This window comes from Cibotium barometz, chromosome 10 (genome assembly GCF_041138505.1).
Source record: "Cibotium barometz isolate CiBa-2024 chromosome 10, ASM4113850v1, whole genome shotgun sequence".
In the NCBI taxonomy this organism is placed as follows: Eukaryota; Viridiplantae; Streptophyta; class Polypodiopsida; order Cyatheales; family Cibotiaceae; genus Cibotium; species Cibotium barometz.
This window is the reverse complement of record NC_141055.1, coordinates 34,319,982-34,392,070: the sequence shown is the minus strand read 5'-3', so window position 1 is coordinate 34,392,070 and position 72,089 is coordinate 34,319,982. Positions and strand designations below refer to the sequence as shown.

Sequence of the window (72,089 nt, the reverse complement as noted above, 5' to 3'; positions counted from 1 at the left end):
CTAATGATCCACTCCATAAAGGAATGAATGCCTAAAACCATGAGCACATTTTGCTATTTTTACTGGCCAACTGCTGGTCGGCCAGTCATAAATCCATTAATGCTCTTTAACGCAGCCCCGACTGGATCTCCTCCTTGATCATGATGCGCCTGCTGCTGCCCCTGTCCTCTGGTTCAGCCGGCCTGTTCTGTGAGCAGCCGACAGCCTGTGTTTGCTTCTAACGCACTGTCAGGACACCTCCTTCATGCCCTCTAGGCCTTGCTCTGAGTCCATACATGTCCACTTATGTATCTTGTGCTCCAAACCCTGTCTCTATCTGGTTCATACTATTTATCTGGCTGCCTCTTCTGGATTTACCCCTAAAAATGTCCATGGCATTTATCATGCACATGACATCCAAGTTCAGCAACTATACACGTCTTGCTCTCTGTGGTGAAGACGTCATCAAGTAGAAGATGATAGTGATGCCTGCATATGATGAACATATAAAAGACCTACTACAGCTCTACTAAGATTCATAGGCCCATATCCCTCTTGCAACAACCCGCTAGGCTCTACAATAGCATAAGCTGAAAGCACCAAGATCCTACAGAGCCCTTGGCAGCCACATGGATGCCACTCACAAGAAAGACTCTTCCCTGTAATCAAAGTGAGCCTTTGCAGCTATTTTTGTGATGACACTTGAAGGATGGTTTCAAGCATGAATTGGTAACATATAAAACATTGACAAGGTGAATGAAATTCCCTTTATAAGATAGCATAAAGAGTGTGCCTTTCCTTGTCACTGTGAATTGGTGTTATGCCCGCTCCTCACCTGTGAATCCTCTCCACCCTAGTCGAAGAAGAGTTACCACTCTCTCTGACTAGACATGTTCCTCTTTGCCACCTAGCAGCATAGGATTGACCGACTTGTTAACCCTTGTAGATGGTCCTAGCTTTATGCACACTGTGGCAATGTGTATCAGCGCAGCACAGTGGCTGATCATTGCCACAAAGCATGGCTGCATCTTTTTCTTCCCAGTTTTTAAACAATGTGGGATTTGGCTAAATGAGCACTTGGCCCACTTTGTTAAGGCTGGTTCTAGAAGACCTTCAAACCTCCACAAACAGATGGCTTGCACAGCCAAAGCTCCAAGTCGTGAATCTACCACTTAGGCAATTCTGCTGAAATTGCAAAAGAAATGACAGAGAAGTCTCCCTGCTGAAATTGCCAGGAGAGGACTGGGAGGTAAGAGATTGGCTTTGTGCCCTGAATCAAGCAACCACCATCAATCCCATAGGCACGCTGCTGTCTGCTTAATATGCAGCCCCTCCTAGCTGCTCATACAGTCCACCAGCCTGCTGTGTGAATTGCACCACCTATGCTGCCTGACCAAGACCTATCTTTGACCATGCTCTGCCCAAATCTGATGCAACTCTCAATGTCAGAATTGTGCTGCTGTTGCTGCCCCACTATCATGTGGTAGTTAACTGACATCTGTAATCCCATGTCAATACCCAGTCCAGCTTGGGCACATACCCTTCTATGTGCATTGTCTCGTTCTTCAGAGAGTTTTAGTCTGGCACAATATTCTTGTTTGACTCAACAGTGGCAATACCAGGATTTTTTTTAATGTACAGATACATCATCTTTTTTCTTGTGCATTGTGCACATCAGAATAGATATTGGACATAAGCACGTAACTAGAAGCCATGTTGGGATCTTGCAAGACTACTTGATCAAAGCACTGCCTTCCTAGCCCCTTGCTACCATACTTATTGCAAGCACCAAGCAAGGTTGTCCACCCAACAGTGTTCCAGGAGATAGGCATGGTGTGAAGCAGCTGTTCTGCCTCGTTTAAGTGACCAGCATGGCCAAGAAGGTTGATCATGCAGTTTAGATGCTCCACGCTTGGACTTATAGCATGCTCTTCTGTCATAGCTGAATAGTATTGATGACCTGCCTCCGCATTGCCCGCATGTGTGCATGCAGCGAGAATGCTAGTGTGAGTGAAACTATGTGGTTGCATACCATCATGCTGCATTTCCTCAAGACATTGCTTGGCCAGTTTATAATTGCCATGCTCCATATACCCAGCAATGATTGCACTCCATGACATCACATCCCGAATCGGCAAACTATCTATTACTTTGCGAGCCTCATCCAACCTCCCACCTTTGGCATACATCCCCACTAGGGTGCTTCCAATAACCACATCAAACTCAAGTCCAGTCCTGATGATATAATCGTGTATCTGCATGCCTTGCCCTGTGGCTCCCGTCATGCCACATGCTTTTACAATGCATGGCATTATTACTTTGTTTCCCTCAATGCCCTGCTCTCTCATCCTCCCATATAAATGAAGAGCAGGAAGAGCAAACCCATGTTGAACGTACCCCACAATCAATGTACCCCAGGATACTGCACCTGGCATCCTCATATTATTGAACAATTTGTATGCTTGCTCCAAACTTCCACATTTTACATACATATCAATGAGGGCATTAGACACAGCCTCATCTGAGTCAAACCCACTTCTAATAATATGTTCGTGAATTTGCCTGCCTGGTTGAATGGCTCCCGTACTGCCACATGCTTTTAATATGGATTGAAATATGGCATTGTTTGGCTGTATGCCCTCCAGCTGCATTTTTTCAAAGAGTTCAAGGGCATGTAGACAATGCCCATGCTGTGCATATGCTCCTATCATAGCACCCCATGACGCTTCATCACGAGTAGAGAACCCAATAAACAACTTTTCTGCATCTTGAACACTACCACATTTGGCATACATGTCAACAAGAGAGTTTCTAACAACAGAGTCTAAATCGAACCCATCCTGAATGGTCTGATGATGTATCACCATGCCTTGCACCAAAGCTCCTAGGCCTGTGCATGCTTTCAAAACTGATGAGGCCATCATTTTGTCAAGCTTTAATCCTTCCAATTGCATTTTCTGAAACAGCTCTATTGCAGAATGACCATCATGATGCTGGGCATATCCTGCAATCATGGCACCCCATGCCACTACATCTGGCTTTGGCAACCCATCAAAAACTTTTCGCGACTCGGCCAACCTCCCATACCTCGCATACATGTCAACTAGAGCACTGCCAATGACCATATCTAATTCAAGTCCAGTTTTTAATATTTGTTCATGTATTAACCTGCCATGATGCACAACTTCCAAGCATTCACATGCTTTCAAAGCACACAAAAAGGTGACCTTGTTGGGCTTTAAGCCTTCCTCCTGCATTTTTTCAAAGTGTTCGAGGGCAATAAGCCCTTGCCCATGCTCTGCATAACCCCAAATCATTGCACACCATGACACAATGTTTCGCTCTGGCAGTATACCAAACAATTTTAATGCATCCTCAATGCTTCCACATTTCGCATACATGTCAACAAGTGCACTTCCAATAGCTACATCTAACTCAAGCCCACTTGTGATCATCTGGGTATGTATCAATCTGCCATGCAATAAGGATCCAAGGGTCACACACGCTTTCACAGTGCACAAAAAAGTAACATTACTTGGCACTATGCCATCCTTTTGCATTCTTTCAAAAAACTGAAGAGCAAGGAGACCATAATCATGCTGGGCATACTCGGCAATCATCACACCCCATGACACAGAGTTCCGTCTTGGCATGTGTTCAAACATTTCACGCGCCTCATCCAGGCACTCACATTTGGCATACATATCAACAAGGGCACTCCCAACAGCCACATCTGATTCTACTCCTTGTTTGGTGACTTTATCATGTACAACTCTCCCTTGCTCCAAGGCTTTTATGCAGCCACATGCTTTCAAAATGCATGTGAATATCGTTTTGTTTGGATGTATGCCCTCGTGTTGCATCCTTGCAAAGAATTTTAAAGCACAAAGACTCTGTCCATGCTGGATATACCCTGATATCATTGCGCCACATGACACGACATCCTGATTTGGCAATTTTTCGAATAAATTATCGGCCTCATGCAGACTTCCACATTTAGCATACATGTCAATCAAAGTACTCCTCACAGCCATCTCGAGTTCTAGTCTGCTTCTAAGGATCTGATCATGTGTGAGTTTGCCCATCCCTAAGTCTCCTATGTTGCCACAAGCTTTCAATATGCTCAGAAAGATGACCTTGTTTGGCTCTATGCCTTCCTCTAACATCTTAGCGTAAAGTTCAAGGGCAACAAGACCATTCCCATGTTGCACATATCCATCAATGATAGCACCCCATGTCACCACATTTCGGTTTCGCAAATTGTCGAACACCTCGTGTGCTTTCTCCATGCAATCGCACTTAGCATACATGTTAACAAGGGTGGTCCCAACAGCCACATCAGAATCAAGCCCTACTTTTGCAGTCTGTTCATGTACAAGCGTGCCCTGCCCTATGTTCTGTATGCTGCCACAAGCTTTCAAAACACATGTGAATATGAATCTGTCTGGCTTAGTGCCCTCCTGTTGCATTCTCCGATACAATTCAAGGGCCCTGCCGCATTCTCCATAGATTTCATGTGCTGAGATGATGGCATGCCATGCGATAACAGTAGGATTTGGGAGTTTGGAGAAGGCTAAGTTAGCTTCAAGCAAACTCCCACACAGGTCAAAGAGGCGGATGAGGAGGCCTCCTAGAAGAGCCACTGTTTCGAGGTTCTCACTGATTATGAGAGAATGTACTCGCCGCCCAGCTGCCAAGTCTTCGGCATTGATGCATTCCTGCAGGAGGCGGTGATGGAGGGCAAAGTGTTGGGAGCTACGCATGCCTTCCTTCTTCTGCATGTGGCTTCTTCTTCCCTTGGCCGCCGCCTGCAACCCCCATGTTTTCACACTCTTTCTTCTATGTGAAAATTCTGAATTCGACGGATGCGAAAACATGCGAATGTAGACGTTCACGCCAACTTCACATGTCACTTCTGGTGCAGTACCGTATAAAATTGAAGATTCAAGGTTCACTCATAGGCATTCATTAATTAGTGCCCGAAGCATGCGGGTATGCTAAGGATGAAAACCTTAGTGATTGAAATCTTTTTAGATTTTTTCGAGTTTTGTCGTGCATAGACTCTCTCTCTCTCTCTCTCTCTCTCTCTCTCTCTCTCTCGATTGTGTCTCTCTCTTTGGCGCAAGTAAATGACAGACACATATACAGAAGAGAAAAAAAAAATCGGCCAAATCGTCTCTCTCTCTCTCTCTCTCTCTCTCTCTCTCTCTCTCTCTCTCTCTCTCTCTCTCTTTTTTCGTAATAGAAGATATATTACCAAAAATTACTTTACAAATGGCCACATAGCCGCCATGCGATGTACTAGATTTCCCTCACTAATTACTCCGAATCATGGTTGTTCATCCAATATATAGCCGTGTCATTCTCCAAATGAGCTGACCACGCAAGGAAGAGACTCGCCACAATAGTAGCCCTTTTATATGACCTATGTGAGCTGTAAAACCCACTTTTGCATCAAATATGAAGGCATTCCTTGTTAACCAAATATGCCACAAACCTGTCCACCTGAAAAAATAAAAGAAATTTGAATGTCCAAGGTTATCCGGCCCATTCGGAATCTTGCCAAAAATCTTTAACCTTTACGGGCAAACAGAATCCATACGCGAGAAAGGAAATCCCACACCTTCTTTGCCACAGGACATGAAATGAAAAGATGTGGGCATGTTTCCAAGCATGTAGTACAAAACACACAATTACCAGAAGGAATCTGTACTTTCGCAAACTGATCCCCCAATGGTAGGCCTCTAACTAACATGTGCCATAGGAACACCTTCCCTTAATATGGAATCTTAGACCACCAGCCCTATAAGATTACTTCCTTCCACCAGGCCCTGCCTTTCCTGATGTTCCATACCCTATTAGCCTTCTCAGTGATCCAGCGTTTATCTTCCACCATCATATGGTACACTTGATTTATTGTACGCTGGACAATGTCTTGAGGCGTCTTAGTGATGTTCCATACCCTATTAGCCTTCTCAGTGAAAAAAACACTTATCTTCCACCATCATATGGTACACTTGATTTTTTGTACCCTGGACAATGTCTTAAGGCTTTCTCAGTGATGTTCCATACCCTATTAGCCTTCTCAGTGATCCAGCACTTATCTTCCACCATCATAAGGTACACTTGATATGTTGTACGTTGGACAATGTCTTGAGGCTTTCTAAATGCCCAAAAAATGGCGATAAAAGTCCATACACACATTTAGAACATTGCCTATCTTGCATCCTAACAATATTCTCACGTGCATGCTTTTACTGCAAACGAGCAAAGAATGTATGTGACTGACAATTAGAATCCATTTGAGCCATAAGCCTATATCTCACATATTGATTCTCGTGCAATGCTACAACCTAATGAGACAACCAATAAATAGCTATCTAGATGTCAAGGTAAGAACCATCCTCTTGAACCACCTGGTTCAAATCCACCAACAACAATTCTAGGTTCCATAACTTCTCCCAAAAAACATGATGCATTATGAATCCCATACTGGCGAGCAAGCTTTTAAATATTGAGCATACAACACTCCTAAGCTGATACTCCAATAGAGATTACATGGCCTCAAAATTTTGAAACACCTGAAACATAAACTGATGGAAAATAGTATGCTTCAAGAAAATCTGGTGAACCTTAAGAGGAGCCTTTCCCAATAATGGCCTATAAGTATCCACAACAAAACACCACCTGCATGGACAATATCTCTCTCTGGCAGAAACAAATCATGCTGGCAAATATATATTCGATCCAAATGAGCTCTTGTACCCACGTATTGTTGAGAGGCATGTGTAAATCCTCTCTCATGCGGGTGTAGCCATGACCACATATCTTGTTTCAAAACTTGATTGGCAAACATATTCCAGCTAAGCCTCTTTGGCCCATCCATAATAGAGTGAGGTGTAGAAGCATGCTCTAGCAATTCACATACACTAAAATCGCCCAGCACAAAGCTAGGCTTAGCGTTACACAAACATAATAAATCATCCCATAACTGATGACACTGTGCAACACCATTAGGCGCATATAGCCCCCACCACAAGCCATAATGTTTCATCCATAAACTCCACTTCCACAACAATGAACCCCCCCGGACATCCTGCATAACCAATGATGGCTTAAACTGAGATTTCAATGTTGCAATCATCATGACCCCTGATTGTGTAGTGGGGTGCCCCTATAAAACACACGAAATTCCTTGTAATCATACACTTGTCCAACCATGGAATGTTTTTTATGTTCCACAACACAAAACATATCCCATTGACCTTGAAATAACGTACACCACATGCAATAATTCTTGGATGGTGAACACACACCTTTTACATTATTCCAAAGAGCAATCTTCATAATCCATCAAAACAGAATGCTAATCAATGAGAGGTACCACCATCGGCCTCTCTTTTCTTAAAATATTGCATAAGATCCTCAATGCCTTCTCTCTCCATCTGCTCCCATACTCTTCGCATCAAAACATCCACCCGTTCCTTCTCACCTAAAGTACGAGCACTATTAGGTGATGTATCTTGTCTCCACTTGACATCCGGATACTTCTTGTCCCAGGCTGATACCATAGCCCCTTTTTATTACATATAGAAGAGGAAAATTTACCTAGTTTGCCTTCGTAACTCGAGGTCTCGATTATACCGAGAACTGGCAATGTGCCCTTTGCTCATCAGCATAGTATACTCTCTTTTAAACTTTAGTTACCTCCCCCTTCTATCCCATGAACCAGCCGCTTTTGTCCCTCTTCTCTTATTAAAAAGGTTATTACAATAATGTCATACGGAGAGGAATCCAATGTGCAATAACTTGTATGAGATATTGGCTTTTATAGCTCAAGCCAATTTTGAGATAAGCAAGCTATGACATGAAAGATTTGGGCATCTAAGTTTTGTAGTCTTAAAAGAGATGTAAAAGATTGGGATTGTGACACATCTACCAGCATTTTTTGAGATGTCAGATGTATGTGAAGCTTATATGATGGGCAAGAAACACCAACATGCATTTCCACACAAAAGCAAGGACGTGCAAAGGCTCCTCTAAGCTTGTCCATGTAGATCTTGGTGGTAGAATGTCAACCATTGCATTGGGTGGTTCTTCTTATTCTTTGTTATTGATCATATGACTTCAATCAGAAGATGTAGGTGTATTTTCTTCGAGATAAGAATGAAGCTTTTGAAAAATTCTTAGTATGGCATAGCTTGGTAGAGAATGGAGGCTGGAGTTTTGAATAGATCGAGGAGGAAAATTCACATCAGGTGAGTTCAATGCCTACGATAAGGAGCATGAGATCAAGAAAGATTGGACAATTTCTCATACTCCACAACAAAATGGTGTTGTAGAATGAAAGAATTGCACATTGTGGATATCACATGGAGTATGCTCAAAGGGAAAGCAATGCTGAATTCTTTTTAGGCCGAGGTAATTATTACAGTAGTGCATATTGTTATCCAAACTTATCTAGAACCAGGTGAGATTCGAAGCAAAAGTGTATCTTCTTGGAGTATAGTACGAAGTCAAGGATAACCGACTATAATACCCCAAGGTAAAGAACATAATTATCAATCGTGATGTGGTGTTCAAGGAACTTCCTCATCAAGTGGCTCCATCCACATTCTCCTTCAATGAAGAAGTAACCTAGTAGACACACAACCACCAATGATAGTACCAACTCCACAAGAGTTGGATTCATCAAATGAAGAAGAAGAGGAGACTACAACACCACAAAAGGGGGCCATATCCTAAATGGGTGAAGTAGCTCTTAGATGGGAAACGTGCCCATCAATCACAAAAGATCCAACAGGTGTTTGTAGATCTAAGAGAATAAAGGAGCATAAGAACCTCCACTAACATTGTCAATATGGCCTCAATGATTGAGATAATGAAATTATTAGGGCCAATTAGCTTGGAGGAAGCATCAATGGATCCAAATTGGAGGGGGTCAATCATACAATCACAGTATGAGTTAATTATTAGAAACATTAGCAAATCCAAATTGGTTGGAGGGGGGCCATCATGCAATTAGAGATTAAATTAGATTAGGACACAATTATGAGAAACATATGGATCGTCATCATCATACAAAATAAAAAGTCATTGGCACCGAGTGGGTTTGGAAGGCGAAGTACAAGTTTGACAGTACATTGGATAAGTACAAAGTAAGGCTCGTGTTGGGGGCGACTAGCATTAGATGGAATCTTCATTCCTCAGAAAAAGTATGCAAAAATTATGAAGACATTTGTTGTGTAGGATATTGTGATAGCATAAAATCTATTTTAGGTTACTGATTTCTTATTAGTAGGTACCATCTCACATCGAGTAATACCTTGGCTAGATTTGGTTACTCAGATTTGACAAGAGATTGTGATAGAGTGACTTCATAAAGATATTTGCAACATTGTCTCGTGTAGAGACATAAGCTAGGCTAATCTCTCGTGTATGAGCCTCTCCCTGACATAATAATAATGTACCTCAATGTGCTTTGTGCGAGCATAAAACACTGGGTTTCTCTCAAATGACTAATATCAATGAAGATGGAGGTGGGGGAACTACTGTCCACAACACCAAGAGCCACTACCGGCTGTGTTGAGCCATGATATACATGCATCACTAAGGTGAAAGCAAAAGCTACTAGTGGACACTCGCGTGTCACTAAAAGCATACAATTGAACATCACTCCCTTAACATAGAATAAGCCAAGGGACTAAGTGCTCTATAAGTATCTATGGTAGAATGTACAGCAGTTGGATATCAAGACTACTTTCTTGTGAATGATGGTGACTTACATGAGGAGAACCATTTGATGCATCACTTTATCAATAAGTCAAGCTATTGGATGCCTCATCTATCTATATAATACGAGGCCACACATTCAGCTTGGAGTCCCTTAGTTGAGCAGGTTTATACATATTCTCAAAAGTAAGCATTGGTAGGCTGCTGCCAAAAGCGACAAGTATTTAGATACTTATAGAGCACTTAGTCCCTTGGCTTATTCTATGTTAAGGGACTGATGTTCAATTGTATGCTTTTAGTGACACGCGAGTGTCCACTAGTGGCTTTTGCTTTCACCTTAGTGATGCATGCATATCCTGGCTCAACACAGCCGGTAGTGGCCACTTTGAGCTATGAAGCTGAGTACATGATAGCTTTATAGTGACTGTGGAATGTGTATGGCGGCTCATACCTTTTGGCAGATCTTGGTGTTGTGGACAGTAGTCCCCCCACCTCCACCTTCATTGATATTAGTCATTTGAGAGAAACCCAGTGTTCTATGCTCGCACAAAGCACATTGAGGTACACTATTATTATGTCAGGGAGAGGCTCATACATGAGAGATTAGCCTAGCTTATGTCTCTACATGAGACAATGTGGCAAATATCTTTATGAAGTCACTCTTAGTTTAAAGCTTTTTACAAAGATTTAGGATTATTGCAATTTAGGATTGATCGGCCACCACCATAGGATCCTTGCACATCATCACTATAGGGGGGATTTATAGCCATTTTTATGGTAGTGATGTTGCTAATAATGGACTAGGGCACTTTTTCCCCTTTAAGACTACCCCTCCCCCCCCCTTTAAGATATGCCAAGCGACAAGTATTTTGATAATGGACTAGGGCACTTTTTCCCCTTTAAGACTACCCCTCCCCCACCCTTCTCCCCCCCCCCCTTAGAGTAGTCATCAATAAAAGTCACAAAATAGAGATATCTCCCAATTTATGGTGTTCTCATGGGACCACATACATCACTACGTATAACTTTTAATTTTTGGGCAACCCTAATTAATCCATCTTTTAAGAATGATACTTGTTGAATCTTGCCCTAACTCATACATCACTATGTATAAGCTGTAATTTATGGATAACCCTAATTGATCCATATTTCAGGAATGTTGCCTGTTCACATCTTGCCCAAAATGCACCCCTCATATACATGTTTGAAAGGTGCTTCAAGATTTGACAACTCTAACACCATCTCTTGCCTTTTAAGGCACAACAAACTACCAAAATTCAAGTGACCAGGGTAGGCATGCCATAGCTCCATGTCATTCATAGCACATGAGGTAGTAAGTAAACAAGCATTATGTGCCAAATTCTCATATATGTCCAACTTGTAAAGCCCATGGCTTAGAGTACCGAATTACATTTAGTGATGTCTCCATCACTCTGGTCATAAATTATACACTTGTCAATAACAAATCTGATCATTATGTGCCCTAGCAATTAACAATGGTAGAGACTAACATTAAGTTCTTTTTAATGCCTCACATAAATAAGACTTCTGAGAGAGAGTGATTGTCCTACCATTTGTTGCAGCATTGAGAACAACCTTACTAGCTCCTTTTATTAGATACAAGGAGATTTTTGCACATGTAATTGTGCCTCCTTGAGGATCATACTCAAGTAAAGAAAATAAATCACAATGAGAAACAATGTGCTTTGCTGATATGGTGCTTACTAACACCACTATCAAAGTACTAGACATGCTGATATGTCACTGACATACATACATCATGAACAAAAGGATCATAAACTATAGATCACAATGAGCCAATCATCCTATGCATAGTTTGCTGACTCCTTCTTTGTAGCACTTGGTGCTGATGCATCAGCCACCACAACCATGCCTGACTCTTTCTTCTTCTTCTTCTCTAGCCTTTTTCTACATTCATTGATATAATGGCCTAGCTTTCAATAGTGGTTGCAATTACCTTTCTTCTTATGCTTATTACCCCCCTTCTCACCGTCCTTTCTAGAAAAAATTGGGTTGATTCTGCCTTTGGCTTATAGCCACCCTGAGAAAAGACTCTCCCTTTACCTTCTCAACTAACAGTAAATGCTTAATCTCTCCCACATGCATATTAGTCCAATTTTGCTGAGATTTCTCTTCTTGCAAGAGCACTACAACCAACTCTATGAATCCAGTAGAGCTATAAGAACAATAGACACCAAAGAACTGTCCAGCTGCTCCTGAGATCTTTAATCCTTGTGCTTGGACTCTGACTACTTACATAAGTAGGTCACTCTTGCCTCATTTACTACGCACTTGGTAAAGGGTAGCAAGCACATTGCAAGCATGCTTTGTAGTTTTACATGAGAGAATATGAGGAATAATGCTTCTTTTCTCACTGAAAGTGCTACTAATTCATGTGCATGTACATCCCTACCACCTCACCTAGCTTGTTTTGTTGTGGGAGGTGTGGAGATGGATGCCACAATTACATTAAAACTCATATCACCATCCAAAGTACTTGTACTATCCGAGTGTGCTAGTGAGATAGGGTATGCCTTAACGCTAATAATGATATACCAAATTCCTTTGGCACATTATATAAGACCACAATGGGTAGTTGGTCCTACTATCTGTGCAGGTACTGTCAATGCCCACTAAATTCAATTGATATAGCTGCTATTAGATCACTACTAATGAGACGATGGAAGTATGAAAAGTTGCAGAGAGTGTAGAGTTTGAAAATCATACTTAGCACATGAATGCAAAAATCAATGATAATGTTGATGATGCTAATGAAGCTAAGCTCAAAGATGTGATGTCAAAGATGACGATTGGCCCTTTTCTACACACCAAATGTTGCTTCTGTCGTGAACAATACTCAAAATTGATCAAAAATATTTTAAACTACACTCCCTTGGGATCCTTACATGTAACCAAGGTCCAAAATGCACCCGAAATGCTTCAAAACGCACAAAAATGTTGTTAACGTAGTAAACAATGCACTAGAAGGTATACCTTCTCCACCAAAGAGGATAGCTCAATCTGAGATAATTAAAAGAGTAATTTGAGGGGAATATGACAAGGGGGTGAGAGCCAAGAGAACCTACTCTAATACCAATTATTTGAGTGGAGTATCAACACATACATAGATACAATAAGTAAGAAGAGATAAGCGGAAGCACAACACTCAAAGTAGATTGATGAGAATGAGTGAAGTTCAAGTAAAGTGACATAATAAATTTCATAAAAGTGCATACAAACACTAGGGGAGGAAAAACCTCCTAAAGAGGGAAAAAGTGTGCCGACCCATTATTAACCTTACATTCACACATCATTATTGTATAAATGGTCATGCCAATAGCTTGAAATAGATAGATGAACGGAGCTAAGCCCTATCGTCTCAGCAAAGAAGCACCAAATATGTTAAAGTTAAGAGCTTATCTTAAGATATAAGATAATATCAGTCACGCCGTTGGATCATCTTTTACGCTGTATCCCCGAATGATATTTTGATGCTTCATGATTCAACAAAAACGGATGTTAAGATTGAAAACTCTGGTGTTGTCTCGATAGGTATCTTTACAAAGCATTCTTCATGATCCCGTCCAAATTTTTTATCATTCATTGTCTTGTTTATATTATTGAAGATTTGCAGGCACTAGCTATATTAGAATAGATTGGCATGTTCTGATAAACTAGTTAGTCGAGTGCACTCTAACATAAGTCATAGAAGTTCTGAGGTGGATAAGGGTCATCAAGAGACATCCAAGTCATTTGGTCTGAAACGGGAGCTTAATAGGAAACTCTTTTATTTTTTGTCTCGTAAAAGAAAAGAAAATAAAGTTGAGAGTTAAATACAAACTTCTAATAATACATTTACCCAAAAAAAATAGATCCTGTAATGTAGTTAGAATCAATTTCTAATTGAGTTTTTCAATTGATGCCAATGACTATAGTTAAACCAATCATAGCCACTATGGGATGTAACTTTATTGCTATTTGGTCATGAAAGGTTAACAAAGTGTACTGGTAGATTATAGACTTGTCCCAAGGGTCTATGCCCAATTTTCTATTTTGTTTTTTATTGTTTTATCATCTAGTGATCTTACCAGTGCATGAACATGATAGCCACGTTCCAGCAACAATTTTAATAGCCATGATGCAAGAAAGTCACTTGCCCCAGTTATACACAGTAAGTTCTTAATTCGCACAGCAATGAGCAGCTCATAATGGAATAAATTCTGAGAGTGGAAGGTTACTCTCCTCAGTGTACTATTCACATCCCTTGTCTCAGATCTGGATTTGGTGGTGATTTTGGAAAAACTTATTTTCAACCAAGAATGGTTTTGTAGGGGTCATGGTAGATTTAATTCTATTTAAGGCTTTAAACAAGTGAAAAGCTTTATAAGCTTTATATATTCTAATATCATCATAAGCTTGATATTCTAATATAATCATAAGTTTTGAAGCTTATAATATGCGCTAACAGAGGCTACGCTCTTGCTATGATCCCATCTTTGATTTTCCTTTATCTTGTCTCCATTCGTCGTTTTTGCAAGAGTTTTGTTTTAATTTTGCTTTGATTTAAACTCAAAGCTTTGGTTAAAAGTTTATCCCAAGGGTAAAAGTGTTTCACTACTTCGTCCAAAGATCTTAAGAAATTGTTCTCTCTTTTTCACTAAACACACAAATCGGGTTGTACTTTTGTCTTGAATTTTGATTTTTTTAAATAGGCTTTAAGTCAAAGCTTTCTATATGCTTCTTTTCTCACAACCCAAAATTACAAAGAAGAGTTCTCTTTTCTTTTTTTTCAAAATCCTTGGGAGTTGTCATGGTACTCATCACTAGATTTTGGTATGAGATATTACAAATTTTATTTTTATATTCATGATTTTATGAATTCAAATCAATCAAAACACTTATGAGTTTAGGCTTACCTTGCTCTTTTATTTTAAACTCCAAAAGTAAGTTTGAATTCCAAGCTTTCAAGAATGGCTCCTATTGTACTAAGCCTTTGCTCTAATACCACTAAAATAGAAATTTTTTCTCTAAATATTTACGTGAGCTTGCAATCCAAATAAACAAGGGTGTACACATTAAATTAATACACCATAGCATAGCCTAATATAAGAAAATCCTCAACAACGCATGAACAAGAGCATTGGATGCAATCTCCTCCCCGACATGTGTGGCTCCTTCTCCCACACATGGTATTTATGTCATATTCAAATTTTTGACCCTTGAAGCCAATAATAGTACCTTATCAACTTTTGGGCTTTTGCTTTGCATATAAATAATCTTGTCCCAAAATTTTAAATATTTACACATACTAAAACTTTTGTCGAATAATAAATCAAAGAGACTACTTATAGATACACAACTACTTGTGCACATAAACACGTTAAATAATCTTGTGCACTTACACACATAAAATAACCTTGTGCACATACGCAAATACACTCTAGCCACATGATAGGCTACATTAAATGCTAATACAAAAATATCATGATTAGTACATGGTCTTCATCTTCACACCATCGCTTAGTCCACCATCCGTACAACACCTCAATCGGTACCCTTGCACATGTCACTACCTATAATCATAGATATAATCCAAGTTAGTTAAACAATCAATTGAACACATCAATCAATCCTAATGCTGTCAACACGAGAAATAGTAACCATAATATCAAATCACACGTAGCCACTGGCATGGCACACACACGGGTGTCCCTAATATAAAATAAATAATATAATTCCCAATAAATCAAGAGTGATTTTAGTTAACAAGAAAAGCCTACAATCAAGCCTATTCAAGTATGCATCCATCAAGCAAGCATGAATTCAAAAGCATACAAGCAAGCAAAAAGAGGGAAGAAGGAGAAGAGCTTACCTTAGCCTTGCCAAAGCATGTGTCATTAGGTCTTAGCTTAGAGCCATAATCTGCAGCTTTTCATGTACGTGCACTAGTGCGTCCATCATGTCCTTACTCTATTGTCACACCGGAATGCTCCTTTGCCAAAGGGGGTGAAGGGAGCAATGCCTAGATGGAGGCAAGAAGAGATGGTCCTTTGCGATGGTTCTCTCTCGTGGGCGGGAGAAGAAGAAGCTAATCAAAGAGGAAAGCCTCCTTTGCCAAAGGGAGTGAAGGAGGACATGGTGTGAAGAGAGAGCTCTCAATGCCTAGATGGAGGCAAGAAGAGATGGTCAGTTGCCATGGTTCTCCCTCACAATAGGCGGGGGAAGAAGAAGCTAATCAAAGAGGAAATCCTACAATCAAACCTACTCAAGCATGCATCCATCACACAAGCATGCAATTAAAAGCATACAAGTAAACAAAAAGAGGGAAGAAGAAGAGCTCACAAGTGACCTATTGCAAGAGAATGATTGTGTATTGCTTATTTTATCAAATTTGACTTATATACAAGTGACTAGTTTTCACACTAGGCCGACCAAAGTTAAAATTGGTCCGACCACTATTACTAGTCTTAAGCAACTTATGTACACTAAGTCGATAGACTTTCCCTATTTCACACTAAGCACAGGGTAGGACCACTTTATATATTCCAACACTGTCTTACAAAAGTTAAAGTGCCTATTCAAGTGGATAAGATGGCGAAGTGCCTTATGGTACGTCAAGCACGTGAAACCATGTTAACCAATAGAATAGTTAACATGTTAACCAATGGAGTGATTAACACTATTTTATTATTGTGGAGTGTTAACCAATAGAATAGTTAACATGTTAACCAATGGAGTGGTTAACACTATTTTATTATTGTGGAGTGTTGCCTTCTTGTAGTGGACTATGGTTATTAATTTGGGAGTTGTCCCAGTCATACTCTACTCCACTTTGATCCACCACAGGTATGGATCATCCACTTCACCTTGTCTCCAATGTGTGCATAGGACGCCATGGCATGAACTCATGGACTCATGATGCATTAATGGCTATAGAAAGAGGATCATTTCTTTGTATTGGATCATTAAACTCTCTCTTAGTTAAGAAAATATCCTAGTAGTTCTCATCTTTAGCCTTACTTTTAGTTCTCTCCTCTAGATATGGGAGTGGAGGAGAGTATAGTTGTTTTTACCCTAAATGATAAGTGTAACTATGTGCAATCATATACCTTGAGAGTTAAGTTTTAGTTTGTACATACTTTAGCTTAATATCATCATGAATGTGATAATTATAATTGGATTTGAAGAGCATTTCTTGCAAGATAGGGCTTGGGAGGAAGGTTGTGGAAGAAGCTTGAGAACTATATGAAGTGCTAAAGGGAGGGAAAATAAGACATGCATATGGAAGAGAGGGAAAACGGGATATGCAAAAAAGAGAAAAATCAACTTTCGAAACCTACACGTGTAAAAGTGACACTTTACAAGTAAGAAAGTGGCTTCCTAGCTTTTAAAAGTGACTCTTATAGGGCCCAAATATTTGACCATATTATTTAGGGGGACAAGGAACCCAACATTTTTTCTTATATAGCATCCTCCCGTTGCTTCCCTTTCTAATCCTCTAACTAAGCATGGTCACTCTTAAAGGGGGTGGGTCCCTAGAACATCTCAACCTACTCCTAATGCTTATGGGTCCCCCTAGGCTTAAGAATAAGCATGATAGCCCCCAATGTTCAGTCCAGTGGAAGCAATAACATCTTTGCGATTAAACATCTTTAGGTGCGTCCATGTTGCAATAACAAGAATATGTTGCAATAACATATTATGAAGGATGCAACAAGCTACTACTGCCTTGGATAAATGTTTTGGATGCAAAACTGCACACTTTCTCCTTCGATTACTCTTTGGGCATCCAAAAGCCCTCTCAATATGTATACGAAGATGATAACTTGTAGTTATGGCTGTGCCGCATCATATCGGACCTTTAGCTTAGACAACAAGGGATATCCACAATCTACAACCATGTCAGCACCAATGCTCAAGTCACCATAAATAAAGGTTATACAACTTGGCACTTCCCCTTGAACTTGGCCACCTGAAAAATGAAGCACATGCGTACATCTAGTATAGCTTGCACAAACATGGAGTAGTTGTGATTCTATTAAACTAATCTTGGTCATGCACACCTTGTGGTCTCTCCATTATGACGTGAGTTACATCCATTGCTCTGCATCAAGAGACCAACACATTTAAATGTTTGCTGCAAGGTGCTCTTCTCAATGTGACTTAGTTGTTGAGGAGTTTTGTTCTCCTCAACGTGGACCTCGTGGTTGAAGGGCTTGACTTGGTTGTTGAGGAGTGTTGTTCTCCTTAATGTAGAGCTCATGGTTGAAGGGCTTCTCTTCAACGTTTGTATAAGTGACGGCATGCTTGAGGAGGTGCTTAGAGCGATGAATAGCGTGATTCCATGAAATAATCTAATAATTGGAGTCAAGGCAAGGTGGTCGGTTGCTTTGATAGATTATGGTTGAACATGTCTTGCTTGCTAAAGTGCTTCCCAAGGGTCTTGAGGAAGTGCTTGTAGCGATGATTTGCATAGCAAGGTGGTAGGTCGCCTTTGAAGGATAAAATGGTTGTTCTTACTGATGTCAACTGTAGGCACCAAGCATCATAACGGTGATGCTCTCCTCAGAGGTTATCCATTAGGGGTCACTCAATGCCACCTACCCTTGTATTCTCAATGGCTTTAAATTTCTAAGTACATCGCCAATGGGAGTAGGTACTCTAAAATAAAGCCTTACCAGAGAATGTTTTTTGCTCGTTCCTACATTCCTGCAGACCACACACGACATCACCATATACACACAAAACATCACCATATACACACAAAGAAAGGAGCTGATTCCAAAAGTGAAAGCTACTGGGAACCCTTTTCTAGAGATCCAGCAGTCCTGCAGAACACACATTAGCATGTACACAATGGGAGGAGCTGATTCCAAGAGTGAAAAGCTACTGGACAACCTAATCAGTGAGCCGCTACCAGAAGTGGAAGTGGCCATACAACCTCACTCTTCAAAACATAGACTCCAGCCAGGATGGCAGTGACCAACATCCCGGCGGTGTCGTGAGGCCCACGGATCAGGAGTTCGTAACAATCATGACAAGCATATGATTGGCTGCAATTCACTAGATGTTGATCAACCCACATCTCTTTCATGTTTGAAGGTGAGATACATATTCACTGAAAATTTGAACTTTTAACAGTTTCAATTCAAAATCTTAACACTTAAGGTGGCTGAAGTCTAGAAAACCTCATTGTGGTTGACCAGCTCACAAGTCTACAATGACCAGCAAAATCTAAAAATAAAACAAGAAGTTTTTTGGACGTTCAGACAAGTCCAACAAAACTACTTTTTAAGTGCTGAACCTTGCTGCTTTTCAACCTAAACAGCTTGAGCTCGCATGCACAACTCTCTATACCAGTTAAATGACCAGTTTACAGATTCCTTTAATGCCTAGACTTGGACAACACATGCAGGTTTACTTGCTTGCTCCAGCCTGCACAAGGTGCTTACGGTTTTTGAAAACCCACTGCTCATTGAATGTGGCATTCACTGTTCAGCATCATCCCCCTGTGGCATCTCAAAAACAGACAAAAGGTTGAAAGCTGAAGACCCCAGGTTGATTCCTTGCACAACACCGCCATGAGCTGCTTTAATTCTATGGCACATCAGCAGGGTTGCATCCCAGAGTGCAGTTCTTCCCTGAAATATTTCAAAGAAAACTTAGTTAGTGCAAGAAACCGCACTCAATCCTTTCACCATAAAACACAGCTAGAGCTGCTGCCTGCACACCTGGAGTGAGAACTGAAGTTTTTTGTCCCAGTACAGTGCAAATACAGGAGGGTTTTGTTTCCCAACTGCAAGTACACAAGCCCCTGAATGCAAGAAACCTGGGGCAGCTGACAAAACTACCACATACTTCTCTGGACATCTTTCTTTGTGAGGCAGATTAGCAACAAAGAGAGGATTGTTGGCAGACTGTATGCTTGGCTGTGAAGCCGGGTCAATGTGAAGCATCCAGTTTGGATGCTCTAGCAAAGCACAGAAAAGATAAATTAGTAGATGGGAATCAGTAGGTAGCTCTAGAGTCCATCTCTTAGCAATCTTGTCATACAGTTCACCAGTTGCCAGATATTCATACTTCTTGACACACGTCCCTTCTGCAAGTTCTGGTAGCAACAAAGAGCTTGTTATTCTCTCTCTCTTTCTCTCTCTCTCTCTCTCTCTCTCTCTCTTCCCCCCCAAGTTCTGGTGGTCCATATTTTGAAAATATGGAAGCCAGAGACCATCTATCAGAGCTCTTATCTTGCACCTGCCTTGGCTAAGCTCTCTAACATAAACTGTTTGCCATGAATTGACCAAATTGTGAACAAAAGCCCATGAATTGACCCAATTCTGAACCGCCAGCAAAATCATCCATAATTGACCCTGCACAATCATGGTTACGCAATAAGGCCAACAGAGATATCTTGTTCCCACCACATAGGCCAGGAACAGCATGGACTCTAAAAAGGGAAGTCTTGAACATGGCAAAAGGACAGCCTTCATTAGTACACCACCAGTGCGGTTTATCTCATGCTGTCAACATGGTATCAAATCCTTGACCATCAATGGGAGACTGATAACTTCATAGTTGCTGTTGAATGAGCTAGAAGTTAGGAAAGAACCACAGGACTCCATATTTTGTTCTAATCATAGTTGCAGTGAAACGTGTTTCATTCAGTTTGAATGAAACGAAACATTTCATACGAATTAAATGCGTTTCATTTGTGTCCACCTGGGAACCGTATGGTTTAAGCGTTTTTAACCCAGATTCTTTAGTTTTAACTTGAAAACATGTTTTAATGTGTAAATGATGCATGTTTAATATTGTTTTGTAGGGCAGGCAACATATTTTTTACATATTATAAACTTATATATAAATTTTGGAGCTTGTAACCCCCTTGTTTTGTATGAAACGTTTTGAAACGTCTGGGATTTGAAAGAAACGTTTATGCAACGCGTTTCATGAAACACCTTGTAACTATGGTTCTAATCAACATGAGATTGGATTACAAAGTTGACATTACCACAAAGATTGAAGACCAGAAGTAACAGACTACACACAAAGCAACCCTGTTCTAAGACTTGATATCCTGTGCAACCTTTTTATTCAGATTTGTGATTTAGTGAGTAGGGAAGTCTTAATGCCGTTTTGCACCAAAATGTTCATCAAGTGATCTTAAATGAATAGCACCAACAAATGGGAGTAACTGTTGCATGCATTTGCCTTGAGAAGGGGAGAGGGGGGGTGCGTGGGTGGGTGTTAAGGCCTATAAACAAACCCCCCAGGCCTCATTACCAATCCAGCCCTGAAGCAGCATATCACATCTCCACCAGCACCCTAGAGAGGCCCAAAACTGTCCAAAAAATGCAGCAAATCAGGTCGCCCTCCTCAAGCATACAGATTCTGGCTAGCGCAGGTGACCAAATCTGACAGGGGGGATAGAAAGCTCAGGTTTCAGGTTCTCGCTTCCATGTAGAGATCTTGCTATTGAGCCAACGATAGGCTCCACTCCACGCTCAACCTGCAGGGAACAAGGAGGGTCCAAGCCCACACAAAGCAAAAAGGTGTCCCTCGGCCGAGTGTGGAAACTAAGAATCAAACTCGGGTCCCCACTCAAGTGCCCGACTCTTTTATCAATTCACCTACACAACCACGGACCTCGGGTTTAAGTTTTGTATCCACACAAAGCACAATGAGAAGTACTTTCAGCCTTGTAAGTTTCTGTTGGGTGTTGGACTAACACACACACACACACACACAAACCTGCACATTAGGGTTAGGTGCAAGGTAGAGAAGCTCACACACAGAAATGAGAGAGAGAGAGAGAGCCAAAAGTGTGGTATCCACAAAATGCAAGTCAACTCTTGCATGTGTGCCACATCCATATAATATAGAAGTACAAAATATTATATGTTAGAGTGTCCTTTCACACTTGGAAAAACTTGCACATTAGGGTTAGGTGCAGGGTAGAGACTCACACACAGAAATGAGAGAGAGAGAGAGAGAGAGAGAGAGAGAGAGAGCCAAAAGTGTGGTATCCACAAAATGCAAGTCAACCCTTGCATGTGTGCCACATCCATATAATATAGAAGTACAAAATATTATATGTTAGAGTGTCCTTTCACACTTGATGTCCAAGGGGAAAAACCACATGGGAAAAAGTGCCCTTGGTTAAGCCCTGTTCACACATAGCACTACCAGAAGTGAGCATATGCCTACAAATCCCCCCTGTAGTGGAAGTGTGAACCTGTACAAGGTAGCAGATCACTCTCTGTATGAGAGTAAGCCCAAAGCTTTGCGGAAAGCTTCAAACTTTTCTCGAGGTAAAGCCTTTGTAAATAGATCTGCAACATTATCCTGTGTAGGGCAATAAGATAAACTGATCTCCCCTGCATGTAGCCTCTCTCCGACATAGTGATAATGAATCTCAATGTGCTTGGTACGTGCATGAAATACTGGATTTCGTGCCACGGCCATAGCACTCTGGCTATCAGTGAGAATGGTGGTGGGTGTCTGCTGACACTCACGAAGATCAGCCAATAGTCTCCTCAACCATACACAATCTACTATAGCTGTGAAGACTGCCCTGTACTCAGCTTCACAAGTAGATGTGGCAACAGTGGGTCGCTTTTTACTCAACCAAGATATGCATGAACTGCCAAGAAAAAAACAATTCGCACTGGTGGATTGCCTGGTATCATAATCACTAGCCCAATCTGAATCACTGTATGGATAAAGCTGCAAGCTGCACCCCCCCCCCCCCCCCCCCGGGATAGAACAAACCAGAGTACCCTTAAGATAACGAAAAATGCGTTTGACTGCTTGCCAATCCTTTGTGCCTGGGCTGTGCATGAATTTGCTCAACAAAGACACCCCAAAAGATATGTCTGGCCTCGTGTTACACAAGTAAATGAGGCATCCCACTGCCTGGCTGTAAATGCCAGCCTCAAAAGGCTCTCCAATATCATGCATAGTAAGCCGTACACCTGGTTCTACCGGAGTAGAAATGGGCTTACATTCATCCATGTGAAACCTTTTTACTAAACTTTTTATGTACTTAGTTTGCTGCATAATAATGCCATCATTTGTATGCATAAACTGTATGCCGAGATAGTAGTGTAAAGGCCCCAAATCTGACATATCAAATTCAGCTTTCAAATCAGCTTTGAAATCTGAAATTTGTGCTTTGCTAGTACCTGTAATGAGCATGTCATCTACATACAAGATGACTATGAGAATATCGGCATCGGTTTTCTTCACATACAATGTGCTTTCAGCTGGACTATTCTCATAACCCTGGCTGGTTAGATGAGCATGTATCTTATCAAACCAAGCTCTTGGAGCTTGCTTTAACCCATACAATGCTTTGTGCAACCTGCATACTTTATGTTCGTCACCAAGAACTACAAAACCAATGGGCTGATTTACATATACTTCCTCCTGTAAATCCCCATTTAAGAATGCAGTTTTGATGTCCAATTGATGCACTTTCCATCCTTTATGGGCAGCCAATGCAATCACTGATCTTATTGTGGTGATTCTCAAAGTAGGAGCAAAAGTCTCTTCATAATCTATTCCCTTTTTCTGGGAGTAGCCTTTAGCCACAAGTCTTGCTTTGTACCTGTCAACAGTACCATCAGACTTTCTTTTGACTTTGTACACCCACTTTGTTCCAATGACATGCTTGCCTTTAGGCAATTCCACAAGATCCCATGTATTGTTCTTCATGATAGAAGAAATTTCAGCTTGCATAGCTTGCAACCAATGCTCATTCTCATGTGCTTCTTCGTAAGAAGAAGGCTCTTCTGAATCAAAGAGACCACCCATTGCTAATGCAGACTCCCCACGATGTATATTCAAAGCATGGCTGGAGCTAGCCCTTGTTCTACCTGTGAGTGGAGCTGCAAGTTTGCTTTCTTGCAAAGTTTTCAGCAACCATCTTGGCACTGACTTGGTTGTGTCTATGGCTGTTTGCTCTTCCCTGACAAGATCTTCCACTTCTTCCATAGAAGGGGGCTGAATGGCTGGCTGTTCCACATGTTCTACATGAGGATTTTGTTGTGTTGGGGCTGGCTGATCTGAATCCCCCTAATTGCAATGGGTAAAAGTCCATCAAACATGTCCTGTATGCCTGTATCATTGCTTTTATACAAGCTGCACATGGGCTGTTCTGAATTTTTAGCAAATACCACATCTCTACTGACAAAAATCCTTCGTGTAGTTGGATTATAAAGACGGTATCCTTTGCTTTCATTGCTGTAGCCCACAAAAATGCATTTAATTGCTTTGTCATCTAGCTTTGTTCGGAGTTGTTTTGGCACATGTGCATATGCCAAACACCCAAATGTATGCATATAATCCACTGTTGGCTTTCGGCTATACCAAGCCTCAAATGGTGTTATGGTTTTCAAAGCTTTTGTTGGACACTTGTTCAACACATGAGTTGCACACATTATAGCTTCCATCCAAAATTTGTGAGGCAACTTTTGTGCTTTCACCATGCATCTTGCCATCTCCATGAGAGATCTATTTTTCCTTTCAGCTACACCATTCTGCTGCGGTGTATAAGGCACAGTACATTGGTGTTTGATGCCCTTTTGAAGCATATAATCCTTGAATGCATTTGACATGTATTCTCCACCTCTATCTGAGCGGAGTGTTTGGACTTTACATCCACACATATTTTCAGCCATTGCTACAAAGTGTCGAAAGCATGTAAACACATCTGCTTTCGCTTTCAAGGGGTAAGCCCAAGCAAACCTGGAGTAGTCATCAATGAATGTGACGAAGTAAAGATGCCCCCCTATGGATGGTGTCCGCATTGGACCACATACATCACTATGTATGAGCTGTAATTTACTTTCAGCTCTAACAGCTCCATCTTTGGGGAATGGTTTTCGTTGCATCTTTCCCAAAATACACCCCTCACATACATGTCTTGGTGGAGACTCAAGAGGCGGCATATTATCAACCATATGATGCTTCTGCGACAGCATCAAACTCTAAAAATTTACATGCCAAAAACGAGCATGCCATAGCTCTGCATCATGCATAGCAAGAGTGTGGGCAGCCACTGTATTTGCATCATAAGTACGCTTGTCATAGCTGTCCAGCTTATACAAGCCTTTGTATCGTGTTCCAGAAGTGACTATTTCATAACCCTTTCATGGGTCTTTTACCAAACACTTCCCATCTTCAAATTCAACCTTTAAACCTTGGTCGTTTATGGCTGAGACGGAGAGCAGATTTTTCTTTATCCCTGGAACATACAATACATTTTTCATACATATATTGGCACCTTTGGCTGCAATACGTATGACATTACCAATTCCCTTTACTGGATATGTGGTATGATCTGCACATGATACAGTGCGGCCATTTGAAGCATAAACCAAGAGCTGAAATACATCTTTGCATGAAGTGATGTGGCTCGAAGCACACCACTATCAAAATACCATGATGCATTCTATCTGTCAGATGCAATGCAAGACATATTAGTGTCTGAAGCACTTGGTGTGCCACTAGTGCATGTGACTAAAAAAGTGTACTCTTCTTGGATTACATTAGCTGATTGCTGTGTTTTGTCATCAAAAGAGTCTGCTACTGCATTGCCTGCTTCTTTCCTTTTCTCTTTTGCAATCCGCTTCCTACATTCATTGATGTAGTGTCCAAGCTTATGGCAGTAGTGACATTTACCCTTCTTTTTGGGCTTGTTTGCATCCCCTTTGTTAGACTTTTCACCACCAGAAGAGGGCTGTCCATGACCAGCCTTGCTAGACTGTTGTCCCCCATGCCTAAAGCTCTTTGCTTTACCTTTATCCTTTGCTGTAAATGGCTTGTCTCCACCACGGTTGCTCGATAAGTTTGCTCTTGTTTGCTCTTCTTGCAAGAGTAAACCCACGAGTGACGGGATCACCACCTCCTCTCATTGAGAGGTTGAGAGGTGTGTGAAAGCCCAAGAAGGAAGGCGGTAAAGAATGAAGAGTGTTGGTAACCATCTATCTGTCTGGGATAACCTCATCAATGTTGAGCAATTGTCCCTGCAAATCTTTCACTTTGGTGAGATGATCTGCCATGGAGTCACCCTCATCCATAGAAAGAAGCTCCAATTGCCTCTTCAAGTAGGCAACTCTTGCCTCGTTGCGTACCTGATACATTGCTTCCAATGTGTCCCATGCAAGCTTCGATGTCTTGCAAGAACGAATGTACGGAATAATAGTCCTTTTCACTGAAAGGGCTATCAATGACATGGCATGTGCATCTCTAGAGTCCCATCTCTTCTGCTCTTGTGTGGGAGCAGGTTCTACATCAGGAGCTCTTTGAGCACCTCCCCTTTGAGGTGTGGCTGGCTGTATGGTAAGTGGGCGTGTATCATCTCCACACACGATGCCCCAAAGCCCTTTGGCTACCAACAAATTACAGATCATGAAACTCCAGAGGGAGTAGTTAGATCCATCCAGCTTGTCCTCCTGGGTGAGCACACCAAATACATCTGTAGCATTCTGTGCCATATCAACAAAATATACCTGCAAGCAAACCAAGCACGTATGTGCACTGCCAAGCAACCAAATGTCCTGTGCAAATGTATGCCTGCAAATCAAAGCAAGTGTAAACCTGTACCAAATTGTCCAATTACACACAATGTGTATACACATGCGACAAATCACAGCTGTAATGCCCAATTACATGCTCCAATCTGAAAATCCCTAATTTTTATGCACTCCTATCGCTTCAATGTGCATCTAATTGGCCAATTTTCACAAAAGCCCCAAATTTCTGCAACTGAAAGAGGTTCAATTTGCTGATTTTGACCTCAATTTTGAAAACCCCCAAATTGCAATCAAAGCAACATGCCCAATTTTTTCAATTTGTCCTGAAATTGAGAAATCCCCCAAATTGCACCTGCAATCTTCCTTTGAATCTGACCTGCACAGAAGTGTCTACGAATTTTGTATTTGTATTTGGAAGAAAATGTGCACAAAGAATACCTTTGGGGGCAGCACGTGTGAAGCAGGTGTTATGTGGGGAGCACACAGGCGAACAGCCTGTCGCTGAGAGCCGGCGGAGCTGGAGACTCAACGAGGAGAAGCACACGGAGCTACAGACAGGGGCATGTACGTGGCAGCCAGGTGTGCAGATGTTGACGGGCCAGCAGCCAAGCGCAGTTGTCGTGGAGGAGCACAGGGCATAGAGCAGGCGGAGGTGGTAGGCGCAGGGCGAGCAGACGGCCAGGCGGCGTCGTAGCGCAGGGTCATCGACGGGGAGATGGAGCTGGAGCGCACAGAGCTGATGAGGCAAGTGTCGGGCCAGTCAGAGACGGGCGCTCAGAGCAGACGGAGGCAACGACTACTGTAACGAAGCAGCGAATGGTGTCGCGTCGACGACAGCCATCGGGCGTCACGGTCGGAGCTCGGAGCAGCGGGACGGCGCGGCTGCTGCCAGCCGGAATGAAGCACCGACCGAAGGACGTGGGCCAGAACGGCTACCAGAGGACGACTGCGGCTGTGGGGACGGAGCTGTGACGGCGCGGCCCTGGACGGCTGGAACAGAGCGCTGACGGGCGGAGGCGCTGTCGCCGCCGGCTGCAGAGGGAGGCGCCGCCCGCGAGCTGAGCGGCGGGCTCCCCACTAGTGCTGTCGGTTTCTAGTGGCCGGACGGTGGAGCAGCGACGGAATCAACGAACGGAATCAGACAGTCCGACGACGACGAAAAATCGCAAGCGACGGAAATCCAGAGTGTGTCGACGGAAATTCGCAGGCAGAAATCCAGGGCCAGCTCCCAGCTCCCAGCTCTGATACCAATTGTTGGGTGTTGGACTCACACACTCACACACAAACCTGCACATTAGGGTTAGGTGCAGGGTAGAGAAGCTCACACACAGAAATGAGAGAGAGAGAGAGAGAGAGAGAGAGAGAGAGAGAAAGAGAGAGAGAGAGAGAGAGAGAGAGCCAAAAGTGTGGTATCCACAAAATGCAAGTCAACCCTTGCATGTGTGCCACATCCATATAATATAGAAGTACTAAATATTATATGTTAAAGAGTGTCCTTTCACACTTGATGTCCAAGGGGAAAAACCACATGGAAAAAAGTGCCCTTGGTTAAGCCCTGTTCACACATAGCACTACCATAAGTGAGCATATGCCTACAGTTTTCGTCCCATATCTAGTAAAGTTAATGCTCCACATGGCAGAAGGTGCGCACATGGAGGTCATCCAGGCATAGTTCATAATATACGTTTAGCAAACGCATACGCATTCGGGTATGTAAGAATGTTTCGAGTATGTTTCAGGCCCAGGCCGAGTAACATACATGACCAATATAATACCTCATAGAAAGGACGAGATTTAGACAAATAGATACAAATATACATTGTAAACTCAAGCTCTCCAAGTTCCATTATAAAAAATTACAAAGTTACAAGTTACAAGTTACAAGTTACATAAATGCGAAGCAAGCGTGGACCAATTTTCAATTAAAAAAACCGAAGCAACTTTTAAAAAACGTAAAACCTTAGAAAAACATTTTTTTTTAAAGCACGTATGAAACACGAGTTTCAAACACATATGTTACAAGCGAATGTTAGGAACTATGCATCCAATAAGACCCAATGCTGTCTTGCTGGATATTTTGATCATCACAGCCATCTACAAGAAATTAAAAAGGAAAGAGCAAAAGCAAATGCAAAGGCAAGCTTTTTAGCAAAAGGCAAGGCTTCCCCAAGGTATAAAAAGACTTGAACCTGTAACTATTTGGCCCTCCTAGCTCTATTTCACATGATGAAAGTTGAAACCCATGCCCGGACACTAGACAGGTGGAAGAAGAAATGGGGACAGGATCCATAAGGTTTGATTATGAAAAAGCACCATTCTTGGTCATAAAGCAAGAAAAAGCAAAAAGTCAAACAGAGTTGACCGCGAGCCAAGGGCCCCATGGGAAAGAGGAGACTAAGCCAGACCAAAAAGCTAAAAGCCGCTTTTCCAAAAAGCAACTCCAAGGCCAAAAAGCAAGGCCTTGAAGTTAGAAAAGCAAAGTTAAAGAACTTTGACAAAAGTGAGTAATATTTTATAAAGAGCAAAAGCAAAGGCAAAAAAAGAAAAGTAAAGCATAAAAAGGCAAAGCAAAAGCATGAAGGCTTTTTGGCAAAAAGCAAGGTCTCTTACAAGTATAAAAGGATTGGACTTCTCTTGTAGTACCATGAACAAGATCATTGAAGATTGTGGAGTGTGTGTGGGCATCAATATGATCATGGAGAGTTTCTTCATCGCCATCAACACCTTCTCCAACTTGCTTCTCAAATGTACGATCAACCCTAGACTTGAATGGGCATACGCATGGGCGATACAAACGCATGAACGGAGCTGTACAAATCTATACGGACATTGTCACCAACCTGGACATTTCCCAGTATGAAAGGGGTCTGGTGGACTCCAGGATATCTAAATATTTGGAAAGTACAAGCTTCGGGAATGGGAGATTATCCTAGAATACAAAGGACCACACTCCTAAAATTTAGGAGAGTTGCTATTTTTGGCCCAACTCCAATGGAAATTCTGTTCGCGTCATTACATCTGGAATTGAGCAGATACCAAGAGTTGGCAAAGTGCCTATGACAGAATGTCTACCAGTTGGGATATTTTTAGAGGTAAAGATTATGGAAGGACCCATCTCTTAGATTGGGACATGTGGCAAGAAAGTGGACCAAAGTGAGACAAGTGGCCTGACACTTGTTAGAAAATGGATCAAAGTGAGACAAGTGGCCTCACACTTGTCACTTCAGCTATTGTGTGGCTCTCCACTTGTCATTGTAGCCTTCTCTTGCCATTTTAGCTCATGGGAGGACCAAATCTATAAATTGGAGCCCTCTCTCTTCATTAATGGAGGCTCTCTTGCTGCACACTAGCCTCTACCATCGTTACAGGCTGCCCTAATGATAGCTACTCTCTTTCTCTCTCTCTTGAAGGCTGCCCATGAAGAATACCGACTGTTGGGGACTGTTTTGGAGGCTTCCATTGCCAAGAAATACTGAAGGCAAGGGTATTTGATCATTTATTATGATTTATAGCCATTGTACCTGTTGTACCAATCCTTGTACCGACTGTACCAGCTTCTGTACTTGCTGTACCACCCATTGTACCAACTGTACCAACTTCTGTACTTGTTGTACCAACCATTGTACCTGCTGTACTAGTCACTATACATGTTGTACCAACATTTGTACTTGTACGTATTGTACCAGCCATCGTACCGACTGTACCACCCATTGTACCTACTATACCAACCACTATACCGGCTGTACCAGCCAAAGTACCTGCTGTTCCGGCTGAATGGAGAGTTGTACTTGCTGTTCCAGCTCTATTGCATGAAGACCCGTGGTTTTTGGGGAAGAATCAGTACCCACACGGAAGTATATGGATTATGTTGTTGGCTCGACATTTCTACAGCCTATGTTCCGGCTTAGTTGCCTTGTGTTGGGCTGTATTATGGCATTTGTATATGGATAATCCGGCATCTCCTGTGGGGAGAGTAAGGCCCTCAAAGCTTGTACATGATATTATTCTCCTTGGGTAATAAAATACTCCAAGGGGGAGGTCGGTCCATTCCAGCCTCTATGTGGTGTCACATGTGCAAGATCCATTTTCAGCATTTGTGGATGTTTTGTCCAGCTTTATGTTTTATGCAAAGTGATGATGGATATGTGTTAAGGCTGTGGCCATGTTTAAATGTTTTAATATGCATTGATGGTATCAACAAGTGTGTCAAAGGCCCTAGTCCCGCGGGCACCCGCCGCGAGTTACAGACATGTATGGATTGAAATTTCAAAAACCCTAAAATATACTTTTTGGAGGTTTTTATTGCTCGAAAACCATTAAAACAAGTTTTACATCAGTTTTCTTGCTAGAAAAAGCTTTTCCAAGGTTTTCTTCATCGACAAGGCTATAGGAGTTATGGACATTAATCACGAGATGAGCGAGTTGATTTAGAACTTGGACTTGAACTTGGAACTTGGAGGGCTTGGGCTTGGGGCTGGGGCTGGGCTGGGGCTGGGGCTGGGGCTGGGGCTGGGGCTGGGGCTTGGGCTTGGGCTTGGGCTTGGGCTTGGGCTTGGGCTTGGGCTAGGACTAGGACTAGGACTTGGATTGGAACTAGAACTTGTATTTAGACTTGGATTTGAATTTGGACTTGGATTCATTGGATTTGGGCTTGGGCTTGGGCTTGGGCTTGGGCTTGGGCTTGGGCTTGGGCTAGGACTAGGACTAGGACTTGGATTGGAACTAGAACTTGTATTTAGACTTGGATTTGAATTTGGACTTGGATTCATTGGATTTGGATTTGGACTTGGACTTGAATTTGGACTTGGACTTGGATCTAGATATTGGATCTGGTACTAGCCCAATGAGAGATATTTGTGGATCATTCCCATGGTATGCTCGACATCAGAGATCTCGTGCCTTGACATCAACATCGACTTGGATATCCTACATCGGCATATCTGTTTGTTTTGTATTCATTGATTGTATTAATCTTGGCCAATGTGCCCATGAATTGTTCGTGAATAAATTCCTGAAAGGGGGCGAGGCCTATTCCCCGCTCAATGTGTACTGTGCAAGATCCCTATTCCCTTCTATCTCTCCCCTCTCTCTCTATATCTCTATCTCTTGGACACGTAGTTGAGTCTGTCACTCACGGCATGCCCCGCTGGGCTTATAGTGGTATCAGAGCAGGATTTCTTTTGAAGAAACTTTCTTGGGGTGACTGAGCCATGTAGAGAGAAGAGGAAAACCAAGGGCCTAATGAAGGGAACAACTATCAGGCCGATCCAGGACTTCAGGATGGGAGTGAAGACAAACCCCCACTCTTTCGAAGAAGATTGTCCCACGAGAAAAATGAAGAATATGCCAAATAAGGGAAGTGTTTTCAATGTGGAAACAACGGACATATGGTTGCAAATTGTCCTATCAAACCAAAGCAAGAAGCCAAAGAGATCAGAAGATCACCAGATTGACATCATGCCAGGAAGTTCGACGAGTGGTTTGCAGTGGTGCTTAGCCCATTGCATGTTTCGACATATAAAGCTGTGGAATCTTTATGAACCAAAGCTGAAACAAAACTCTTTTGAAGCATTGAGACTTTATGCTAGCAAAGGATCAGCATTGGTTATTCTAGATCTTTTTGTGGTTGAACATGATGAGATTGCATTGGAGCAATCTTGAACCAAGAAGGCCATGCTATGGCCTACGAATGTCAAAGACTACAAGGAAGCATATGCATTTTCTCGAAGCCCCTTGAGCCATGCAGTTTCCTTAGATTACCATATGGACTTCACTTTGATGAAGGATCTTTATGCTACCAAAGAGGATTTCAAACATGTGTTGGAACATATTGCAGAATAGAGATTTGGTGACTTCTTATGTCACCAAGAAGGGTTTTCTTATGATGCAAACCCAAGAGATGTACACCACAAGAAATTGAGGCCAAAGTAATGGAAGAGTGCCAAACTCCTCCCTACATGGGACATAGAGACACCTTGACTACACTTCAAGCTTTGGAGAGCTGCCTTTTATTGACCTAGTATGAGAAAGACATTGAGCTTTATGATTCGAGAATGTTTGGTTTGTCAAAAGGTCACATTTGATCGACAAACACCAGCAACATTATTGCACCCATTGAATGATCTATGGGAGAATATTGCTATGGATTTTATCTTTGGATTGCCAAACTAAGGGAATGATGGTATATGGATTTTTTTCATGATACTAAGAAGATCAACCATGTATGTCATTGATTGGACCTTTCAGATCATTGGAGGATATATAATGCCTTCCATGACAGTTTATGGAAACCATGTACAAGATTACCCCAGAGAAGCTTTTTTTTAAGGATCCATCAGGGATGGAAAACCCATAACAGATTGTGTTTCATTATGTGAGAAAAAGAGCGCCCCTTGCGGTATTTCTTTATTGTTAAAAAGTTGGAAAATACAAAGCACGAGTGCAACAGAGCACTCTACTTGCACCAGCTGAGTTTGCTAGCATAACTGCACTAAAACTGTTCCATAACATCTCAGAATGAGTCCCAATTGACAGGCTCACTTCCATAGGCATCAGACTACCCAATGGAGTCCAAAACATCACAATTCAGCTTGCTGTAATGTTCTGCACAGACCAATTTTCAGACCTGTTTTCAACTCTGTTTTCAGCCCAAATTAACCCTTGTACTGTCCTGGAGGACTTTAGCAAAGCATAGCAGCTATAAAACGCGTTTTTTATATATTGGACGCGACAGGACGTTTTTTATAATAAAAAACGTCCAATTGATTAAAAAAACGTGGAAAAAAAAATTCAATTTTTTTCAAAAAAAAACGTAAAAAACGTTTTTTAAAAATAAAAAACGTTTTTTATTTAAAAAATGTGAGTTTTTTATCATTAATCAAAATCTTGCTGAATGTTTTTTTTTCTAATACATACATTAATAAAAACCTTTTTTAATGCTTTTCATGTATGTATGCATGTTAACACCTATATGTATATGTACATATATGAGTATATACACGTGTATATATATATATATATATAAAACCTTTTTTGATGTTTTTCATGTATGTATGCATGTTAACACCTATGTCTATATTTACATATGTTTGTATATGCACATGTGTATATATACATGTGTGTGTGTACATATATGTATGTACACACACGCGCGCGCATATATATATGTGTGTGTGTGTGTGTGTGTGTATGTATGTATGTATGTATGTATATGTGTGTGTGTGTGTGTGTGTGTGTACATACAGTATGTATGTATGTATATATGTATATATGTATATATATATATATATGTATGTATGTATGTATGTATGTATGTATATGTGTGTGTGTGTGTATGTATGTATATATGTATATATATATATATATGTGTGTGTGTGTGTGTGTGTGTGTGTGTGTGTGTGTATATGTGTGTGTGTGTGTGTGTGTGTGTGTATATATACAAGTTTTTTATTATTTAAAAAAATGGCATTTTTTATTTTGGCTTGATAAAAACGACGTATTATACACGTATTATACTTTGCCGTATTATACGTCCCGTCCCGTACACCTGGCTGCTATGTAGCAAAGTCCTACTGCATTTTGGCATCAACCGGGCAACATAACAGCCCAAAAACAGCACCTGAACAGTGCTGAAACAGCGTTGTATTGAAGAGGTTATTACCCTCTTCCGTCCCTGCTTTGGTGTAGGAACTAACTACACCGGTTCCATAGTCTGCAAGAGAGAGAGAGAGAGAGAGAGAGAGAGAGAGAGAGGCTGTGGGGAGCAAGCTCAACCCTCAATACATGAGTTGCAGGGCAAGGGAGTGCACCACAATAGCTCTTAACTTGCAACAATCCACCATAATGGCTGCAAATGAGCCTCATTCAGCCCAAAATCCCACGCTTCCCCCTTCCCAATGTGAAAAATGCACATAAATTTGACACTTGGCACATTTTTAAGCCTTTTTCCACATGCAATCTTCCAAGCTAAAAATCTCCTGACTGGTTCACATTCTCACAACAGTCCTTTGCTAGCTTTTGGTCCCCTTGACATTCCGCACAAACTGACGTGAACACTTTTCAATTCCGACACTGCCCAAAATAGCAGTTCCCTAAATTTTAGGGATGATGTCATCTGCATTCCTTCTGGTCTCCTGACCATCTTTGACCACTATGGTCACTTCAGAATTTGCTTAGAATTCAAGATACATTCACATTTCGGTGGCGGCCACTTACTAGTGTAAACCGGCCTATGCCCTCATTCAGTGGCCATGTCCTGGACACTGTCATTCATCTTTCAGTGCAGTTCTCAGGCTTAGCCAACCTCTGGTCCAAAGTCCCACTGGCAGACCCATTCTGACATTGCAATGGCCCAAGCCCTTCCAAGAGATCCCGGGGGAAAACAACAGCAACCAAAGAGAAAGAAAAGAAATATATATATATATATATATATATATATATTTATAAAGAAATGTAAATAAAGAAAACAACTGCAAAAAGCTTCACCTCCTGGTGACATGGGCTCCATGGGCCGTCATAGAAGTTTCATGAGGCACGGTGGCATGTGCTCCTCGAACTTGAAACTCAGATGCATGTGACTTTTCTGCATATGGCAATGTCTTTCCATGAGACAATTCAGAAGGCAACCTCTGTCCCTGAATGCCTACAAATGACCCATGACTTGCTCTTATATAGGGATCTTGATGGCAAGTCATATTCAAGTCGGTTTTCCCTTTTTGACTTACATAATAATGTCCAAAATGTCATATTTAGCCTCCAAACTATACCCAAAAGGTGTCCCAACCATTGGTCCATGTCCTTGACACCTCCAGGCACCATTTAGGCTCCCAAAACTATTTCAAATTGCCCATATACGGCTGCTAACGTTGCCCTTTAGGTAGCTGCAAGAAATAATCATGTCTACATGGCAACGTCGGAAGGTGTGCATGTGACACTGATTTACACATGCTTACGCAGCCCAAAATTGGTTCAAAATTGCTCCAAACCTGACCATTTTCACACCATGCTAATTTACTATCAATTCTACCCTAACGCTAACCCTAATTGCACACATGCATACACTAATTGCCCTGTGCAAGTGTCCTTGATTGTCATGGCGCGTGCATCTAAGGACGGATGCATCTGCCTCATAAGAGACTTGTGTCCCATCTAGAATCTAAATTACCACACCCACATGAGTTATATCTAATACGCTTTGATAACTCTATTGTATGGTCTAGTTGTGGGTTGTTATTGCTATCATGTGCAAGTTGTGAGAGCTAAACGATTGTTAGGATTTCTACCCCTCTGGGATCTATTAGGGTTGCCAATTGCATGCTTGTGCAGCTCGTTTTTTTGTTTATGTATCCTATTTCCACACTTATACAGATTTTTAGGGTTAGAACATAAATCCAATGGCTCAATAGACATGTATAAAAAGCCAGACTTGTTGCAACAAAAGAGACCTTTGTTCCCATGGCTAAAATGACAATTGCCAAGAAGATAAGCTGCCTTGGCTGCCCATCACGGTTGAAAGATGCATCAAGTGACTGTTGGATATTAAAATTGCATTTTTGAATGGTGAACTTCGATAAAAAGTTTATGTGCAGCAACCATCTGGCATTAAGGACAAGTATCCTTGTTCAAGAAGGCTCTCTATGGCTTAAACCAAGCTCCTAGAACTTGCTATCAGAAGATACATACATATTTAAGCACCTAGGGTTTCCAAAATAGTCCAACAAAGAGCACTCTTTACATAAGGAAAATTCAAAAATTGTCATCATTTCACTTTATGTTCATGACATGATTATAATAGGAAATAATGAGAAGAAAATTACAACAATTAAAGCTGATTTGGAAACAACTTTAGAGATGATGGATCTCGAGTTATTGCATTACTATTTGGGCATAGCACTTGTGCAAAAGATGATGGCATTGTTATGTCTCAATGAAAGTACGTCAATGGGATTTTGAAGAGGTTCAATGTAAAAAGATGCAAACTCATTGCGACTCCCATTGAGACATGTCTCAAGCTTAGTAGTTTCAATGCAAGTGATCGTGTGGATGCCACTCTCTATAGTAAGACTATTTAATGCTTGATTTATCTTTGCAACACGAGACCATAGATATCTTTCGGTGTTTCCCTACTAAGCAAGTTTATGCACTAGCCCATGCACTTCACATTGAAAAGCTGTGAGGCGGATTTTCATGTACCTCCAAGACACACTCGGGTTATTTTATTTAATACAACTGTGATTTTGATACAACTGTTTTTTGTTTGGCACCTCACTTGTTTCTTGGCTTATGAAGAAACAACCCAATTTGGCAACATCCTTTTGTGAAGCTGAGTATAGAGCAATCTTGATAGCCACGGTAGAATGCATATGGGAGAAAACATGGAGCATAAATAGAGTGATGCAATACCTATTCTCACAAATAGTCACAGTGCTATTGTCATAGTTAAAAATCATATTTTCCATGTAAGGACAAAGCACACACAAGTTCATTATCATTATGTGAGAAAGAGAGACTTCATGCACGCAACATCGACCTCATCTACAATCCGAATCAAGTCCTAGGATATTATATATACCTAGATGAATCCAGGAACATGCCCAAATTCACCTTATAAGAAAGTGTGATTTATAACCTCATGGTAGTCATCCACAAGACAGTAAACCATCAACTCCATCATGCATAATATGGACTAGATACTATGTGGCGTTCTAAGTGTAAAAGATTTACAAAGTATGGTGTTAATAGTATTATTGTGACCATTGGATTAGATGCAACATGTAAGTTTGGGATTTAATCTTGGGCTTTAGTTAAGGTGTCATTATAATAACTCCTATAAAAGATGTAACACATTAAGTTGTGCAAAAGCAACTTGTGGAGTTCTCTCTCTTCCTCCTGCACACGTGTTTCTGTGTACCGCTTTACTTGCACATCTTGTCTTGCAAGCTACTGCATGCCAACCGAATCCTAGCTGAGCCAACATCCGAAGACAGTAAACTCAACAGCAAACTAACTTCTAGAGCTTGTGCTCAACTCACCAGAACCTTTCAAAAGTTTTCCACAAAACCTTCTCCAAACATCAAGATTTCCCTAAAGTTCTCTTTCGATTTTCTTTTAAATTTGTTTCTTCTCTCCACAATTTTTCCCACTCACCCACTTTGTTTTCTTACATTCCCAACCCAACAAAGTTCAAAAAAAGAAAGACTCTCACCACATACCTCTAATCCGTTGGACTGTGTAATCGGCACGAACACTACTTTGTGGCAATAAACCTTTAGCCCATTCCCCTTTCATAAGAGCTTTCAAACGTTGATGTTCACTTACAGCATCAAGGCATTCTTGTATTGCAGGATTCACCATCCGAGCTTGAGATTGCTGGAGGCCAAACATAGTTGGCTGTGGGGCTGAACAAACCAGTGCCATAACAGGAAACAATGAATTAGCCATAGGATCGTTAGTAACTATTTTCATAACAATCAATGGCATAAATTGCTAGTCAAAGGCTTGCTGGGTGAAGTGCACCAAAAATTCCTCGGCACTTATGAAACTGCAAAGGGTAGAAGCTATGATATGTGATTCCCTAACTTGTAACAAGCACATACAGATAGCGGACAGTATCATAAAATGTCCTTCGCATTCAAACAAACCATAGACCGAGTAACACATATGCAGGTCTTACCTGGGGGTGTATCGCGAGCCTGCACAAGATATACACGTAGTTGGTGCAGTAGAGCATCTTCATCTGGAGAAAAAGCAGATACCCACTCTTGTGCGGGGGCATCTACTGCTGATTGTGAGGGACCAGTTGTGTCTAGCTTACTCCCCCCGACTGGACTGACATTTATAGAGATCCCAAGGTTAGCTGCAGCTTGCATGACCTGTAAATGGCTCAGATCTATTTTGAGAACTAGGGGATTAAGAAGATCCTTTGAAAACCATTGCCTGATTTGATCCCTCCACTGCTCAATTTGTGGAAATACACCCAGCTTCTGAAAGGCTTCGGCTGCCTGTTCCATAGACATTGGAGGTGGAAGATCTCCCTCTCCTTTTCTCGGTGATTGTCCAAACTTCTGAGGACTTGGAGATATTCTTAATGCTCGTACAGGAGTGCCTTTTGAGGTACTAGATGGCGTCGATCCAGATGTTGGTGTTGTGATGTTGACTCCCCTGAGAGTTGGCGTGGGTGTCAACAGAGTCTGCACAGTCGTTGGGCTCTTCACAGTTGATTCTACCATCTTATCCTCCACGTCAGCTAGAAACTCTTCCAACTTCTCTTCACTGGTGATATCCTCTTTCAAAAGAGGGGAAGCATGCTTTGCCCATGGGCTCAAGTGGGCATCTACAGGAGATGTCTGATTTTGTGTGAGACAAGCGTATGGTGGAGACTGCATAGTTGCTGGGGCACCTGCTACAGGAGAAACCTTATTGGAGTCACGCCGATCTAGTCCAGCCCATGATGAGATAGAGTTGCCTGTACCCCGACCACTTTTGGCAGAACTGGACTGGTGCACAGGAACTAGCAAGCTTGATTGAGAAGTTGCAGAAGGGCTTGCAGATGACCGGGTTCGTGGTGGACGATGCCTAGCCCCTCCAGCTGAATCAAATAGGTCTGCTTTCTCAGCAGTCTGCGTTTTCTGTTTTCCAGCACTCACACCCAAAAGTACCTGTTGACGCTCAGTCAAGAATGACGCTTCAGCATTCTGAACAGTCTCTGCTTTCTGTTCACCAGGTTTGACTACAGCATAGCTCCTTGTATCTGCGCTTCCATGCAGGGATAAGGCCTTACAAAGTGCTGACATTGCTGCCAGAAACACAATAGCCACTGCACTTTGCAGGATTCTGAAAAACAAATCTGCATCCATTGCATTGTCCATTACAAGTAATCAGCTGTTGAACCAGGGGTTACAAAAAGAATCCCACACGCACATAGATTATGTATTCTGACAACAACCAATGAAAGCAACTTACAAGAACTAAAGAGAAGAGACGGCCAAGCTTACAAGCAAAGCTCCGTGCAACACCCATTTCAGTCACCATTTTCACCAAGGTCTTCTCCCTGCGATCTCAAACGGGTTATTATCACGATGTCAAGTTCCAACATGCATTATTGAGTGAGAGAGACTTATGCTAAGGCCTGGGTTTGACATCGTGCAAAGTTCCAGCATAGTTTAAAAGGTGAGAGAGATTTCTGCTAAGGCCTGGGTTTGAAGCAGCAATGTACGACTCGTGACTGCATGTCATGGCATGTGCCTGATGTACTTAACCAGGTGTGAGGAGGGTTGTACTACACATACACATAACATCTCAAAAAGCATGTGCAGTACAACCATGCAGATTCACAAGTTTCAAACCCCGTACGTGCAAACTTTACTGTGATATAAAGCGTCCCCGTTAGGCACGATAATCATACATGGACTACGCTATGTTCCACGGCAAGCATTTGTTTGAAAAAAACTTTCTTAATGAAATAGATCAAGATCCTTACTGGGAAATCAAACTGATCAGGGACAGAGATGAAGAGAATGCAGTCATTGAGATGACGATGAAAGAAGACATGCTTGGCTTGAGGCTTCGAGCGGCGAGAGCCGAAGCCATGGCTGCATTTTGATAGACGCCGAACTTGCTGCGGGCACGAGGGGAAGCTTGGGTGACAACCATGGAGCGAAACCCTTGCCCTCTGTTCAAGGGTGGATCAAACCCTAGCCTCCTTTATCTTTGCTTCTGCTTCTTCTTCTTTAAAAACACTGGTCCATCGCCATTGCTTCTAGGTCAGCCACGAAACCCCCGCCTACACACAACAAACACAAACCCTGATCCATCGAAATGGCCATGGTAAGAAAATCTTGTCTTCTGTCTAACACTTCTTCACACAGCACAGTCCATCGCGGTAGGTTCCCGGAAGTAGGCCCAGGAAGAAACCGGTTCTTCAAAATCGCTTCTCGTGCTCAATAGAAACGCGGCCTCCTCCTTGCAGATAAACCCTAGCTCGCATCGTTCCTCGTTTCAAATTCTAAGGATAAAGCACCCAACGTCTATTTTGCTATTAATTAATTAATCAAGATGCTTAAGGTTCTTTAGAAAAGAAATTGTTGTACCTTAAGTTTTTTAAGGTTTTAGACCTTTTTGACACACAAGATTTGGTACATTCATGTCATGATAATGATGTGAAATTCTACATGGCTTTTTGACACTTGTTCCCTTTTCTTTAATTTGCCATCTTGGGTGTAGGGTATGATTTAAAAAATCACCGCTCCTCCCTCCCTCTCCCTCTGCCTCTCCCTCTCTCTCTCTCTCTCTCTCTCTCTCTCTCTCTCTCTCTACCTACCTTAGAGGAGTATAGCAGGGTCTCCTTGCAGTGTATAAGAGGGTCCCTCTCGTAGGAGTACAAGAGGTTGGGAGTGGACTCTCTTTGTAAGAGATGACCTGCAATGCACATGCAAAAGAGAGAGGAGCATGGGGACCCGATGGGGAAGGGGGGAGCCTGTGTTTGCATGTCTGTTTGCATGAATAGTGAATGAGGTGGGAGGAGGGATTGCAATAGGGGAGGGAGGTGGGAGGCAGTGGCAGTTGCACGCAGGGACGAGGAGAGGGGCAATAGATGGGGGAGGGTCTAAGGTATACCTTAGAGGTGTATACCTTATACCCAATTACTTTGTAATAACATTAGTTAAACTAAGGTTTTAACTAATTAATTAATGCCCACGCTAGTGGGCATTAATTGATGAATGACAAAAAAGCTAATAGGCACCCATAGTTACCTAACTTTTTATGTTAATGTAGGCACCTGTGATTTCGGTTCTTCTTTCTTTATTGATTAATTAATGAAAAAGAACACAAGGGACATATTTACCTAACTTTTTATATTAATGTAAGAATTCAGTAATGTCTAAGATTGATTTTAAACGTCCTCGACCTTTGAATTAAACACGTGCCAGTGAGTGCCCCCTTCAACCGTCACAACCTTTGACATCGCCTCGACACGAGAGAGAGAGAGAGAGAGAGAGAGAGAGAGAGAGAGAGAGAGAGAGAGAGAGAGCTTTTTGTGCATTGTCATGTCATAGTCAGCTTTTGCGTGTAGCACACGCACACACACACACAAGCGCTTTGAAAAAGAAGAAAGACACACACTCCTTTGTGATAGAGAGAAAGAAAGAGACTCGGTCTGTCTCTGATTCAACCTACAGTGTTAAAAGCTAGAGAGACATGCATGTGCAAGAGAGTCAACATGGACAGCTTGCTGCTTTTTGTGTGTGTGTGTGTGTGTGTGTGTGTGTGTGTGAGAGAGAGAGAGAGAGAGAGAGAGAGATGATCCTAAACTAAGTTTGCCTCCCCACATGCTGCAACTATGAGAGAGGCAAAAGAGTTCTTTACGCATAGGTAGTTATGTGGGAAAAAAACAAATGTTAAGCTCTCATTGATGCCAAGTGTTATGCCTAAAGTAGAAAAACACTTTTCCTTTTTCTAGTAAAACTAGCTCAATGCCATCATTAAATAAACAAGCCTGGATGGTGTTTCCCTATGTAAAAAATTGTTCAAGTTAGAGCTTACCTTTCCTATACCAAAACAAGTGTCATTGTGGGAGCTTTGCCTTAGAGCCACAAGAAGTAACTTCTCGATTATGGGTGTGCTAGCCCATCATCTGCATCCTTGATCCGTTGTCACATCGAAGAGCTTCCATGGCTATGAGTGTCGAGAAAGAACTCTGAACAAAGACAAGAAGAGTGTTACCTTCACGGTGGATAGAGGAGAAGCTCAAGAACTCTATCCACCTAGACGAAGGCAAGAAGAGTGTTACCTTCACGGTGGATAGAGGAGAAGCTCATGAGAGAAAGAAGCCTACAATCAAACCTATCCATGTGTATTGTGTAATGTCAAGATTAGCTTATATACAAATAGCTAGTGTTCACATTTGGTTGGCCATAGCTTAAAAATGGATTGTGGCCACTATTTCGAGCCTTAAGCAAGTATATATACGAAGTCTATGACTTTCTCATTTGGCGTTAAGCACAACGTAAGCATAGGGTAAGGCCACTTTACATATTTTGTCTTATAAAGATAGGTTTCTGTTACATGCGATTATGATGATGAAGCACCTTATGGTAGGATGGATAGGTGAAACAATGTTAACTAGAGTGGCTAACATACCCCCCTTCCTAGTGGTGATGACCGCATCCTCGTGTCACTAAGCTCGAGCGGTCAATATGTTGCTGGTTCCATAGAGGTGTGGATGGTCAATCGAGGATGCAATCAATGAAATTGCCTTGCAAGGTTTAATGGTAGGCAAGAGACCAATCCACATACGTCAGAGCTTGTATGATATAATCTGTGTTGGCCCTTCAGGTAGGAAACTTTTCAAGGTTGTACATGTGGGGTAGTGTTAGCATAGAAGTGCTTGAGAGGTAAGGCCTCATCCCTAGGGTTGTAAGTGGTGTGGGCCCACAAAAAACAGAGGGAAAGTTGTAGAACTAACCTAATTGGTTGAGCAAATTGTTTGCCAACTCATCCATGCTCGTGTTGTTAATTAGGAATCTTTTTGGTACTGGGTGGTTTGCAAAGGCTTACATCCCCTATCTCGTGGTTTAGGTGGATGACTTCTATATCCTTAGCTTGTAGTTTGTCTACTAGGTCTATTACCTTGTGGCATTGTGAGAGCAACACCCATTAAAGATGTATCGTCTACAGAGTGGTCTTGAAACCTCTTACTCTTAAGAACGGTTATGAATCAATCAATGAACGACCTATTACCTCGTGGGGCATCGCGAGCAACACCCATCAAAGATGTATTGTCTAGACCTATAGAGGTGGTCATGAAACCTCTTTCTCTTAAGAACGATTATGAATTGATCAATGAGCGATAAATCATGTAGCCTTTCATGGGGACTGCATCTCATATGGAGATATTTGGTTCTAGTAATGTAGTCCCACCGTGCACCGTCTCACCTTCCTCTTGCTTGCGGTTGTAGATTTATGTAATGGGGCTCCATGCTACTCCACTGGATGGCTCCATTGGGTGAGAATCCCACAGTGGAAGTGCGCCTCAAGCCCTCATAGTTGGCCTTTTCAAGTGGGTTTAGTGCTATGAACCACTAGCTTGCTCTTCTGTCAAGATGGTAACAAAGGCCAACTTTCTCTACCTTTATGCATTTACATTCAAGAAGCTTTGGGCCCGCTTTAGGTCTTCAAGATCATCAACCCAACTATGAGTTGCCTATCAAGAGTTCAGGCACTCTCCTTAGTATTTCTTCATGCTGCCTAACTACACAATGGTTACATATCCATAAATACAAATCATTTTTAACTTTTTTTTCCTTTAGTTTGTATAGTAGCATTATCTAACATCAACAATTTCCACCTTGGATAAGTGGATAAAGCATCTACGTCCAAGCTATTCACAATAACATAGTCTTAATTATTATAGCATAAATCTGGCTTTCACAAGCTTTGAGTCTATAACCTTCTTATGCAAGATGATAATGTAAGTTTAGCATAAAAACAAGATAAGCTAGAATAAAAACTGAATGTAAGTTTAGCATAAAAACAAGATAAGCTAAAATAAATTACATTTAGAATAAAGTACATTTTACCTTCATAATAATTGACTCCTATGTTCTTAGCCAATTCACTTTATATCCACCAATAACCTTAGCATGATTATTTTCTACGATTTACTTTATATGAACTAAGGGAGCTTTTAGTATAAACTTAGGAATTCCTGGACCTAACTTAATCTATAATTTAGAAAAAATAATTGTGAAATTTTTAGAATTAAAAAAAACTTTTAGCTATTACATCTAAACTTGTAGGCGTACCCAATCCAAGATGTACATCGTAAATCATCCTTGCCCATAGTCTTGACAATTTGATAGCATTTTGAGTACACGTGAAATGCGCTAATCACAAAGGATCTACTCTAATTGAGTAAAATTGAGTAAAATTTTACTCTAATTGAGTAAAATTTGGGCCTAAAATACGAAGATAGAGTGGGTTTGAGATGGCAAAAAACAAAATTAACAAAAAGTCAAGTTTAATTTAAGAAACTAGTGCATAGCTAGATTGTGACCATCTTATTTTGAAGAGCTAAGAGGAAAAATTCTTTTGCATATGATATATTATCATGAATTCATCATATTAGGTAGGGTTGAACGATATTTTAAGAAGTAAATTTTGTTGCCTAGTCGTTTGATACCATTGTTGATAGTATTGCTCACAAGAATTAAGGAGTTGGTATCAACTAGAGTGGAAATATTGACCACTATTAAGAGAGTTCCTAGAATGGTTTCAAGGGTGTACTTAATTTGATATTAAGGGTGTACCTAATGTGGAAACATTGACCATTATAAAGCAACAAAAAATGTGGTTTTCATAGTTTGGTATTAACGTTATCATTAGAATATTGAAGGTACACTTTTAAAAGACTAATGAATGTTCAAATAGCTAGGGCTTTGCTAGGTCAAGCTATCCAAGGATACACTTACCTAAAATACTAAATGGTCTATTTAAAATAATAAATTCCATGGTGCAAATTTAGGTGGAGCGCTTGGAGGAGGACAACTATTTAGGTGGAGTGATTGGAGGAGGACAAAAAAATATATCTAACTATTTTTTGGTAATGCCATCATGGAATATTGTATATTAGTTGATAAGATAATTGTTTGTATGTTCAAAAAATTAAAACTTTAAACAAAATCATACTTTTATGTTAAATTTTTCAAGTAAAAGTTTTTTTTTGGAAAAGCATATATTTTGGACATTGAAACAAATATTTCTCTTAAAAAATGAGCTTATAGCATCTTATTATTTTAACTTACAAAGGATTTTTTTTTTTGACAGTTTGAGGGGCATAAACCTAAACTTGGAGTAAACTTGTGGGCCCATAAAAAAACAAAGGGAACGTTATAGAACTAGCCTAATTGGTTGAGCAAATTATTTGCCAACTCATCCATGCTCATGTCATTAATTAGGAATCTTTTTGGTATTGGTTGGTTGTAGAGGCTTGCATCCCGTATCTCTTGGTTTGGGTGGATGACCTTATCTTGTAGTTTGTCTACTAGGCCTATTACCTTGTGGCATCATGGGAAACACCCATCAAAGATGTATCGTCTAGACCTATAGAGGTGGTCATGAAACCTCTCTTAAGAATGATTATGAATCGATCAATGAGCAATAAATCATCTAGCCTTTCATGGGGACTACATCTCATATAGAGATATTTAGTTCTAGTAATGTAGTCCCACCATGCACGGTCTTACCTTCCTCTTGCTTAACGTTGTAGATTTATGTAATGGGGCTCCATGCTACTCCACTGGATGGCTCGAGTGGGTAAGAATCCCACACTAGAAGTGTGCCTCAAGCCCTCGTAGTTGGCCTTTTTAAGTGGGTTTAGTGCCCTGAACCACTAGCTTGCTCTTGTGGGTTATTATTCAACATGGTGATGAAGGTCAACTTTCTCTACCAGTACACATCTACATTTAAGAGGGATATGATACTTTTTTGGCAATGAATCGACCAACATTTTCCCTTAGCAGATGCATTAAGATGGTTTTAATTTAGTTGAACTACCCATAAACAAAAAAAGAGGAAGAGAAGGGAGTTTCTTTCTTGAGAAAGGAAAGCTTGAGAGGACCTCTAGCTAACTCTTAGAGTCTAGAGACTCTTTGTATTAGGATGAGTACCACAAACATAATTGAAATGCTTATGAGGTCTTCCCAGGCTTTGCAATTATGTCTTCTCACTCTTCCTAAGTTTGGCATGCATAATCTTAATAATTCACTTAAAATTTTTTTTTAAAGATGCTGGTACGATAAGCAATGGTAAGTCATGATACATGCATAGGTGTGTACTTTGAGCGTAGACATAATCTTGGGAGATGAAAGATGGTTTGGGTTTTCTTTTAGTCCCAATATGGATACAGTACTTTGCCAAGGCACAATGTACCTTTACTCAGATCTAGTTTTCTACACAATCAAGCAATACAATTACCACTGATGGGCCCCATGTTTTCTCTTAGGATCCATAGTTCGCTTAGGTCTTCAAGATCATCAACCTAACTTTAAGTTGCCTATCGAGAGTTTAAACACTCTCCTGAGTATTTCTTCATTAGTTTGTATAGTAGCACTATCTACCATCAACAATTTTCACCTTGGATAAGTGGATAAAGCATCTACATCCAAGTTATTCACAATATAGTCTTCTTATTATAGCATAAATATAGCTTTCACAAGCTTTGAGTCTATAACCTTATGCAACACAACAATGTATGTTTAGCATAAAAACAAGATAAGCTAGAATAAAAGCAATGTATGTTTAGTATAAAAACAAGATAAGCTAAAATAAATTACATTTTACCTTCATCACAAATAGTGACTCCTATGTTCTTAACCAATTCACTTTATATACACCAATCACTTTAGCATGATTATTTTCTATGATTTACTTTATATGAACTAAGGAAGTTTTAGTACAAACTTTGGAATTCATGAACCTACCTTAATCTATAATTTAGAAAAAATATTGGCAAAGAGTTTCTATTGGCAAAAGCATAGGGATCACATATCAGCTCAATGTTCATGAAGGCTAGGAACTATGGGTTATACGGCTAGGAGTTGCTATTGTGAAAAGCATAGGGATCGCATATTAGCTCAATTTTCATGAAGGCTAGAAACTACTAGTGACAACATATAAGCTTTGTATCCATTTAGAAGAGCGCTAACCATTCCTTGCGCTATTGGTTACTTGATCATATACACACAATTTGATTTCTTGAATTCTTTATTTTTTATACATTAGTAGTGTATATGCTTTGTAACTAAATGGGTTAAAGAGGCCATGAGTGTTGAGAATAGGCCACGAGCCTCTAATTCAAGTAGTTACATAGAACGTGAGTCAGGTGAAAAGCCATGATGTTGAGGTTTGGTAAGAGTAGACTTGCACTTTGTGGGGCATGAGTAGTATAGATCACAAGTGAAGCCTCACGCTTTATGAGGCATAGTAATATAGATCATAAGTGAAGCCTCACGCTTTATGAGGCATAGTAATATAGATCATAAGTTAAGCCTCATGCTTCATGAGGCCTAGTAATGTAGATCACGAGTGAAGCAATATATCATTGAGTGAAGCAAAGTGGGGAGCTTTTGAGTCAGCAAAATTAGGATAAACAATTAGGAAACAGGCTTCATGAGGCCTAGTAATAAAGATCATGAGTGAAGTAATATATCACTCATACAAGGTGGGGAGGTTTTGAGTCAGCAAAATTAGGATAAACAATTAGGAAACACCTTCTTTTGAGTTTCCTTAATTAGCTGTTAGGCTATCTGGAACAAAAATAAAACCATTCTTTCTTGGTTCCCTAAGGAGAATTTGACGAGGCCCCTATTGGAGAAAAGTGAGAGGTGGAGGGGGTGGCCCTTTATGTGAACAAGCATAGCTATAAAAGGTGTGAGAATGAAGAGGAAACTTCCATTACTTGACCACTAAACACAAAAGAGGAGGAAAACTAGATGCATCTATTAGCTATGATGGACATGTGTCCTAAAACCACAGGAACTCAATTTTATTTACGAAGATGGAAATGACATTGTTCCTATATTAGAACCATATCTTCTATACTCTTAGAACCAAAAGGGGTTGAAAGAATTGAAAACCATGAAGAAAAAGCTTCTAAGAAATATAAAGTCATACCACTCAGAGGCCTTAGGCAAGCTATGCCTCGAGGTTGGTAGACGAGGATGAAGAGGACAAGGAGGTGTTAGGAGAAAACCAAGCACTTCGCAAAGAATTCCTCAAAAGTAGAGAATCTTCTCTAAATAGATCTTGAAATGACGTTAGAAGTGACACCACCTATCTCCGTGTTGCCATTGACTTAATGCCTCTAAGAGTGTGAACCTTCTTAGTATCCAATTGCCTAACTTGCTACACCTGCCTAACAACACACTCTAGCCCCACTTTCCATCGTCTCTTTAGGCATGACATTTATTTATGCTCCTCCATGACACCTATAAACCATTTATGTGCACATTAGCAATTCACACTACATCCGATAATCTTAGCTTAACTCTACCTTCGTTTTTCTCCTCACTAATCCCCTTTACATCCACTTCTCTAACCCCATATTTCTTCTTCCTGACACTCAAAAGTCTAGACATATCTCTCCTACGAGAATAAATCAAGCCTAAAATCCATGGTAATTTTATATTTACCCTCGTGTTTCTCAAATCATCACATAAATCATATGGTTCCTCACCTTTCCCCAAGGAGAAATCTTACATAGTTATGTGCCTTCTCCTAGCTTTGTACCTTCTCCTTCTCTTTGTATGAGCCATTTCTTTAGTCTTTGTCCCAATATTGACCTTGTCTTGTTTAGAAGGATGACCCCTCTTGCTGGCTAAAACCTCCACATTCTCAATTTTGTCTTTTCCCTAGTTTGTCAGGTGTTTCTTATGAATTATTCTCTATAAGCTCCATTAAGGAAACCCCCCAAAAGGTCATGCTTGGTCTGGATTTAGTTGGGTTGGTGGACATGGCACAATTTTTGGTCTCGTTAAAATTTATGGAGCATCATTAGGAAGTTGAAAGTTTTTTGAATGGTCTTCCCCCTATAATCTAGATGTGGTGGCATCCTTAGACATTCATGCTACATGTGTTCCATTTGGTGACAATAATAACACTCCATGGTGGGTTCCATGGCAAGTTTCTTCTCTAAAAAAGGAGGATGAAAAACTGGATGAGGATCAAGTCTTACCTGACCTTGAAGTCATACCAAGTGAAGTTTGAGACCGGTAAAATCTTTAGTGAGATTGTCAAAGAGCAGCTTCAATTGGAGTGATTTCATGAGACTAAACAAGAATTGTCTCAAATTGAGATGTAGAGTGTTGAGGCCTACTAACCTCCAAAAGAGTCTTTGAAGTAACCCCCATTGAAGCTTCCAATAAAATCTTATTCTCCTTAGCCTCTGCCAAGGCCATTGCACTCTCATAAGAATTTGGATCCCTTGCTATGTTACGACCATCTTTCTCCAGTTAATGTTCAGGAAAGAGGGGTGCTGCCAACCCCTAGATTGTCAGCACTGATTTCACCTTGACTTGGAGATTAGGATCTAAGGAATCCAAAAACCTTGCCAACTTTAAGTTCTTAAGGGCTTCTTCCATTGGATCTTGCTGCCAACCCCTAGACTGTTAGCACTGATTTCACCTTGACTTGGAGATTAGAATCTAAGGAATCCAAAAACCTTGCCAACTTTAAGTTTTTAAGGGCTTCTTCCATTGGATCTTGTGCTCCTTCCTCACCTCCCCAAGTCCTCAACCAAGCCTTTACATAATCAGCCCTAACTGCATCAAACTTTGTACAAAAAGCTTTGGGTCTTTTTTACAAGTCTCCACCCTTTGAAGCCAAACCCCTATAGAATCTTATCTCTCATACTTATCCAAGAACACCCTCTTGAGTAGAGCCCAATCTTCTTTCACTTCCTGAATAAGAGCTTTAAATCATGTAAATGCTAGACCATCAAGATAGAGAGGCAAGATCTTAGTCCATTCCTTCTTATCTCTAGCATAGGCACTCTCAAACAACTTCAAAAAGTCGCATACATTCTTTGTTTCAAATCATAAGAACACTGAACAAGCCATATTGACTATATGAAACAACACTTAGAGCAATAGAAAGGTTAATGTGTACCCAACATCCCCACCAAAAATAAATGTATGGATTAAACCCATTTATTATCTTATCCAAGCATTATGTTATGCAAGAAATGTGACACCAAATAAGCTTTCTATGAATAAGCCTTTGCCATATGAAATAAAACCAAACTCATTGATTTATTATTATATAAAGAACACTTTGAAACCACACAATCTTCAAAGCTCTCTATGTTTTTCTATTGGCACCTATGTGCTCTTTTTAGTGGGAAGGTGAAATTACTTCATTGGTGGAATTTACAAGTTTAGAGTGAGCATTGAATTCATTTAATGTTCTATAGTAGACTATCTTTGCATTGTAAAATCTAACCTTCTTTACATCTAAAACTACTCTCATTCTTGGTTTTCTTGAAGGTGGCATACTGTGTATGTACTCACTGTCACTTCTCCACTTAACCACATGAAGTAAAGTGTATATATACAATGATCTTGAGCTGATATCGAAGATAAGCTCATACTTGTCTCATAAAAGAATAGTATTCTAAGAAGATGTGGGAAGAGATTTCCTCATGTGCACATACAAAGGAACTATTGTGCAATAATAGTTATAGAAGGTTATGGTTGCATCATAATTAGACAAATAAACTTGGAATTATTATTTGGTGTAAGGTCCACTACCTTTGATTTGCTTGAATTGATTGCTACTATTCTAGAGTTTACCTCCTTCTAGATCACCTTCAATGGATCTTCCATGAGTTGTGCAACAATCCTTGTGTTTTCCTTGAAGCTTCCCCAACTATTATTCTTGGTGAGTTCTTCACATCATCATCAAATAACTTGCTTTCCAACCCTCCCTACCTTTACTTGTTAATACTTGTTCACTCAAAAAAATATGAGATCCTATGGCTTATTTCCCAATAACTTGCTTTACAGCAGCAAAATTTGAGATCCTGTGGCTTATTTCCTAATGATTTGTTTCTATTAGTTCATGAATCTCAGCAATCTTCCTATCATTCGTAGAATGTTTTTTTTTGTTCTACCTCTCAAGCTTTTCCCCTAACCTATTCACCCTTGAGAACCACCTTCAAGGGCATGTACTCACCGTATCTTACTATGTGGGTTCATTCCTCCTATTATTACCAGCCTAAAATCCTTTTATAACAAGGTGAAAACTTGTCTTTATAAGCTTTCCCTTCCAACACGTAACTACCTCTTGATGGAGGTGGCGAGATGGAAGCCGAGTCCTTTTAGAAAAGCACTATGGTGAGATGGAAGCCGAGTCCTTTTAGAAAAGCACTATGGTGAGATGGAAGCCGAGTCCTTTTAGAAAAGCACTATGGCCACCATCGATGTTATAGCTAAGGGAATAATGCTTTGACGAGTGTCAAGGAAAAGTTTGGAGTTCTATTGATGGCTGATATGATGAGAATGGTGATGGCTCTAGGATGGCAAAGGATCAGAGATTAGATGACAAGAGGTGGTAGTATGGCAAGCATAAACTAGATAAGGTGATGGAGTTGTTGAGGTGCTAGAATAAAAGCATGCAAAATCTTGAAAGCATCAGCATAAGGCGTGGTTGATTGTCACGTTGTGGGTAAGAGAGGATAAGGCATGGAGTGGTGGGCAGATACAATTGTCATCCAAGTGGATTAGAGTATGGAGAATAGTGACTTCGTGAACTAGGTAATCAAGGTGCAGCTATTGATGACTAAGGGTTATGATGATAAGAAGTAGCCAGCTCGATGGATGGTGCACAACATGATGACAAAAGAAGAAGATGATGGAGATAATGATGGCCTATGGTATGACAAGCACGAGGTTGAGGTGGCTGTAATTAGATTTTTTCCCCTTTTAAATCATGGTCTCACCTTCATATTTGAACACACCCTACCTCTATGAAATAAAACCTTCTAACCTAACCCTCCTCGAATTGCCAACCCTTGCCTTCTAAGGGTTACATTTGACTTTATAAAAGGAGGAAAAGAACTAGTTGTGAGTGCATTTGTACACATCCCCCATGAATCTACAAATCCATAACTATATTGCCATATGTATATAGATTTCTGTCCCTCACCTTGAAGAAGACTATCCCAACAAAAACTCCTCCCCGCTTCTTTGTTTATCATGCAAATATATATTTTCCCATTAAAAAAACCCAAACTTGAAAAGAGGAAAGAGTTCATAAATGCATGCTCACATGTGAGAAATACTCCCAAAGCACTATATCCATGCACCATGACAAGCACTCATTAAAAAAGCAACTCCAATGCACACAAAACAACACTTGAAGAACCTGAACCCCAAAACTCAAAGTTCCTCTTAAATAGTGTGATCTCCCCTTCTATCAAAGAAGTGTATAAGCAAAAAATCGAACAAACAAAATTTGTAGAAGAAAAGTTTGATTCCAAAAACCCTTATAGTATTCTAGAATCCACTGACTTCGACCATTTTTTATTTGAAAAAAAATACTTCACCATTGTTGGTGACTAAAGTGACCCACTGACATTCTAATACATGTACTTCCTTACAACACCTTAGAGAATTTGTGTATCCACAAACCCAAACCTTAGAAATCAAAACTATTTACATTACCAAAAGCATTAAAAAGAAAGCCCTCACAATCTACAAGTTTGCAAACACAGAGAGCCTATCCATGGCATCCATAGATTCGAGGTCCCTCTATATGGTTATACCCCTCGAGCAATCGTTCAAGAAGCAGTGGCTACAAAACACCCCAGTTGAAGAGTGAGGTGGATACAAGAGGCTAGCACAACAATAGATGATAAAGCATTCAACAACGTAGAGATGAAGAACCAACCCAAGTAGTGACTTTGCTACCTTCGTGTAGACTATTGGCAACCTACTGTGTAGTGCCAGTGAGGAATCATTCCTATGTACGTGTCGCTACACAATCGTATGAGATAGAAAGAGTACGATGAAAAGAAGAATATCAATCCTCTACTCAACTTTTTAGAATTTGAATCTCCACCCCTTAGCATGATCTCGATGAAGGAATGGATATGTGGGCCGATCATACACATCATTACTTCATATCAAGATGCCCAAGATGTTGTAGTCCAAGCAGCCATCAAGTTCTTGGATACCATTTGGATCTGCTTAGAGGACTTTAAGTATTTAACAAATGCTACATGCAATGGCACAAATATGATGAATCACATGTGCAGGGCCTTGCCTTTGACATCCACATCTCACGAGCCCACAATTTGACATATATATGGGCTAATCGCATGCATCCTGTTTTTAGAAGCTTTTCAGATGTGAGCCTTTAAAGAGATGTGCTCATCTGAGTTTATCATCTTGTGTTAAAACTTTGTGTTCAACCACAAAACAACGAGAAGCCACTCTAATGCTTAAAGGCGGTGCAAAACTTCCACATGATAAGGTCATCCACAAAGATAAGCTAGAGATCCTCTCATCTACAAAGCCCATCATTCACATCTTTTGAGGACATAAGCATGTTTGGGCAGGGGGTTGTTCACTTATTTTGTACATTTGAAATCCTCACCTCCAGGATAGAAATATTTCACATTATGTATGGTAGTGGGCCCAATGATGTAACAAAAGCTAGCTATAAGCTTTGTATATATGGGTAGAGATAGGCAATGGGCACCCACTTAAGTTGGCTAGCTAAGCAAAGCCCACTTGTATATATACAACTTTTGATATCCACGATCCAAGACAAGAGGTCTAACCCCCCACTAATACTATAGTTCCTTTTGCTAGAGAGCAAGAAGATTCTTGAAATGATCATATATTTGCACCCCTTGATAAATTGAGATTTGGTTAGGTTTTGTGGAGGAAAGGCATATAGCATATGGAAAAATGAGCAAAAATAAGATGTTTTTTTCTCTTTCATTTGCATGCAAGCAAGAGACAAGAAAAGGAAGTGGTGCATAGATAAGGGTAGATCCATCGCTTTTCCTTTGATTTAAAAGGGAAACTCTATAGGTAGCTGTAAGGACAATGGCAAATAGGCACAATAGGAGGGAGTACTATCATATCTTGGGGAGCCCTCTTTGGTGAAGCAAAAGTTTGGTGTATATTATCGTTATTTTTGCCACTCGAGGTTATTTTGGACCCCATCGTGGCCTTGCAAGGTTTTTGTAGATAATTTGCAGAAGTGTTGATAGTGATAATTGTATAGTGTTTCTATGCATGTTTCACATAGACTATTATGCACAGTGTTTCTATGCATGTTTTACATAGACTATTATGCATAGTGGTCGATTTAAAGTGCCTACATAGACTTTGGGATATACATATAGCCATTTATATAGTGTTCATGTGTGGACATAGGCTAATACTTTTTCCCTTCTTACGAGGTTTTTTTCCCAACGCATATGTACACACTTTTATGAGTGTAAGTGACCTTATCATGTCACTTCACTTGTACTTATTCTCGTCAATCTACTTTGGATGCTGTGCTTGTCACTATATTTGCTTGCTTGCTACATCTATGTGTGTGTTGCTACCTTTGTTTCCACTTGCATGTGGACCATTTAATGCATCACTTTATCAGTAGGATGTCGAGTGCCTCATCTATTTATGAAATACAAGCCAAACATTCAGTTTGCGATCTCCCAATTAAGTAGGTTTATGCACAATCTTGGAAGTAAGCATTGGTAGGCTGCCAAGCAAGTATTCCAATACTTATATGGCACTTAGTCCCTTGGGATATTATATGATAAGGGGGTGATATTCAATTGCATGATTTTAGTAATTCCAATTGGGCTATATGTTATGACACGTAATTGTCATAACATATTCAATTGCATGATTTTAGTAATTCCAATTGGGCTATATGTTATGACACGTAAGTGTCCACTAGTGGCTTTTTTTGGGGGATTTTTTCTGGTGAGAATTTTTTAGTGAGCACTTTTTGGGAATCGGGCGAGTAGATTTCAAAAAGATTCCCTCCCCCTCCATCAAAAGAGAGAGGGGCGAAGAGAGTTGGAGAGAGATTCATGACATAATTATTTAAGAGGGAGAGGGTGCGAGAGAGCCAAAGGGAGTGAAAAAAAGAAAAACATGACAACATCACATCCTCTACATTGAGGTTATTGCTTCAATGTGAAAATAAAACCAAGTTCACGCACAACTTCCAATGTGAAAATAAAACCAAGTTCATGCAACTTTCAATGTGAAAATAAAACCAAGTTCATTCACGCACAACTTCCAAGTACAAAAATGTGAAAACCATCATCTTTACTACTATGGGTCTCACTTGTCCTCTGGGGGGTGAAGGCACAAAGTAAGCAAATGATGTTCGTACCCTTCCACACTTCCTCTAGCAAGACATGCTTATACTATTCGTTAATAAAACCATGGGATCACCATATCGCAATTAAGCCCACCACTTTAGTCTTCACTTGAGAAATAGCATCATCATTACTAGGAAGTGGAAAGGATGTGAGATCTTTCCGTGCTTGTGCACCATCTTCGGTCTTCTACTTGACCTCCACATTTGTGGCCTCCCTTGCGATACGTGCAGCAACAACTTCAATGGTAATATTTGATGAGGCTATCACAAACAATACGAAGGAGGGTTTAGGGTGGTGTACTCTACTAACAAGACTTGGTGGTAATGGTGATTAACAAAGTGCTATGGAGCTTATCTCTTTCCGTGCTTGTGCACCATCTACGGTCTTCTACTTGACCTCCACATTTGTGGCCTCCCTTGAGATACGTGCAGCAACAACTTCAATGCTAATATTTGATGAGGCCATCACAAACAATACGAAGGAGGGTTTAGGGTGGTGTACTCTACTAACAAGACTCGGTGGTAATGGTGATTAACAAAGTGCTATGGAGCTTATCTCTATCTTTATAGTAGTGGGATAGGTGTACTCTACTTTTTGCAGCAAAACAAAATAAAAACATGTTTTTATCTTTTTTAATGTCAATAATAAAGGCATATTTTCTCAAATTTCTACACCACAATAATAAAGGCATATTTTTGTACTTTTTTGGGGAAGAGCGAGTATGTATTGTTTTTTTTAAATGTATGCAATTTCAAATAAGGGGTTGTGTGCTTTGTGGAATACCTTGCCTCTCTCTTCTCTCTCTAGCTCACTGTTCCCCTCTCATTTCCCTAAGATTTCTAACCATTTAATACTCATAACGTGAATACCATTCATCAATAGAGGACCATGTTCTACAATACCATACCTTCTTGAAAATGCACAACCCATAGCGAGAGGTGGAAGAGGTAGGGAGGGTGGGGAGAAAGATATTGCATAATTAAACCCTCTATAACAAGGTTGCTTCCACTGAGGTTGCAGAAGTCCCAAAATACTACAGGACAAGTGATATTACATGCATTCAATTGTCTAAATTAGGGTAGGTTCTCCTACAAGACAAGGCATTGTAAATCTCCAATTCTAAGAGGATAGGTTGGTGGATGAACATATTCTCATTCTAGCTCAAGCTTAGCACACACAAATAAATGAATTACAAGTGCTTGCATGCAAGATACATCTTGGATTCTCTATCTACAAAATATAGACATGTATAACACGGTTCGTCTTTCATATGTACATCATATTTTCCCATGTGTGCATCATTCCCATGTGATTAAATCTTGAAAACTTTATACTTGTGCTCCAATCTCTGCACTTCTTCTACCACCAAAGCTTTCATTTTCAAAGCGGCCTTTTTTTGCCACTTCCTTTGATATTGACATGAAGTACTTAACTCTGCCATTTTGATGCCTGAGCTACATGCCTTTGTGTTAGTAGTGGACCCATATGGTGGTTCTTTGGAAGTTGCAGTTGTCAAGGACCTTGTAGCCCCACCGTTACTAGGTGGGGTGGACATAACACCTTCTGTATTCTTGCTCTCCACCTGGTATCCACCTTCCCATAATGAATATACCTCCTCGTATGTGAGGTTAGTTCTTATAGCAACTAGCCATATCTTGGGTGGTGGATTGGGAGTTGGGTCTATGTTGGTGTCCACAATATAGCAATGACGCACGTGGTCAGGGAAAAACCACATCTATTATCTAATGAGACCATTAGGGTGCTTGCGATAGCCTTCAAAAGATGGTGCATGCACACGCTTCAGAGATTCGTTTATGTGTTACCCACATCTCTTACCCCCACGAGGTGTTTCGCTGCATGTGATCTTGCCGCCAATGCATGTTCTTTGGATTGCCCACATTGCTTCATTCACCTTGTGCATAATGACACTAAACTCTGTGACTTCTGCTATCCTTTCTGGAGTACTGCTTGTATCATTCTCCTTAAAAATGATCTTCTACGGCATCCTAGCAAACTTGCGATCTTGTACATGTGCGTTATACTCTGGTTGATACGTGGCCTCATCATCAATATCAATGACCATAGCGGCGGCTAGTCTTTTGTGACATACACTTTCTTTGTCACTGGTGAGAGGGGTAGGTGCCTTATATATGGGCATTCCTTTAGTTGTATGATTAGCTATTTGGACCACTCAGGTTGGGCTGTAGATAACCGTTCTTTTATTTTCTCCAAGCTTGGTCCTCTCCCTATGTGCTTGCCTTGAGAGGAAGAGACTGCCTTAGTGCTTTGAAAAATTGTGTTTCTCATATCAATAGTACATGCATCGTAAAGAGAAATCTTGCATCTATATCCTTTCCCTGCAAGCAAACTTCCATGCTTGCTTTCTGCTAGGTTTGTTCTTGGGGTATTTGGACCATTATTACTTCTCTCTATTGTTATCACGTGATGACTGAACCCCAATGTGCTATATATGCACCTCCAACCAGCTCAACCAAGAGTCCATTTGCTAACAAATTCCTATTCATCACATGACCATTGTGTCACCATGGACATATCAATCAAGCCTTTACTAATGCAGCTTCATTGGTAGGAGCCATGTGCCACTTCGTGCACATTGCTTTGTGCTCTCCTTGAGATGTAGCACACACATACTTTGTTGTGTGAGCAACCATGCTCTCCTCCCAACAATGAAATACGTAAGACCTCTCCCTATCTGTTAGGACATTTTTTTTCCTACCATTGAACACATGTCAAACTGCATTTGAGTTAGCCTGAGCCTCGTTTACCATGAAACTAAAGAAATCTACCCTTTCACAGCCATGGTCTGTCATTACCTCATTAATGCATTCCTAAAGAAATATGGCCTTTCACAACCATGGTTCGCTGTCACCTCGTTAATGCATTTCCCCAAAATAGACATTAGGCCTCCATATCCTTTTCTCTTTCATTTCGCAATTCACAATTATTAGAAGATCCTGCATGTTGCGTGAAAACCCTAGTCATTTATGATGTGACACACTTGACCAGCTCTAACTACTTTTATACTTTACATTCGTAATATGCTACCTTGTATTATATACATGGCAAGCCATGGTCACCCACCAATCTGATGTTCGTCGGTGTGGTCAAACTGTATCCACGTATGTCGCAAAGAGCCGGTCCATCGCATTTGATTCACCAAATGTGACCCTAAACGGCTCCAATGGTGGACATCTTGAAAACAAAGCACTTCTCACCTGAGGATCCTTGTCTTAGAAACCTACTTACGTGAAAAAATTCGTAAGTGCACTCTCGTTTTAGCTTCAGAAGTGCATCCAAGCCAAAGCTCTCCTTTGAAGGCCCATGCGGGTTGTATAGTGATTGACCTCTGAAACCTAAAAATTAAATTGTAAATTTCACACTTTACTTATCTAGATTTTAATACTCTTTTGCAAAAACATAACTTACTCTCGTGTAAATGGCAAGTCATACCTCATATCCGTTCATGTACTTCTTCTAAAAGTGTATGGTATGTACTTGCCTCTCTGTATTAGATCCGCAATGAAGCTCGTGTAGCTTATCTACGAAAAAAGCTTGACTTAGAGCATATGACTCAAGGTGATTCTATAGATGGATTTCTGACCAGTGTCAAGGATTTGAGAGAGCATTTAATCAATATTGATGAGGTCATACCTGACAGTTCGCTTGTCTCTATAGTTCTCAATGGCTTGCCTAAATCCTATCAAGGATTTGCTACCACTCTTCGCCTCTTGACAAAGAGGAATATAGATTTGTACACATTTAATGATGAATTGGTAGCTCTCCTGTTATAGGAAGGGCAATCTCATTCCAATCGGAACAATATGATTGTTATAGAGTAGACTTTTACTGCCTCCCACTATGGTAAAGGAAAATCTGGAGCAGCTTCTAGTGCTAAACCCCTAAGGGCAAAGCACAAGCCCATTTAGATCCTTCTAAGTCTGAAGGGGAGAAGACTGAGAAGAAGAAGAGATGCAACTATTGTTGGAAACTTGGTCATGTAATTGAGGAATGCCGAAAGCAAAAAGAGAGTAAGCAAAAGAAGAAACAACAAGGTCTTGCTACCACCACTGACAATGCCGAGGGAGCAAGTTTTGCACATGATGGTTATGCTTTAATAGTCATGTGCAGTGATTTGCCTGCTTCTTATTTGTCATTGTTGGATGCTGATTGGTACTTTGATATAGATGCAAAATTGTGAGCTGGTGTTGGATCATCTGATGCAAAGGAAGAAGCTAATTGGGCTCATGAGATGATTGTGCTTTAGTCACTACATCTTCACTACATGATGTTGCTATGTCAGACATAGATTTTGGTCATGATCCGTACTCTGATGATTATGCTTTATAGCACTTGTCACTTGAATCTTCTCTATGGCTATTGCATTTGAGAGGGGATACATGTTGTGTATTGCTATTGGTGATGTCCTTCGTCACTTATGCATTTGACTTCTCATTTGTGCTATGTCTTGGAGACATACCTTTATGCAATGATGTTTACTTGCTGAGATGTATTACTCTCTTTGATGCTAATGGTGTTAGAATGTTACATTGTCTTTAGCTTGGTTGCCTTGTCACTATATGCATAATTCATGGGGTTCTCTACATCAATTTGCGTGGGATTACACAACTCTTTTATTTTTCCATGCACACCACCGTGAATGGTGTTACTAAGAGGTTGCCTTATACTCTCATAGTAATGGCTGGATGTATGCCTTGTGCCCCCACTTGACAGATTCTTTCATTTGGATTTCTATCTCCCTTTATTTTCAGCATTTTTAGCCCACTTACAATGTAAGAAATTTGTTATATCAGACCATTTCCATTGTTGATTATCACCTTGTCATCTTGACCATTGACTAAGGTTCCTTTGTTGATGTATTGGCATTTGATGGACCTTGACAGTATATGCATTGCTGTTGGAAATTGTGCCATAGCACATTGTCCATAGTGCTTACATCTTCATGCCATTACTTGGTGCCGGTGTTGAATTGGTTGATCCTCCTTTGTCTCCAAATCAGTCTTCCGCCTGCTGCTGCTGGTGCTAGCAATCAGCCAATTCATCAGCAGCCCAACTTTCCCATATTGCTCCAGATCAGCCACACTTTGATCAGGATGCCATGGGTGATGCATTAATTGAAGAGGATGCAGCCATTCGTGACTCCAAAGAGTAAGCTGACTATAGTTATGCCAGGTCGGACACGCACTGCCTCTTGACATGTATCTCATTTTGTTGATACTGCCCTTGTTGCTTTCATATGTACATCATATTTTTCCACGTGTGAATCATTCCCATGTGATTAAATCTTGAAAACTTTATACTTGTGCATCATTCCCATGTGATTAAATCTTGAAAACTTTATACTTGTGCTCCAATCTCTGCACTTCTTCTACCACCAAAGCTTTCATTTTCAAAGCGGCCTTTTTTTGCCACTTCCTTTGATATTGACATGAAGTACTTAACTCTGCCATTTTGATGCCTGAGCTACATGCCTTTGTGTTAGTAGTGGACCCATATGGTGGTTCTTTGGAAGTTGCAGTTGTCAAGGACCTTGTAGCCCCACCGTTACTAGGTGGGGTGGGCATAACACCTTCTGTATTCTTGCTCTCCACCTGGTATCCACCTTCCCATAATGAATATACCTCCTCATATGTGAGGTTAGTTCTTATAGCAACTAGCCATATCTTGGGTGGTGGATTGGGAGTTGGGTCTATGTTGGTGTCCACAATATAGCAATGACGCACGTGGTCAGGGAAAAACCACATCTATTGTCTAATGAGACCATTAGGGTGCTTGCGATAGCCTTCAAAAGATGGTGCATGCACACGCTTCACAGATTCGGCTATGTGTTACCCACATCTCTTACCCCCACGAGGTGTTCCGCTGCATGTGATCTTGCCGCCAATGCATGTTCTTTCGATTGCCCACATTGCTTCATTCACCTTGTGCTTAATGACACTAAACTCTGTGACTTCTGCTATCCTTTCTGGAGTACTGCTTGTATCATTCTCCTTAAAAATGATCTTCTACGGCATCCTAGCAAACTTGCGATCTTGTACATGTGCGTTATACTCTGGTTGATATGTGGCCTCATCATCAATATTAATGACCATAGCGGCGGGGCTGGTCTTTTGTGACTACACTTTCTTTGTCACTAGTGAGAGGGGTAGGCGCCTTATATATGGGCATTCCTTTAGTTGCATGATTAGCTATTTGGACACTTCATGTGAGTTTCTCCAAGCTTGGTCCTCTCCCTATGTGCTTGCCTTGAGAGGAAGAGACTGCCTTAGTGCTTTGAAAAATTGTGTTTCTCATATCAATAGTACATGCATCGTAAAGAGAAATCTTGCATCTATATCCTTCCCCTGCAAGCCAACTTCCATGCTTGCTTTCTGCTAGGTTTGTTCTTGGGGTATTTGGACCATTATTACTTCTCTCTATTGTTATCACGTGATGACTGAACCCCAATGTGCTATATATGCACCTCCAACCAGCTCAACCAAGAGTCCATTTGCTAACAAATTCCTATTCATCACATGACCATTGTGTCACCATGGACATATCAATCAAGCCTTTACTAATGCAGCTTCATTGGTAGGAGCCATGTGCCACTTCGCGCACATTGCTTTGTGCTCTCCTTGAGATGTAGCACACACATACTTTGTTGTGTGAGCAACCATGCTCTCCTCCCAACAATGAAATACGCAAGACCTCTCCCTATCTGTTAGGACATTTTTTTTCCTACCATTGAACACATGTCAAACTGCATTTGAGTTAGCCTGAGCCTCGTCTACCATGAAACTAAAGAAATCTACCCTTTCACAGCCATGGTCTGTCATTACCTCATTAATGCATTCCTAAAGAAATATGGCCTTTCAAAACCATGGTTCGCCGTCACCTCGTTAATGCATTTCCCCAAAATAGACGTTAGGGCTCCATATCCTTTTCTCTTTTATTTCGCAATTCACAATTATTAGAAGATCCTGCATGTTGCGTGAAAACCCTAGTCATTTATGATGTGACACACTTGACCAGCTCTAACTACTTTTATACTTTACATTCGTAATATGCTACCTTGTATTATATACATGGCAAGCCATGGTCACCCAATCTAATGTTCGTCGGTGTGGTCAAACTGTATCCACGTATGTCGCAAAGAGCCGGTCCATCGCATTTGATTCACCAAATGTGACCCTAAACGGCTCTAATGGTGGACATCTTGAAAACAAAGCACTTCTCACCTGAGGATCCTTGTCTTAGAAACCTACTTACGTGAAAAAATTCGTAAGTGCACTCTCGTTTTAGCTTCAGAAGTGCATCCAAGCCAAAGCTCTCCTTTGAAGGCCCATGCGGGTTGTATAGTGATTGACCTCTGAAACCTAAAAATTAAATTGTAAATTTCACACTTTACTTATCTAGATTTTAATACTCTTTTGCAAAAACATAACTTACTCTTGTGTAAATGGCAAGTCATACCTCATATCCGTTCATGTACTTCTTCTAAAAGTGTATGGTATGTACTTGCCTCTCTGTATTAGATCAGAAAATGAAGCTCGTGTAGCTTATCTACAAAAAAAGCTTGACTTAGAGCATATGACTCAAGGTGATTCTATAGATGGATTTCTGACCAGTGTCAAGGATTTGAGAGAGCATTTAATCAATATTGATGAGGTCATACCTGACAGTTTGCTTGTCTCTATAGTTCTCAATGGCTTGCCTAAATCCTATCAAGGATTTGCTACCACTCTTCGCCTCTTGACAAAGAGGAATATAGATTTGTACACATTTAATGATGAATTGGTAGCTCTCCTGTTATAGGAAGGGCAATCTCATTCCAATCGGAACAATATGATTGTTACAGAGTAGACTTTTACTGCCTCCCACTATGGTAAAGGAAAATCTGGAGTAGCTTCTAGTGCTAAACCCCTAAGGGCAAAGCACAAGCCCATTTAGATCCTTCTAAGTCTGAAGGGGAGAAGACTGAGAAGAAGAAGAGATGCAACTATTGCTGGAAACTTGGTCATGTAATTGAGGAATGCCGAAAGCAAAAAGAGAGTAAGCAAAAGAAGAAACAACAAGGTCTTGCTACCACTGACAATGCCGAGGGAGCAAGTTTTGCACATGATGGTTATGCTTTAATAGTCACGTGCAGTGATTTGCCTGCTTCTTATTTGTCATTGTTGGATGCTGATTGGTACTTTGATATAGATGCAAAATTGTGAGTTGGTGTTGGATCATCTGATGCAAAGGAAGAAGCTAATTGGGCTCATGATGATTGTGCTTTAGTCACTACATCTTCACTGCATGATGTTGCTATGTCAGACATAGATTTTGGTCATGATCCGTACTCTGATGACTATGCTTTATAGCCCTTGTCACTTGAGTCTTCTCTATGGCTGTTGCATTTGAGAGGGGATACATGTTGTGTATTGCTATTGGTGATGTCCTTCGTCACTTATGCATTTGACTTCTCATTTGTGCTATGTCTTGGAGACATACCTTTATGCAATGATGTTTACTTGCTGAGATGTATTACTCTCTTTGATGCTAATGGTGTCAGAATGTTACATCGTCTTTAGCTTGGTTGCCTTGTCACTATATGCATAATTCATGGGGTTCTCTACATCAATTTGCGTGGGATTACACAACTCTTTTATTTTTCCATGCACACCACCGTGAATGGTGTTACTAAGAGGTTGCCTTATACTCTCATAGTAATGGCTGGATGTATGCCTTGCTGCCCCCACTTGACAGATTCTTTCATTTGGATTTCTATCTCCCTTTATTTTCAGCATTTTTAGCCCACTTACAATGTAAGAAATTTGTTATATCAGACCATTTCCACTGTTGATTATCACCTTGTCATCTTGACCATTGACTAAGGTTCCTTTGTTGATGAATTGGCATTTGATGGACCTTGATAGTATATGCATTGATGTTGGAAATTGTGCCATAGCACATTGTCCATAGTGCTTACATCTTCATGCCATTACTTGGTGCCGGTGTTGAATTGGTTGATCCTCCTTTGTCTCCAAATCAGTCTTCCGCCTCTGCTGCTGCTGCTGGTGCTAGCAATCAGCCAATTCATCAGCAGCCCAACTTTCCCATATTGCTCCAGATCAGCCACACTTTGATCAGGATGCCATGGGTGATGCATTAATTGAAGAGGATGCAGCCATTCGTGACTCCAAAGAGTAAGCTGACTATAGTTATGCCAGGTTGGACACGCGCTGCCTCTTGACATGTATCTCATTTTGTTGATACTGCCCTTGTTGCTTTCATATGTACATCATATTTTCCCACGTGTGCATCATTCCCATGTGATTAAATCTTGAAAACTTTATACTTGTGCTCCAATCTCTGCACTTCTTCTACCACCAAAGCTTTCATTTTCAAAGCGGCCTTTTTTTTGCCACTTCCTTTGATATTGACATGAAGTATTTAACTCTGCCATTTTGATGCCTGAGCTACATGCCTTTGTGTTAGTAGTGGACCCATATGGTGGTTCTTTGGAAGTTGCAGTTGTCAAGGACCTTGTAGCCCCACCGTTACTAGGTGGGGTGGGCATAACACCTTCTGTGTTCTTGCTCTCCACCTGGTATCCACCTTCCCATAATGAATATACCTCCTCATATGTGAGGTTAGTTCTTATAGCAACTAGCCATATCTTGGGTGGTGGATTGGGAGTTGGGTCTATGTTGGTGTCCACAATATAGCAATGACGCACGTGGTCAGGGAAAAACCACATCTATTGTCTAATGAGACCATTAGGGTGCTTGCGATAGCCTTCAAAAGATGGTGCATGCACACGCTTCACAGATTCGTTTATGTGTTACCCACATCTCTTACCCCCACGAGGTGTTCCGCTGCATGTGATCTTGCCGCCAATGCATGTTCTTTGGATTGCCCACATTGCTTCATTCACCTTGTGCTTAATGACACTAAAATCTGTGACTTCTGCTATCCTTTCTGGAGTACTGCTTGTATCATTCTCCTTAAAAATGATCTTCTGCGGCATCCTAGCAAACTTGCGATCTTGTACATGTGCGTTATACTCTGGTTGATACGTGGCCTCATCATCATTACCAATGACCATAGCGGCGGCTGGTCTTTTGTGACGTACACTTTCTTTGTTACTAGTGAGAGGGGTAGGCGCCTTATATATGGGCATTCCTTTAGTTGCATGATTAGCTATTTGGACCACTCAGGTTGGGCTGTAGATAACCGTTCTTTTAGTTTCTCCAAGCTTGGTCCTCTCCCTATGTGCTTGCCTTGAGAGGAAGAGACTGCCTTAGTGCTTTGAAAAATTGTGTTTCTCATATCAATAGTACATGCATCATAAAGAGAAATCTTGCATCTATATCCTTCCCCTGCAAGCCAACTTCCATGCTTGCCTTCTGCTAGGTTTGTTCTTGGGGTATTTGGACCATTATTACTTCTCTCTATTGTTATCACGTGATGACTGAACCCCAATGTGCTATATATGCACCTCCAACCAGCTCAACCAAGAGTCCATTTGCTAACAAATTCCTATTCATCACATGACCATTGTGTCACCATGGACATATCAATCAAGCCTTTACTAATGCAGCTTCATTGGTAGGAGCCATGTGCCACTTCGTGCACATTGCTTTGTGCTCTCCTTGAGATGTAGCACACACATACTTTGTTGTGTGAGCAACCATGCTCTCCTCCCAACAATAAAATACGCAAGATCTCTCCCTATCTGTTAGGACATTTTTTTTCCTACCATTGAACATATGTCAAACTGCATTTGAGTTAGCCTGAGCCTCGTCTACCATGAAACTAAAGAAATCTACCCTTTTACAGCCATGGTTTGTCATTACCTCATTAATGCATTCCTAAAGAAATATGGCCTTTCACAACCATGGTTCGCCGTCACCTCGTTAATGCATTTCCCCAAAATAGACGTTAGGGCTCCATATCCTTTTCTCTTTCATTTCGCAATTCACAATTATTAGAAGATCCTGCATGTTGCGTGAAAACCCTAGTCATTTATGATGTGACACACTTGACCAGCTCTAACTACTTTTATACTTTACATTCGTAATATGCTACCTTGTATTATATACATGGCAAGCCATGGTCACCCAATCTGATGTTCGTCGGTGTGGTCAAACTGTATCAACGTATGTCGCAAAGAGTCGGTCCATCGCATTTGATTCACCAAATGTGACCCTAAACGGCTCCAATGGTGGACATCTTGAAAACAAAGCACTTCTCACCTGAGGATCCTTGTCTTAGAAACCTACTTACGTGAAAAAATTCGTAAGTGCACTCTCGTTTTAGCTTCAGAAGTGCATCCAAGCCAAAGCTCTCCTTTGAAGGCCCATGCGGGTTGTATAGTGATTGACCTCTGAAACCTAAAAATTAAATTGTAAATTTCACACTTTACTTATCTAGATTTTAATACTCTTTTGCAAAAACATAACTTATCTAGATTTTAATACTCTTTTGCAAAAACATAACTTACTCTCGTGTAAATGGCAAGTCATACCTCATATCCGTTCATGTACTTCTTCTAAAAGTGTATGGTATGTACTTGCCTCTCTGTATTAGATCCGCAATGAAGCTCGTGTAGCTTATCTACGAAAAAAGCTTGACTTAGAGCATATGACTCAAGGTGATTCTATAGATGGATTTCTGACCAGTGTCAAGGATTTGAGAGAGCATTTAATCAATATTGATGAGGTCATACCTGACAGTTCGCTTGTCTCTATAGTTCTCAATGGCTTGCCTAAATCCTATCAAGGATTTGCTACCACTCTTCGCCTCTTGACAAAGAGGAATATAGATTTGTACACATTTAATGATGAATTGGTAGCTCTCTTGTTATAGGAAGAGCAATCTCATTCCAATCAGAACAATATGATTGTTACAGAGTAGACTTTTACTGCCTCCCACTATGGTAAAGGAAAATCTGGAGCAGCTTCTAGTGCTAAACCCCTAAGGGCAAAGCACAAGCCCATTTAGATCCTTCTAAGTCTGAAGGGGAGAAGACTAAGAAGAAGAAGAGATGCAACTATTGTTGGAGACTTGGTCATGTAATTGAGGAATGCCGAAAGCAAAAAGAGAGTAAGCAAAAGAAGAAACAACAAGGTCTTGCTACCACTGACAATGCCAAGGGAGCAAGTTTTGCACATGATGGTTATGCTTTAATAGTCACGTGTGCAGTGATTTGCCTGCTTCTTATTTGTCATTGTTGGATGCTGATTGATACTTTGATATAGATGCAAAATTGTGAGTTGGTGTTGGATCATCTGATGCAAAGGAAGAAGCTAATTGGGCTCATGATGATTGTGCTTTAGTCACTACATCTTCACTGCATGATGTTGCTATGTCAGACATAGATTTTGGTCATGATCCGTACTCTGATGATTATGCTTTATAGCACTTGTCACTTGAGTCTTCTCTATGGCTGTTGCATTTGAGAGGGGATACATGTTGTGTATTGCTATTGGTGATGTCCTTCGTCACTTATGCATTTGACTTCTCATTTGTGCTATGTCTTGGAGACATACCTTTATGCAATGATGTTTACTTGCTGAGATGTATTAGTCTCTTTGATGCTAATGGTGTCAGAATGTTACATTGTCTTTAGCTTGGTTGCCTTGTCACTATATGCATAATTCATGAGGTTCTCTACATCAATTTGCGTGGGATTACACAACTCTTTTATTTTTCCATGCACACCACTGTGAATGGTGTTACTAAGAGGTTGCCTTATACTCTCATAGTAATGGCTGGATGTATGCCTTGCTGCCCCCACTTGAATGGTTTTACTATAGTGTTGGATCATCTGATGCAAAGGAAGAAGCTAATTGGGCTCATGATGATTGTGCTTTAGTCACTACATCTTCACTACATGATGTTGCTATGTCAGACATAGACTTTGGTCATGATCCGTACTCTGATGATTATGCTTTATAGCACTTGTCACTTGAGTCTTCTCTATGGCTCTTGCATTTGAGAGGGGATACATGTTGTGTATTGCTATTGGTGATGTCGTTCGTCACATGCATTTGACCTCTCAATTGTGCTATGTCTTGGAGACATACCTTTATGCAATGATGTTTACTTGCTGAGATGTATTACTCTCTTTGATGCTAATGGTGTCAGAATGTTACATTGTCTTTAGCTTGGTTGCCTTGTCACTATATGCATAATTCATGGGGTTCTCTACATCAATTTGCGTGTGATTACACAACTCTTTTATTTTTCCATGCCACCGTGAATGGTGTTACTAAGAGGTTGCCTTATACTCTCATAGTAATGGCTAGATGTATGCCTTGCTGCCCCCACTTGACAGATTCTTTCATTTGGATTTCTATCTCCCTTTATTTTCAGCATTTTTAGCCCACTTACAATGTAAGAAATTTGTTATATCAGACCATTTCCATTGTTGATTATCACCTTGTCATCTTGACCATTGACTAAGGTTCCTTTGTTGATGTATTGGCATGGACCTTGACAGTATATGCATTGCTGTTGGAAATTGTGCCATAGCACATTGTCCATAGTGCTTACATCTTCATGCCATTACTTGGTGCCGGTGTTGAATTGGTTGATCCTCCTTTGTCTCCAAATCAGTCTTCCACCTGCTGCTGCTGGTGCTAGCAATCAACCAATTCATCAGCAGCCCAACTTTCCCATATTGCTCCAGATCCGCCACACTTTGATCAGGATGCCATGGTGGGTGATGCATTAATTAAAGAGGATGTAGCCATTCGTGACTCCAAAGAGTAAGCTGACTATAGTTATGCCAGGTTGGACACGTGCTGCCTCTTGACATATATCTCATTTTGTTGATACTGCCCTTGTTGCTTTCATATGTACATCATATTTTCCCACGTGTGCATCATTCCCATGTGATTAAATCTTGAAAACTTTATACTTGTGCTCCAATCTCTGCACTTCTTCTACCCCCAAAGCTTTCATTTTCAAAGCGGCCTTTTTTTGCCACTTCCTTTGATATTGACATGAAGTACTTAACTCTGCCATTTTGATGCCTGAGCTACATGCCTTTGTGTTAGTAGTGGACCCATATGGTGGTTCTTTGGAAGTTGCAGTTGTCAAGGACCTTGTAGCCCCACCGTTACTAGGTGGGGTGGGCATAACACCTTCTGTATTCTTGCTCTCCACCTGGTATCCACCTTCCCATAATGAATATACCTCCTCATATGTGAGGTTAGTTCTTATAGCAACTAGCCATATCTTGGGTGGTGGATTGGGAGTTGGGTCTATGTTGGTGTCCACAATATAGCAATGACGCACGTGGTCAGGGAAAAACCACATCTATTGTCTAATGAGACCATTAGGATGCTTGCGATAGCCTTCAAAAGATGGTGCATGCACACGCTTCACAGATTCGGCTATGTGTTACCCACATCTCTTACCCCCACGAGGTGTTCCGCTGCATGTGATCTTGCCGCCAATGCATGTTCTTTGGATTACCCACATTGCTTCATTCGCCTTGTGCTTAATGACACTAAACTCTGTGACTTCTGCTATCCTTTCTGGAGTACTGCTTGTATCATTCTCCTTAAAAATGATCTTCTGCGGCATCCTAGCAAACTTGCGATCTTGTACATGTGCGTTATAGTCTGGTTGATACGTGGCCTCATCATCAATATCAATGACCATAGCGGCGGCTGGTCTTTTGTGACGTACACTTTCTTTGTCACTGGTGAGAGGGGTAGGCGCCTTATATATGGGCATTCCTTTAGTTGCATGATTAGCTATTTGGACCACTCAGGTTGGGCTGTAGATAACCGTTCTTTTAGTTTCTCCAAGCTTGGTCCTCTCCCTATGTGCTTGCCTTGAGAGGAAGAGACTGCCTTAGTGCTTTGAAAAATTATGTTTCTCATATCAATAGTACATGCATCGTAAAGAGAAATCTTGCATCTTGACCTGCGAAGGATCCTAGAGGGTGCTGACCATACGGTGCTCGGGCTCTAGGTCGCCAAAGATACCCACACATGCATTGTGGAAGATATTGGAATAAGGAGTAAGAGTTGTTTTCTGAATTCGGGCATGGATCTGGTTGACTAACCTTGCTGGTCCTCAACGGATGAGTCCATGGCTCTTTTATATGGATCTGTTGGTGGTTGATCTTGCTGATCTTCAATGGAGATTTCATTTTAATTTTTATAAGTAAAAATATTACCAGTTACTATGAGCTAGGAACTATCAAAAAGGCCTCTGAGTGGAAAAGTGGTGAGCGTTCTGGTTGCCAATGATGCCATAGGCACACAGATGAAGGAAAATTTAGAAATTAGGATTCAACCGGATATTTTGGAAGTCTATGATCAATGATACTATAGTTTCATTAAAAGATTGTTTTAAAGATAGCTGAATCTGTGAAAAATGCAATTTCATATTGGTGTGTAAGTGGTGTGACTAGTTTTAAGTTTGTATGAATATCTGGCTAGGGGGCCTGGGAACTCTTTTCCCTGGTACCCCCGGGACAAAACCTAACCAAATTCTTACTTGGATCCCATCACTACAGTGGTTGTGGGCGGTTGGCTAACCCACGAGAGTGGATGGGGTTAGGCTGGACTGATGGATCCCTAAAATGAGACTCAATTTTGTTATGGTACGATAGATGAAGTAAATCCCGGATAAAAATTGTTCTATGGAAAAGAATCAACGGCTGTGCCTCTCAATGAGGAAAAAAGTATTGGTCTCTATGATCCAAGTGCAATCTTTTCCTTGATCTAATTATGGGACTTACGGGTTCGGTCAGATCAGTTCAGTTAGATAAGGCTCTTGTCTACGTTAGAGTAAAAATATCCTAGAGGAATCACCCGTGCTTTCCGGGCGAGGGATGTTTTTTCGGGTTCGGTTTTGGAAGAACCGAGGGATTAGTCACTTGTCCGGATATCCGTGGGCAAGGCTCCAAGTGAGGGACCCTGCCCCGCGCACAAGAAGTGCTACTTTCACTGCTAGCACCCATGAATTCATTGTGCGGTGAGGATAGGGATCTTTCAACACCAAGGAGGGGAGGCGCCAAACACCAATCTCTCTCTCTCTCTCTCTCTCTCTCTCTCTCTCTCTCTCTCTCTCTCTCTCTCTCTCTCTCTCTCTCTCTCTCTCTCTCTCTCTCTCTCTCTCTCTCTCGACCAAAGCCGCATGCAGAGGAGGGGAGCCGACAAACACAGACGTCACCGAGGAGAGGAGCCGGCAAAACAGACATCACTGAGGACGAGAAGCACCAAACAACCAATCTCTCTCTCTCTCTCTCTCTCTCTCTCTCTCTCTCTCTCTCTCTCTCTCTCTCTCTCTCTCTCTCTCTCTTGCTCTCACACACACACACCCCCCCCCACACCCCCCCACACAGACAGACCTTATTTATGTTAAAACCATTTTCATTTTTTGCAGAAAACTCAGAGCTTACCGTGGAAGGGAGGCGCACTGCAGACGACACATGCAGTCAACACCGAGGAGGGGAGGCGCACGCCCACTAGAGGGCCTACAGTAAAAAAGCGCAAGAAGGAGCACACCCACACTGGAGCACGTCGAGGCGGTCGGCGGGAGTGCGAACCAACACAACAAAAAAGTGCAAAAAGGAGCACGTCTTGCCATTAGCCTGCAAGACACACAAAGGGTTAGCTTGCCAAAGAAACACAAAGACAGAGAGATAGAACAGACAGAGAGGCTCACCACCAAGGAGCTGACACGTTTGCAAACACGACGACGACAAAATTAAGGATTCAAATGAAGAGCTAGCGCGACGACATTCATCATATTCGGAGGTGGAGGCGGTTGCTGTGATCTATAGCTTGCAACCTGGGACCTGCAAGAGAGGCAACCCATTCGTTGCATTAACCATGGTGGCTCATGCACAACTCTCCATGACGGAGCCTGCAACCTAGGAC

The 72,089-nt window shown here is 41.0% G+C and overlaps 2 protein-coding genes across 3 annotated transcripts; both read right to left on the bottom strand.

Annotated features, from left to right (window-relative positions):
- Positions 1-1,625: 1,625 nt before the first annotated feature.
- On the bottom strand, positions 1,626-4,742 carry LOC147634825 (pentatricopeptide repeat-containing protein At1g74600, chloroplastic-like). The gene has a single exon (XM_086803304.1). It carries the CDS (start codon positions 4,740-4,742, stop codon positions 1,626-1,628), a length of 3,117 nt encoding a protein of 1,038 aa, XP_086659430.1.
- A 14,062-nt stretch (positions 4,743-18,804) lies between these two features.
- Positions 18,805-40,312, bottom strand: LOC147634824 (cytochrome B561, amino-terminal protein). Of its 2 annotated transcripts, none has more exons than XM_086804013.1 (6): positions 39,745-40,312; positions 39,260-39,315; positions 37,939-39,111; positions 37,478-37,663; positions 19,464-19,840; positions 18,805-19,373 (listed from the first exon to the last, which is right to left on the bottom strand). In XM_086804013.1, the coding sequence occupies exons 1-6, from the start codon at positions 39,915-39,917 to the stop codon at positions 19,221-19,223; spliced, it is 2,118 nt and encodes a 705-aa protein (XP_086660139.1). In that variant the 5' UTR covers positions 39,918-40,312; the 3' UTR covers positions 18,805-19,220. The 2 variants fall into 2 exon arrangements, with proteins under 2 accessions (XP_086660139.1, XP_086660140.1); XM_086804014.1 differs by having other exon boundaries at positions 39,228-39,315; positions 39,745-40,308.
- Positions 40,313-72,089: the final 31,777 nt, after the last annotated feature.

Bases quoted from the DNA above. Each gene is read 5' to 3' on its own strand.
- LOC147634825 (XM_086803304.1), bottom strand. From the start codon at position 4,742: ATGCGTAGCTCCCAACACTTTGCCCTCCATCACCGCCTCCTGCAGGAA.
- LOC147634824 (XM_086804013.1), bottom strand. From the start codon at position 39,917: ATGGTTGTCACCCAAGCTTCCCCTCGTGCCCGCAGCAAGTTCGGCGTC. The intron at 39,316-39,744 runs GTAAGGATCTTG...TTGAGATCGCAG, and splicing joins CTGATCAGTTTGATTTCCCA to GGAGAAGACCTTGGTGAAAA. The intron at 19,841-37,477 runs GTATGTGGTGAG...TGTTGCTACCAG, and splicing joins CACAGTCCAACGGATTAGAG to AACTTGCAGAAGGGACGTGT.